We start from the raw sequence: 72,089 nt of genomic DNA on the forward strand, positions 1-72,089 counted from the left end.
ACAGATGCTCTTTATTATCTTAATCAGTGATATTGACAGTGGGGTTGAGTACACCCTCAGCAAATTTGCTGATGACACCAAGCTGTGGGTTGTGGTTAACACACCAGAGGGATGGGATGCCATCCAGAGACACCCTGCTTAAGCAGGGAGCCCAGGTGAATGTCATGAGGTTTAACAAATCCAAATGCAAGAACTTTCACCTGGGCTGAGGCAACCCTCACAATCAGTACATACTGGGGAATGAAAGGATTGAACACAGCCTTGCTGAAAAGGATCTGGGAGAACTGGTATGTGGGTAGCTGTGCTCTTTGCTCTAGATCTTGAAAGCACCTCAAGGCACTCAGATATTAAGGTTTGAAGTTGGCTTCTTCTAGGCTATTATAATTTCTGTATGCTATTTTTGGTAAACAATTTCCAGTACCTAAGGAATACCTCCAGTATATTGTAAGAAGGAAAATGTAATGAGGTCTACTGTAGTCTGAAAACTTTGTTACCTTTACCACAGTAAAGCTTCTATGGATTTGTTATGAAGAGTCCTAGAAAAGTAACTAAAGCCAAATAAGAGCCTTTTTAAAGCATCATAAGAACTGAAAAAACATCTGACCTATTTGTTATTAGTACGTGTTGTTCTCTCAGTATGTGTTTTTATATGTGTTTGGAATCAAATTTGCTTTGTTGTTTTCAGTATAAAACTTAAATATGTGATGAATCAGAGTGTTTCACAATCACTGTGCCTGTGAGCAAATGAAGAAAGAAAACACAGTTAGATAGCTCAGTTGTAGCATGGTATATTCAACTCTTTTCCAACTTACAGCTTTCAATTTTACATTTAAATATATGTATATATATATTCTCATATCAAAAGGTGCAGTGGGTAGTCAGATTATGATCGCCAATTATGTTCCAGATGTGAAGTTTCAACAGCAAATGTTTCTTTCATAGTTTGTAACATTTTTATGATATTTAGTTTGGGCCAACTTAAAGTCATCAAAATTCACTTTTCCCTGAGAAAAATATCCTTCTAGTCAATCAAAAAATAACTGTTATTTTTAAACACTTTAAATCTTTAAAAATCTTGTACTAAAACTTATGATATAGACAATTCTTGGGAAGTAATACAGAAGCTAAAGTGCTGTTTTTTCAAGTGAGATAACATTCACTTGCAGAGAAAGGTTTAGACTTCTCTTAATAACGTCATACATAAATGAAAAAACATTTTAGGCTGCACTAAAATGTTCATGATTTCATGTAGCAGAAGGTTATTACTCATTATGGAGGTTGTCCTAGGTATCAAGTGCACCATTCATAAACATCTACTGTTGTATTTAATTCTGATGTATGGAGTAACTTATCTAAAAGTTAATTAGATAGTAGCTTCATGATCTATGAGCCTTTGCTACATCTGCTAGAGGAGACTGGAAAGAAGTTGTTCTACTAAGCCTCAAATTATCAAGAGACTTGAAAATTTGAGTTTGGAGAAATTACAGCCTTTAGGTATACAATAACAGTATCTTTACATGTTTTACCAGTTCAAACAGCATGCTTCATTGGTTCAGGAAGTGCTAACCATGAGAGATTTATGGTGTTATAAGTCAGAGAATGGTTGCAGCAGTACTCTGGCTTTTGTTTAGTGCAATGGTACTGATTCTTTACATGACTTAAGCAGCGGCACCAACACAATTGCAGAACACTAATACATTCTCCAGTAGCCTGGTACCCAGCCAATTTCAGAAAGAAAGAAATAAGAAATAGGAATTGTCTGATATCAGCATTCCATTATCCAATCGTAACCTCAAATGTAATAACTAGTTAGGGCTAAAAAGATACTGTCATCTTCACTGATCATATTTTGGTCTTTTTAAAGCTGTTTGGGACAAAGAAAAAATAAACTATTAAGTTTTAATTTTACTATTAATCCACAACAATATTACCATGTATCAAGGAAACCAAGGGGCTCAAATATACTTACAAAGTTGTTAGCTGTTAGAACTAAGTAAGGAATGTGTGCAGTTTAGCTGAAGATATTTTATAGTATCCAAGAATAGATAATCAGTTTCTCTAATATGTTGTTCAAAAGCATTAATTGTTTTTTTTCATGAACATGACTTTTCTTCTTTCTTTTATTATGATGTTCTCACTCAATGCAGTATTCAAGTTTTTCTATTCACTGATTAGTTAAGAAAGGAATACAGATAATGTCTGTTTTCTTAGAGAAAAATCCACTCGTCATTACATGAGGATGTTACATGGGCCTAGGAAAGACCAAATGTAGTCTTTGAGGAACCTCTTCAGCATCAGCCTGCTTCTGTTCTGCTGGGAGGAAAGGACCATGTGGAACTGCTCTCAGCCTATGGGTGGGTTATCCTATCCTTTCGCTGAAAAAAATCTTCTCTAATTTCAATGCAGATGTAACACATTTTTTATTACAAATTCATACACTTATTACAAATTCTTACCTGCAATTTGTTTACAAACATTAAATTAGTAAAAAAACACCAAACAACATTGTAGAAACAGTAACAAAGAAGATGAGCAAGAAAAATCTCAATATTGACAAAGCAGATTTATTTTTTGCATACATGTTTTTAAGTTTAGTTTTCTGTGGTGACATTTTTAATAGTTAGCCATAAAATCAAATACAGCAAAAAAACATATATGAATGAATTATCATCTCACACCAATCTGATATGCAAACTTATTTATCCAATAAAATAATAAACTATAAATAATATTTTCCCAAATAAATCCCCCAATCAGTTCTCTCTTAAGCCCCTCCTCCCCTCCATTTTTAAAAAAATATTATTATTATTTTCCCATTATAATTACAGTCAGGATTTTTTTTCTATTTTTTTAAATCTTTTAGTTTGGGATATTTTATTTTTGATGCAAGGAAGAACTATGTGATATGGAATCTTGCTAGCTACTGATTAACAATAAAAATGTTAAGAGTATTGGAATGTAATATAATGATAAGATTAAACTGTGAAACAAGTTTGATTATAAAGGACTTGGTCTGAAAAATTGTAATCCTGATATAAAATGCTATATATCACGGTTCCAGAGGAATAATAAAACATCTTATGCATATACTAAAAGTTAAAATATTCAATTATATTTTAAAAGGCATTCTTATCAGTAAAGCACACTTGCTCGACCAAAATAAAAGTTGCATAATTGAAAATGAAAAAGTTATAGCTGTGTCCTTCAACTTTTTCCAAGGTGTTTGTTGATTCTTCTGCAGAATACTTGAGATGACCTTATTTTTTGGGGTGGATGTGAGAGGGTACAAACCTCCTATTTTGTAATTTCCATCTTAACTGAGATATTATATTCCTTTAAAACTCCTGAACACACAGTGTTTCAAGACTAATATTAAAATTGGTAAACTATGATCCCATGTACAATTTTTATTCAAACAGCAGATTGTTTTTCCATACACAAACATACTACTTTAAGTTTAATTATTTGGTTCGTTTTAACTATACTTTCAGAAGAATGTGCTTTCAGGAATCACAGTTGGTTATTCAAGCTTTTACGGACACATTGCTACCTCCTAAGTCAGTTTCCTGTAGAAACACAATGTATTAGCTTTTGCAGAGTGCTCAAATACATTGGCTGTTTGAGTTAGATAAAATCAAAATGTTAAATTTGCTTAGCGGTACAAATATTTGACCAACAATTTGCTCATCTATGATTAACAACAGGTTTTGTAAAAGCTTTCTTCAAACCTAGAATAAACTATAGGACTTAATCCCACTAATCCTCCAAAGCTGAAGAACCTAAAGAAACCATCAAGTTAGTTTTGCAGCATGTCTTTTTGGTTAGGTCATCAGATTCACATCCTAGAAAAGAAAGTGGTAGATCAACCAGTCCAATTGAAAGTACAGCAGCATTTTTTTAGGTCCCGGAATCTTGCCAGGTAACTTCATGGTTTATGCATCCAAATTTACTAGCACATCTCTAAATACTTGCTTTCACTTCTCATGATTTAAACAGTGTGGAGCTCAAAATCATATAAAGAGATGTGAAAGCTCTCCAGGGGATTTCAAACAGCTAAGAATGACCGTGGCACTGAAGAAATGCTGGTGAGCACATAGATGACTGCTTTGCATATGTTTCCATTTCTCAAGTGACTGTTGCCTTACCTGGTATTGCATTAAACAATTGTCTTTCAGTAAAGTTTCTTAATTTTCCTGTTATATCAAGGACCTCTCATAGCTTTATGTTCAAGGCAGAAGTTTATTCATTAGGAGAATAACACAGTTTTGGTTCAGAAATGCCGGGTTTTTGTTAACCAGTTAAAAACTTTTAAGTTCTTTAAAGGAAAAATAAGGTTAGAAGCTTTTATTTTTCAGTTGATATCTTTATTCAAGAGATCAGTGCAAGGAAATGGAGGAAAGAGAACAATAAGAATAAAAATAAAGCAACACAAAATTAGCCATAACTAGCCAAAAAAGGCAAAGAATTTATGCCAAGTAGCTACACACCTCTTGTTATGCTTTTCTTCCTCAGTAAAAAAAATTAAAAAATGGATGAGGGATATTAGTACTATTCTTCTTCAGACAGTGAGAACATGCCACTTGTTCCTGTGGACTAATAGGCATTACTTCTTTTTAAAAAAATAGTGTGACGTTTTTTCCATTCCACCATAAGCAGTTTAGGAGTTACCATAAGAAAAGCCCCAAAGTTAATGAAAATCATTTAAATTTGTAGTTCATTACTTCCTTAATCTTCCGGATTTAAAAAATGTATTCTTTTTTTCCACTTTAATTCTATATAAGATATTGAATTGAGGTTTCTCATTTAAATAATGCATCTACCTTCATTTTTTAAATGAAAATACTTGGAGAATTTCTAGATTACCAGGGAAAAGGATTATATATATGCTGGTACACTGCTAATCCTTTATAGATGTTTAAGCTGTACTCATTACATTTCTTTTCCACTACTTTTTTTCTTCGCATCAGGTGAGGAATTTTTTGGTGGATTTTTCCATGAGGTGTAGTTCTGAGCAGTCTACTTTTAAGGTTATATCAAATTTTCTTTTCTTAACATTTATCATGCAATAATCAAGATATCAGTCCAGCTATCTTTTTCAAAGGACAGTATGTACTTTTCTAGTTCAAAAACACTTTCCATGCAATTTTTGTTGTTGCTGTTTTTGTTATTTTTGTCTTTACTATTAGGAAAGAAAGCAGAAGAAAAATAAACTTTAATGTTAGTTTTGGGAAGGCAGAACAGGCCGTATATGACATTTTATCTGCATTCTGGTTGGCCTGGATCATTCCATCTCACATTGATTAAAAAAGACAGTTAATATTTGTTAAAAAATAAGGATGCTAAAAGTTTAGTAAATATTAGCTCTGGAGAAAAGCACACCTTCATAAAAATTTACTTGTATAATATCATGGTTAATTGAAAACACGCTAGTCAACATCTTTACAGGTTATTGTTACAAAGGTTACAGAAGTCTAAACTTATTCCAAATGTCAATAAAAACACTAAGAATACCTCCAGACTGTGAAAAGAAGAGCCCACTAAGTCTGAGCATATCTCTTTTCATTTCATCAGAGTTCACTCAAATCCACAAAGAATAAATTTAACTTTTACATGTAAAAAATATCTTTGTATTTTCAACTGTTAGCCAAATTGTATATTGCTTTTCAGTATGCTGTCACCTTTTAAAAATACTGCAGTCTATTTCATTTATTTGCAACACTGCCATGCAGTATTAGCAAAATAAATCAAGCACACATTATCTTTCCCGACAAACTGTCGTAATATGTACTTGTTGTACCATAATTAAAAGTCTTTTTCTCCTTATTGAATCTCAACACTTGCTACATCCAGTGCACTTGTGTAAATGTGCTTCTCCGCAACATTCACAGTAATAGTTTTGTTCCTAATCCTTGAAGAAAAGTCTTATAAAACATATAACTTTTGATGTATATGAATGCTAATAGAGTTATTTTCACCGTGTGTGTATGCTGGAAAAAAGAGCCATTCATCTGGACAGTGCATTTTAAATGTGACAATCTTTCTGCGCAATTGAGATCAGCAGACTGGTGAACACGCATGGGTCAGGACATTTTATTGTTCTTATGTTTTTCTGTAAAACTATTCATCATTGTCCTTTCCATCTGAATAAGTTTTATGTTTTGAGAGTTAATTTACTGAACAAAGTTTGATTCAGTAGGCCCTGAACTTTCTGCTTACAAGTGAGTTAACATAATATTTTTTCTACTCTTTCTATTTAATCATCAAAATTATGGTTGATTTCCTCTTAATGAATAATTAATAAAGTAAACTGCTCTCCTGGATTTCTTAGAAAGGAAAAAGTATCAGTATAACAGAATATTGTATTTCCTTTACATGTGAGTTAGAGAAGTGCAACTCTAACAGAAGAATATGAGTAGAAGAATAAATATTCAACTTCTACACACCAGCAGTTGCTATCTGGAGACATCCAGCCACATTTTGCTGTAGGGCAAACTGGCTCACATTTCATTTAATACCGCATTGCATCCATTGAAGGCAGACTATTGTGTATTCCGTCGTGTTTGTTGTAGCTATGTATAAATCAAAAATGACCAGATTTTGTTTGAGGTGAACATTCAAAACTAGAATTAGAGAATTAGAAGAGAACCAAATACTTGACATACTGAACCTCATTAACTGCTTCAGTTTTAAAACTCAGTTTCCTTACAAAATTCCACAAGAATTAGAAAGTGAAACAATGACTAAGAGACTACAGGAAACAGCTGTAAAAGAACACTTTGCATTTTAGGCAGTGAGCTTATTGCTGCCATATTAGCTTGTTATATACTGTCTTATAATGACAGAAGATATTCCAGGTATGTTTCTTCTTGTTCCACAACAGGCCTGCTGAATTCCTGTTTTCTCTCAAAATCCCTGTGTTTTATTTTTATGCTCCAAAAGAAAAACACTTTTATACTTCAATATGATAAATAAAAAAGAAAAAAAAAATCATCAAGATAAAGAGGTTGAATTAAAATAGAAGTAATAAAGGCCATTTTTACATCAAGGACAGAAGATGTTGTAGTTGAAATGCTGAGTCACAACTGGTGGGAAGTCAGAGCTAATCCAGGGGATTTGCACCTGAGTGACAGGAAGGGGTGGAGTCAGAATCCATCCCTTGCCTGACTTATTTAAGGGCTGGCAGTGAAGGTGATGGTGTTTCATCTCAGGGTCTTATAGGTCTTCTGAAGGAATCTAGGTTTGATGCTTTGTGCTCACTGCTGTTGTGTCTGAGCAGATCCTCACTCACTGTGGCCTGAAACCTTGTTGTCTTGTTCTTTCCATCATTTTACAGAAGTAAGATTCATACTTGTTACATGCTTTAGTAATACTGGAATTGTTGTTTGTGGAAACCCAATAATTCTTACAAAAGCAAAGATCCAGTATGTTTCTTCATTTAGTGAATTGTTACCTTTCAAAATTTTGCAATGAATTGCTTTACTCTGATCTTTGGACTCTAAGTTAGAATTTCTTAGGGGAATTAAAATAATTAAATAAATAAAATCTTATGCCTCTCGATTCTAAACAAATAACGGCTCCTGAATGAAACTCTGATATAATTTAATTGAGTGGCAACATTCACAGTAGTTTGGCCATTCTGTTAAAAGGCCGCTTATGATATGAGCTTCCTCTGAGGTAACTGAAGTAACTTGACTTCATACTCACAATGATATATGCGACACTTAATTATGAGAGTCTGGATTTTCTTGGCTTCATATCTGACTTAGAAAATGTAAAGGGTATTTTATTTGATTGTTTTCTGTTTTGCAACAGTAATTATGCTTTACTCCTAGTATAATGAATATGGTACTTTTGATATAAGAAAATGTATAAGAAAATGTAAAAAAATTGTACGTTATTCATTTCAAAGTATATGTGAGTGACTTCGATTAGAAGAAAACATCTCTCCACTAAAATTCCATGCTAAAAATAAAAATTAGTATTTCAGCAGGATTTTCTAGTCTTTGTCTTTGAGTTCTGAGTATTGCAGGGCTTCTGATGATTGTCTTTTGAAATGGAGGAAGTAAACAGTTTTCACACATGGAGTCTGAAACTAGAGGGCTTATATAGTTCTATTTAACTGCAAACATAGCAGTGTTTTCAATTCAAACTCAAGCCATGCTAATTTAAAACTGTAAATATTTCAGTATGTGCCAGGTAAATCTTCAAGAAAAACTATGTATTATTGTAAAGGCACAGTTGTTGCAATAGACAACAACAGGAAAGTGTTTATAAAAGTGTAGAGTAAAGGTATGGAAGAGCTCATCCTTTGTCCCCGTGATCCACTTACTGAGATGTATCATTACTCTTCAGGGGCTTTGTTCAACTAAGTTGGTCAAAAGGAGAAGGTAAATCATTTCAAGAAGCATTTTCTTTACAAAACTAAGAGTTTTCTAGGAAATAAAACTTTTCCAAGAACTTTTTTTTCTCAGGTGTACTGAATAAAAAAGATAAAATGTTATAGTATTGAATGAATAGAGTGATGTTAATGTAAATTGCAATTACAATTCTGAGTATTTCTACTACTTTCTACATGCCAAAATTCATGGTTAGAATACTAGTTTTCTCATGCCTTTCTGTCAGTGAGAACTTCACAATGATAATGCATGACTGGGTTAAAGTGTCATAAAGGACCCTTATGGCCTATTGAAGGCAATAAGAACATTCTTAACAATTTAACAATTCATATACTTCAACTTGAATGTATATCTATTCTCCCATCTATTTTCCAAGTATTCCTGAAGATGTTGGAAACAATAAACTTGGAGTTTTCAGGAATACTTTATATTAAATGAGACAGATTTATTTAGTTTTACAGTGTAAATAGGTAGTAATACAATATTTTTAGTTCATATTTAAATGCAACAGAACTTAAGAAAAGAAGTACACATAAACAATACTTCTTCACCCATTTTCAGATCATCTGTAATGCAATTTTGTAGCAAAGCATCTATGTCCTTAAGTGCAAAAAAATATTCAAATTTTATTATTATAGTAAGGGGAACATTTATTTTATCTAATAGCTACCTACTTAATGTCATACTTCAGAAAACAAACTAAGAAATAACACGTGAAATGTGAATTGTCTTGGTAATATTTCAGCAACTCAAATCTGGTGCCTTTTTCACTTAATTTTTTTCTTCCAAAAATGCACATACTATGGATTTAGGTTCGCTACATGGAAGAAGCAGGAAGTTATTACTGTTGAAACTTGAAGCTTGGGATTTGTCAATGTTGAAGTGCAACGAATTACCTCTTATAAGGTACTTTTAGGTAACTTTATTGAAATCCATAAATACACACAAAAACAAGAAGCCTACAGGTACAGAGATGTTAGTTGGATATACTGTAAGTAGACTGTTCAGGACATCTAAGTCTGGAATGGTGTGGCTTGTGCTCCTAAGAGCTGTGAAATTCAACAGGGATCGTGAATCAGAGTTCTCAGCAGTGATAGTACATAGACCAATACATTAACACAGACTAAATTCAATGATGGTCATCATTAATATACTGGGTTTTGAATTGCAGCACCTTAGAACCAGACTTGCTGCTCTTCAGCTGGTTTCTGGACTTGTAAATGCCACTCATTGAACATGATGGACAGTTGAGGATGATGACCTCTTAAACTGTCTTAGTCTGTATCAGTAGAATTTGTGAAACAGAACTCATTAAGAACTCCCTTCCTCCTAATGTAGAAGAAATATCTAGACCTTTCCCTCTACCTTCTTTCAACCTTTCTGCTTATAGAATTTGTACTTAGTACCTGCAAAACCTTCCTTTCCCTTGTCCCCTTTATCTTTTTATCTTCTTCAGTTAAACCAAGAATAAAGGGATAATAACATTCCTTGTCCATTATTTTAGATTTCTTATCTTTTTTAGATAATCATAACACTTATAAAGGTATATAAAAAAACCTAGCAGTTTTCAGTAGAACGATTTTTACTAGAGGAAACTTATTATATCATTATTAGTCATGATAATGATTAGAAATTACTTTTGTTTCAGAAGTATAACTTTTGACTTCAAAAATTAGATCTAAGTTGATGTAAACACCTAAAAGTTTTATTTTGCATGAGTGACTGTCAGATTATCCCACCTACATATAGGTTGCAACATTCAATCAATTTAATATACAGAATATCAACTTAATGTAAGACAACAGAAGAGATAAACAGGTATCTCATCTGTCATATAGCTGAATTAGATAATTATAGCCTCTAGGAGCCTCTCCTGCATCTACTAATAAATATGAGGGTTTTGCTTGTTTTTTGGTTCATTGTAAGATAGGCAACAGAGCTGCGTATCTCCAAGATTATTCATGTACTCAAGGTTAACCAGGCTGGGGCTACAGAAGAATTTTCTCCCAGGCTGAACTGTGGAAATTTAAAAAATACTTTTGCTTTCTCTAATAGCTCTAATAGCTTCCCTCTTCCTACTGCATTGATCTAGGACAGCAGTGATACCCTCCAACTTCTCCATTGGCACTCTATAGCTTCTACAGCTTTTTTTCCAAATAAAAACTTGAGTTTTTGTCTGTGTTACATCCTGCTATATGCAGGAGAAAGTAGCAAAGTGACAGTTGGTTCAGACTTAAAGTAGAGCAAAATACTGGACACATACACTCTTGCCATTCAGAAAAGGCCTTGGATTCTGTCATGTGGAAAGACAGAGTTGCCGAAGTAAACAAGGCATAAGCTGTCAGTTCAGGTACTTCAAGTTGTCACAAGTACTCACACCATTTTTCAAATCATACTTTGGTAGCAGTTGACAACACTGTATAAATCATCAAAGACTGTTTGCATACGTGTTTGTCCTGGAGAAAGCCAGTTGTACAACTGTAAAAATATCTGCAACAGCAAAGCAGCTTGGCTAATTGGAAGGAGTCCTGAGTTTTATTCCTACCTTACATATGTATCATTTATTATGTGAAAAAAATTACACTGCAAATATGTCCTTTTGCTTTACCTTACTATTTTGGTGGTCCATCTGACAATTTTTACAGCATATCATCCTGTTTCAGTAAACCATTTCCATAGTCTTCTCTGCCTACTATGCCTTTTTGTGTGTGGCTTACTTCTCACTGATGTAATCTACAACAATTTGATAGTGTTATTAAGAAAAGTTTTCCTTCCCACATGCCTGCTGATGGAGGGCACGAATTGTACAAGACCATAAAAAACAAGGCACAGGAAAGAACATAGTGATGATGGCATTGCCTGAGTGGGTCCAAAAGGCAATTGCTGTAGAATTCCAATCAGTATAAAGGAAATGGAAGCAGGTGCAAAAGAAGGTGGCCCATGCTTTTAAGAAAGAATGTGTCTGACCTAACTCCAGCTCCAAAATCATAGAGCTGAGCAGGATTCTAGAATACAACTTAATTTCATGTAAATATGGGCAGCAGCTATAGAAATATCAATGCTGGAGCTAACAATTCTTTTTGAAGGACCTGGCATCAGGAACTCTTTCATTTGATGGAAATCTGTTCAGGCAGTACATACGTGATTCAGTCTTCTATAACTCTCTTCCATCTCTACCAGAGAGCAGGAATTTTCATACCATTCTGAGGGAAGGAAATGTTAAATATTTGCTGTCTGGTTTTCATGGTGCAAACCAAAATGTACCCTTGCATTTGCAGATTAGCTCTTCTTATTTTCATAAGGGGTGCATATGAACCCAAATCCATTCTGATTTCAATTTCTGTATGCTGCTTGCTAGTCTCACCAGCTGCTCAAAATTGTAACTACTGTTCTGAATAAAAGCTGCTGCTTCCATTTGCCCAGGTAAAACACACACACCTCTACTCATGTAGCAGTCTCTCCACAGTAACTGTTCATAGGTGAAAATCAGGTCACTTGCTAACCTTTCCATTGCTTTTATCATCTGCCTTAGTACATGCTTTTCTCTATACAAACAGCACAATGAAAACGGAAAACATTACAGAGAATGTGGTTTTTGAGCACTCATTGATGTGATTCAAAAAATAAAAAAGGAAAGCAATGACAAGATAGACAGTTAAATAAAGAAAAATTCAGTGGAATTATCTGTTGTTTGCAAGGAAAATATTTAAAGCCTTCCATTTTGTTTTTAAAGGTAAAATATATCTGAAATTAATTCCTACAACAAATCCTAGAAGTTTTTTTCTTTTCACCCCTTAGGACCTATATATTTTAAAAGTCTTTTTAATGTAAGCATAACTTTTTAAAACATCTCTATATTTTTCTTTCTATAGTGATGCTTTTAACAACTTAATTTCTCATTTAGAGAGAGCATACAATAGTAATTTCCAAAGCAAAAGCAAGCAACAAGCTACAAATGCAAATTGCCAGGAAACTATCACCCTTTTTCCCTTAAAAGCCTGAAACATTCTGCACAGTGCAGCATGACATTGTCTGAGCACGTTACTGGTAGCTGAAGTGGAATTTCAGAAACAGAAAGCATGTTGGCCATAATATTGTCTGAAAGGACTGGTATTTTGTTGTTTTCTGAATAGGCAGGTATACACTTCTAGACAAGAAAAAACATCGTGTTATTTCAGTGAACATTGTGTATGTGTACCCTTGCAAGATTCTGCTTGCTGCTCTCCTATAGGTACATGGAATTTGCTCCCTTAGATTAGTGAAAAGCTGCCTAAAGAACATTAGATGTAATCACCAACCTGACCTCATCAGAAACTGTATTCCCTTTCTCCCTCAACCTGAGCCCTTCTAATGTTATTAATTAGATATCTGGCCTCATGCAGCCTCTTTAATGATAAATGTAATGCAGTGCAGCAGCAAAACAACATAAAGACCACTTCTATCAGCTCTGCAGGCAAAGAGGATTAAAAGTGGGAAAAAAAAAGATTCTCTGTCTTTAGGGAAGATACTATAAAAGCAGTGATATGAAACCCTGTGTCATGCAAGCAAACAAAAAGCATTCCAAATGCTTTGGAATGAACAGCTAACTCCCTTTTGTACTCTCTCATCAGAAACCAGGAGACAAATTGGGCAGGAAACTTCCTATTTGCTCTCACAAATCCTAAATAACACAACAGGCCTGCAGTATGTTTTTTTCTGTTGGTGGTGGTTTCATTTTGTTTGTTATTTTGTTTGTTTTGCTATCACTTTCCACAGAATAATAAAGCTGCATAATGGATGTTAACTATGACTGGAGGGTAAAGACAGACATCTGACAGTACGCCCAAACAAGAGAAGGCAGTTCTTACCGGGATGTCTCCAGCACAGCAAAGGCAAAATGACACAAAGACTCCAGAGGAGGGTGTTTTACTACTAGTAGACCAAATACTGAAGAGAAAATAATTCCTGATGCAAGGAAGGGCACATGCATATTCTTGCCCAGGATGAGAAGAAGATTATGATGTTAAGCTGGAAAAGGAGTGGGTTTGTGTCATGTTGTGAAATGGTCTGAATGGGGCTAGTAACAGTAGACTATGATGCAAGAAATCTTACATCAAGACGTAGACATAACCTATGTCAAAGCTGCTGCTTGCTTTATAGGTCCAGATAGCCTTCCTTACAGTTCTTTCCAGGGTCAGGGTACATCCTAGGGAAGAAGCTTGAATAACTAAGTGCTGGCACTACTTAAGCACAGCAATATCCATTTCCTTTCTGTTAACTACTTTAGCCCAAATGTCAGCTTGGATATTATGAATTCACTGGTTATAAATCATTCCTCATCATCTATGTTCATTCATAATACTGAGAACATTATGTGTTTTGTACTTTTCCCACTGTTTCCCTTTTAAAAGCATAAAAACCTGACAGCTTCTAAGGAAGCATTGTGTTCTCGGTCAACCTCACAGATGAGTGCAAGAAACAAAGTCTCAGATTGCTTATTCTAACTGCATTTAATCATCAGCACAGGATGCCAATGAAAGAATTCCAGTATATATGATATATGCTCTGTGTGTGTGTGTGTGTATACATGTATACATATATGCTGTATATACTCTTCCAGCACTAGGAGGCACTGAGAGATGTGTGCTCAAACAGAAAGCAGATGTAAACTGAACTTGTTTAAGGTCAGCAAGTCTTCCTACAGCTTCCAGTGCTCTCAGATTCCATCAGATCTTTGTTAATCTGATGTTATACATGAAGATAAAAATTATTTTCTTAAAAACACCTTGTTCTTCCTTCCATCAACTGAGGCAGATGTAAACTCGTATCTGGTTTAGAACATCTGTAATACAAATAATGTTCCAAGTGTCCCCATGCTCTAAAGATGCTTTTCTTTGTTTATTCATTAAATGATGATATTCAGAAAATATTCAGTTTCCGAAGGTGCTTATGCTGAGGAAAAAAAAAAAAAAAAAAGAAAGAAAAAAAAAAAAAAAGGAGGCTTTGTAGAATTTTCTCATCTAATAAGATTTAAAGATAATCAAGAGAGAAGAGAGGTAAAACAAATAATAGTGTTCACCAGTCGAACAAATACTTTACTCTTCAAAGTGAAGGAATTGTCTATACAGTGAAGCCCTGAACAACAGTATTTATTAGCAATAGCATGCAACTTTCAAATATAAATGCCCCACAGAAAAAACAATACTCTCACTATTAACTCAAAGAAAAAAAAAACAGAAAAAAAAGGTAAGCCAAATTCATTTTAGTCCTAGATTTCAAGTACTCTTTTAACTAGCCCCCTCAGGCAATGAAAGAATTTGCAGAGTTTTGGTGAAACATTAAAAAAAAAAAAAAAAAAAAAATTCCCTTCTAGTGTTTTGAAACCTTGCTCACTTAATTATTATTTTTTTTTTTTTTTTCAACTTCATAGCATTTTAAACTCACAGGAGGAAGCACATCCAATTCAAAGACTTTCTGCATTCTCCCTACCTTGATATATGCTAAATATAATACGCTAAATATGACAAGATAATGGCTTCAAGGTAAAGAACAGTAGACTAATGTCAGTTGTGCAGCTGCTGCAAAATACGTAGAGTATTCTGTAAACTGAAGAATGACATTTGCCACTGCTCTACCATAAATGTTATAGTTGCAATTCAATACTATACAGGCATTGTATGTTTTTATGTTTCTAACAAGAAATTATAACTTTTCTAGGTAATTTGAGTGCTATTGAGTTTCTTTTAGAGTAGGATCACAGATAAGGCACTTAGATATATTAAAAAAGAAAGTTATTTCACCTGTTATGATAAACTAATGAATGAAATCATCACCCAGCCTTCAATGTCAGACAAGCTTTACAAAACAGGATATTCTCATTTACTCATTTACCTCAAGTATAGAGTCATATATAGATGTCTATTTAAGGCTGCATCTTTTATAGGTAAAGTTTTATTCAGACACCAAAGACAGTATGGAGTTAAGATGATGCAGAAAGATATCTGAAACAAATATCTGAAACAAAAGTGTAGGGTTAAATAAAGCATTTAAATTGTAAGTGTCCTTTATCTTGAATTAAATTTTCACAAGAGAGAGGTGAATTAATGCTACATATGTAAATGAAACGTCTTGTATCTCTAGGCCATTAATACTCTTCATGAAGTATACTAGCCCTGAAAAAATGTTGGCTTTTTTTTTTTTTTTTTTTTTTTTTTTTTAATATATACTCTGCTTGTTTCTTTCAGCTGAACGGAGATGGAAGAAATCCAAATAATACAAGGTTCCATAAAGCCCATAAATTGCTTCTTCCTGCTACTGTTATTTTTTTTTTTTTCTTATTTTACTTCTCTCTCCCTCTCTCTCTCTCTCTTTTTAATATGCTTATCCATCTAAGTCTCCTTGCTTCTACTCCTTTGAAAAACAATAAAAAGAAAAAAAAAAAGAAAAAAAAAAAGTAAACAGTCTTCTAGAAATGGCAGAGACAGTTTTGCCAAGTATGAATGCTACAGTTACTGAGCACTATATGGAACAGAAATGTCAGTCCTATTTTAAAGTCAAAATCTTAATTCTATTGAAATACAGGGTAATAATTGCATCTGTCTTCTTTGAGGCCATTTGTATCACACTCAGCCCTTGACTGGCAACATACCATGTTCAACTGCTCAGCAGTGCTAAGGAAGCTGAAGATTCAGTTCTGGAGGTAAATGTACAACTAAAGCAGGCCAATAAGTCCAAACAGCCTCTTGCTGCACTGTGGAGACAATCAGTTTTGGACTCGAATTTCAGATTAAAATTTCTGAGTTTTATTATTTTGGTCACGATTATCTAATTATAACCATAGAGTGATTTATAGTAATATCTGATGCAAATAGTTGCATTTGGAATTCATCTCTGGACAGTGCATGTCCTAAGTGCAGTCCTCACCTCCTCACTAACTTTCTTTCCTTCCTGGGGGTCGATATAACTTCATATGTCATATAAAACAAGGCTGCCAAGTCATTCAGGTGTCTTCCTAAAATGATATACAGAAATCCTCCTCTCGAAGATGTCATACTCAATTAGAGTTTTGTTAAAGTCTGTAGCTTGGAAGGAATTGTTCAAATTCAGCAAAGGAAAACATGAGTGAATAATAGCAAAAGAAAAATAGAGTATGATGAGTGTGAAGAAATTATCTCAGGTAATAACTGGCAACTGCAAATAAATGACTTGTCTAATGCGTAGTGATTGAAGCAGAAGCATAATGTACCAAAAATAATGCAAAGTTTTTAGGTGTAATGTAATCTTGAAAAAATAATCAGTTTTCAATTACAAAGTCTCTTATTATGATGACTGTATTTCAGGTCTTTTTGAATTATTTCACAGCTACTTTGGAAGGATTTAATTTTCCTAATTTTCTAGGTTTCCCTTTAACAGTGAATCACTCTGGAAGTCTATTTGCTCTCTATTTATTTCTCAGTACAGTGAATGTTCACACTTTAACTCATGTGTATAACTTATTTATTACAATCCTGATTAAATATTTAATGCTATGGATAGGTTATGGAAATTGTTATGAATCGCTGACAGTCGTGGGTGTTAGCAGTCACTTGTCATTTAGGGCAGACATAAAGAACCATTAAGCTCCTTTATGCAGTTAGGCAGCTGAGGCATTAAGTACCCACCAGCTCAGACAAAAACTTGTCCCTCTTCTACTCCACCTCTGCCTTCAATTTAGGAGCTAGATAAGCTCATTATGTGATGAATTCAGTTGCTCCTCTGGGAATAACAGATTTTAGAAGATAAAGCAGAAGCCTTTAAAAGAGTAAGTGAGCACAAAACAGAGTGAACAGGTATAGCAGCAAGTCTCTGTAAAACTGTTAAAGGAAAGTTCTCATCTTTTTTTGCCTGAGTGGTGGTAATAGAAGGTCATGGAGGCCATAAGCAAAGAATGCTCTGTTTTCTGATTATTCTTAGGATTTGGAATATAGGATCTGGGAAGTTTCTTAAACAAATTTATAAGTATTTTATGAGCTCTACTTGATTCTAATACTTGCTTCTGTTAATACTAGTATATGAAGACTGAATTTTGCAGAATACTTCATGTAGTAAAAATAACTGACTTTATGCTATCTTTTTTCATTACTTATTCTTCTCTTTGCCAGCAAGTAACCCTATTTTCCGCTGATAAAACTGTTCAAGAAGTGCTTCTGTAAAATGCTACATACAGTTCAAAAATTAATCATGGTGTTATTACTTACATTGTGTCTGAAAGGAATAATGCCTCAGAGACATGAACTGAACCAGATGGTACAACAAAGGAAACTGGGAGTCATTAAGCTGCAGAGAGGGAAAGAGATGCTGTGGAAGAAAATTAAAGAGCTAAAAGACACATATGCTATGTAGAGCAGAAAAAGAGCTGGGCAGAATATTTCTAGATCTCCCTGTGAGCTACTGAAGTCAGTAAAAGTGAGATATGTTTTAAAAATTCTTTTTCATTCTGTTTGGAGATTGTTCCTTATTTTCTGAAAGACATTTTTGATAAGCATTTTATGAGTCAGTAACTGTTTAGATAAGTGTCTTCAAAACTCTTTCTGTGAGCCATTTTATTTCATTATTTTATTCTCGAAGAAGGAGTTGCCTATTTTCTCCTCCCTTGAAAAAGAGAAATAATATCAACTAACAGATTGGAAAAAAAAAAAAAAAAGGTATTGGAACTAAAATTAACTATGGTATTTCAAGCTACTATTGTTAAGTCACAGTCTCCTATACAATCAAAGAAATGAGTCAGTATAAACCTAATATGACTTATTAGCTCTTGAGACTTACTTTAAATGTAATGCTGGCATAAACCAGTAAAGTTTCCCCAGCTTCCATGGAAGAGTTCTGATACATGCTGAACCTGCTCTCACCTATTAGTGACGCAAAATCTGAAATTAATTTTCTAATCTGGGTTTAAACTGTGAATAGCACTGTCTAACCCGCAACTTCTGTGCTATTACTCTGACGCTTCATAACCTAAGGCTACCCAGGGAACAGGACATTTAGCAAAAGCAGGCAATACATGAGGTCCTAGATGTAGTAGCCCAACCTCCTGCACTCTCTCCAGAGGCTACTGCTCATTACAACTTAACTTACCTGTTGCTCCTTTGTTTTTTCACATCCTGGATGTGGAAAAACAGGAGCTCTTCAGGAGCCTCATAAAAAGAAGGTTTGTGTAAGTAATAAATTGTTTGAGATTTCTAAATGTCCATGTTCTTTGCCTGCCAGAGGCACAACTAAGGTTTATAATGTCCTAAACTTCTAGACTCTCAGCACCAAGAAGAATGGACACTGTGGTGTCAGGATTGTCTTGACCATTTGTGGATGCATTTTGACATAACTCTCTTCTAGCTCTCACTGCTGAGCATGAGAAATGAATATTATCACAGAATCAGGGGTGGAAAGGACCTCTGGGAAGGATGTAGTCCAGGTTCCCTACAGTATGTTACACAGAAAATGTCCAGGTGTGTTTTTAATATTCCCATAGAAGGAGAATCCACAACCTCTCTGAGCAGCTTGTTCCAGGGCTCTGCCACCCTCAATGTAAATACATACTGGAGGGTAATAAAGTTACACATGTAATTAAAAATATTCAAAGTCCAAAAATGTAATTGACCATCATAGTCACTGATTAAGGTTATCACAGTAAGTTACTGAAATGTTTATTTTATTAATAGGAATGAGTCCATTCGCACAAAAAGAAATTACTACTGCAAGCTGATAGACTCCTACCTCTTCTGAAATACTATCCAAGTGAGAAGGATGGAAAAGTTTATGCAAATAATTAAATTACAAAACAAAAACAAAAAGCACACATACCTGACTTCTGTTAATGTAAGATTTTAAAGGTTCTAGCTACCTTTCAGTGAGAGTTTTTAGACGGAGGGATGTTACTGGTCATTTGCAGAGCATTTTATAATGCTGTATGGTAACGCTTAAAAACCTGCATGATCGAGATTTTTTACAAGAATAGTTCTTCACAGATGCAAAATAGTTAACTAATGGTCAGAAGATCCACTCGAAAACTGCTTGTATGTGCAGTTCCTCTTAACTTTGACACATCTCTCATGTCTTTTTCAGACCAAACACTTAGAGAGTCTGAAAAGTAACAAGCAGAAGAGGACATATTCTTGAGATTGACTCTTACAAGTTAAAGTAAAATTAAAAAGGAAGAATCATGAAATAATAATAATTTAGGGGGGAACTGAAGTCTGTTCCATCAGAATAAAAAGCAACTAAATACACTGCATAAATCACTCTGTGAAAATTATTCACTCAATTCTGACATAAATAGTAAATTTTACATGTCCGCAAATTTGAAAGAGTATCTTGCACTTCTTTCAGAGACTCCTTGCATATGTTAAACTTGCTCATCTGTCAAATCATTTTGCAAAAATGTCAGTAGAAAGGGCTTGTCATGTACAGACTCTGATCTCAGATAATCCAACTGTACCATCTTTTATTTCCCACTGATTCAGATAAGGGAGAATCAAGCAAATAGTCAAAACTGTGCTTATGACAGTGCTTTGCTGTGTCAGTAAATACAAAGTGTCTGCAGGCATACTATTAAATTATAAATGGATGTGCTGTAAGTCACACCAATAGGTATTAGCACACACATCTACAAATTATAGTTAGGCTGTGTTACAATAGCAAGTGTTCTTGAGTCAGAGAGAAGTCTCTCTTTCTTTCATCAGCAAAGTACGTATGGGAGATTGGTAATCACAGCCTGAACCTCTGATTAATCAGCTGAGGCAAGTATGGGGTCAGCTGTGGGAGCGCAGGTGAGAGTGATGTAGCTGTGCTCCTGGAAGGGGTGGAGCTCGACTCCATCCCCTCTGAGACCTCATTTAAGGGCTGACTCCCACTGAAGCAGTATCTCTTGGAGATTGCTCACCAGTGAGGACTGCCCCAGCTTCTTCAGCCAAGGCGCCACCACTGGTGAGTTTTCCTTTACTTATACCTTCTGTACATTTGCTACCATCTGTATATTAATAACCAATACAAAAGTAAATACCATTATTTTGTTAAATCCAGGTAAGTAATTTTGTATAACCGGTAAGATTGAGAGGAGGTGGAGAACAAAAACCACTCATACATTTTCTTCTACTATTTTATCAAACAGCCATATTTAATCAAATGGAACACATTATGGTTATCTCTAAAAAGCAGACAATAACTTTCCTTTGATTGCTTGCCTCAGTATAGAAGCGGTGCAAAAGTTGTAGAAGTAATTTGTATTAACTTATTACTATGTCACTTCATTTCAGGCCCATGTTAGATAAGTAGCAATAAGCTATGGGTTAGAGGATTCCACATTATAACCATTAGTGCAAACTCTGACGGTGCTCAGCTGTTGAAGATTACCCTAGACAGTTATTGAGATTTAGGAGGGGCAACTTTCTTCTGATTTAGGACAGATTCTGTAGACAATTTTATTGTCTCTTCTAGAACTGAGATATAAAGCTAATTTCATGAAGAGCAATCATGATTATTTTCCTTCCAAAAGGCAACATAATGCTCCCAGTAGAATGATCTTTTAGCTTTTTACATCAAGGTAATGATGTTGCTGCATTTTCTGTTGGCACTTAAAATACAGCTTAATGCCACATTGTCATTCAAAAATTCTGTGTAATTTCCAAAGGCACTGAATTATCTGAAAAACTGAGAACTGAATGATTTCAACATATTAGAACAATGCTAGGATTTTGTTTGCTTGTTTTTTTTCCCCTTCAGGATTGTGGAATGGAGATGATTTTCTTACCAGGTGAGAAAATGTCTGCAGCAATGTCTATTCTGAGTTTCATCAAAAGTACGTGTATGAAAACATGTAGTTTTGTTTCTCTACAGTGATTTATAAGGATTACTTCTAACATGCATCCCTGATATTGTTTCACTTATTTGTAATAACATTTGTAATTTGTCATATGTGTGATTAAAACAACAACAACAAAAAAACAAACAAAAACAAAAAAACAAACAAAACAAAACACAAAAACTTAGGGCTGTATATTCTTGTTACATCCTGAAGAATGAATCAAACTCCAAGAAAGAACATTACAGAATGGCAGTGCTTAGGCAGAAATGTTGGGAAGTGCCATAAAATCATATGTCAGCTCTAGGGAGAAAGACATTCATAATTTTCATTAAAGATTGTAAGGTCATCCAGCTGAATGTATGAATTGCTGAAGAGGAATTCTGGGTTAAATTATCTCTTCCTTGTAAATAATTGGAATTATTTTCATCATTATGTTTAGATGTGTCAGTAGGAGCAGACAACTCCACAGTAATATATGAGTCATAATCTTCTTTTAAATTAAAATTTATATTTACACTAATATCAAATAATCTTTAGTCCCAGTGAAAACTGATTTCAGTTTTTTGTTTGCTCAGATTTTTTGAAGGTAAGTCTTTCAGATGTTGTGTGTTATACGACTATCACTAAATGTCTGAATTTGTTACTTTATATTTATTTGTACTTTTAAGGGAACGATGAAATAATTCAGATTCACCATTCTTAATGTACTTTCTCCTGTCATAGGTAAAGGAGAGGTGTGGAATTTGCTTGGGTGGTTTATATTCATTTGTTTTCAGTTGCAGAATATTTGCTGATGATATATTACCACATTAAAATTCACTGTGTTTATCAGGAATACACAGAGTAGTCAAATGAGTTTTTGGTTTGAAGAACGCTGGTGTGCAAAATCAAACAAGCACAGGCACATATCAGGGCAGCTCTTTCATTCATACATTATGCTAAAAATGATGGTACAGAGTTTATTGATAAACTCTCTCAACATGCTATATTACAGGATGAAACTATGTACTTTATAAGATAGCAGATGTTAAAGAGGAAGATTTTATTTTTGTCATTTACAGGAGTAGATCACACATTTAAAACATTGTCAAAATGTAAAAAGAAAAAATAAAGAAAAAAATAAAGAAAAAGAAAGTAATTTCTGAATCAGATGTTGAAACTTGATTTGAAACAAAACCAGCAAAAAGATCTATACAGCATCTCCAGAAGATAGACAAATTGCAGAACTGTGCAGTCCAACCATAGCTTTCATCTAGCATGCTCCAGGAGTAGGAACATCTCATGTGAGGTGCTAAACACGGCTGCAAAGGATTACCTAGCTTCCTGCTCCATTCAGTTGCTTGCTCAGCCAAGGTAACAGTGCCAAGATTATATGAAAACAAATCATTACCTACAATAAAATGAAGCTGATGAAACAGGAAAGCAAACAAACAACTTTTTTCATAAAGGAAGAAACAAAAGGATAGATATATTTTTTTCACCATTCTCCCATTTCCCCCTGTTTTCTTTCTTCAAAACTGATTATTCTTGGGAAGTTCATGTTCAAGAGAAAACCTGTTTCAATAACTTTGGCACACAGTAAAACTTTTACGGTCAAGGAGTCCATCTGAAATGTGTAATATTTAAATTATGAAGGAATGCACAGATAGGGGATATTCTGCTTTAGTACCTAAGATGTGAATTTGTGCCTATGAATAATTCTACATTCATCCACGAGACACTGTGAGTTTTTCTTAGCAGTTTTAATTAAGGAATAGACTTTAGAATATATAAAGATAAGAAGAATTGTATATGGAAAGAAGTCCTACAACACAGAAAGTTATTGAAAACTATTAGGATTACAACAAGAGAACAGAGAACCATACCTTGATCTCACACTTGCCCTCAAATGTGCATTTATTATTGCAGAGTTTTCATTCTTTTTTATTCCTTGCCCCCTCTAGGCAAAGAGTTAATGGCAGAGGAGTAAATGGAGCCACCTAACTACTTCATTGCATCAGTCAAGATGACTGGTTTCTTATTTAAGGAGTAGTGATAGGAGACAGAGGAAATTCTGTACCAACTACCTCAAGTGGCCTTTTGAGATAAACAGGTATAAGCCCAGTGGAGTCAAGATACCAACAAAATACTTTTTTGTGTCACTTTCTCGTAATCTAATTTGTATCTTTTTTTTTTTACCTAAAATAAGGTCTCATTCAAAACTCATTTCAGCTTTTATTTCAGTAATAGACAAAACAGAGCTACAAGCATAAAATGGAGATGCAAACTACTTTAAGGATAGATGAAAAATGTAGTGAGAAACTTTGTGAGAAAATAAGAGTTATTGTATACACGTGGCTTGTTACACTGTTCACTGTGAGATCTCACTTGCGAAGATTAAATGTAAAAGAAATGAAATAAAAAGTGATATTTGTGTATTTCTCTTAGATCTGTGGTTCTATTAGGTAATACTCAAAAAAGATTTTGACTGAAAATGAATGGCAAAAGGGGGCACTATCAGTGGAGTATGACTGCAAAGGTTCCATTTCCTATCAGCCAAAAAGACAGATGTCCTCAAATAATCACTTGAATTCCTTCTATCAGAACACCTGGATAATAAAATTCACTAAATGAAGAGTGCACTTACGTTAGTTATTGCACTGAAATGGTTAAGAAGCTGATGGAAATCAGCCTCATTGTAGATATTTTCCTCTTCTTGTTGCTAAACAAGTTTTAAGTGAATGAATTAACATGATTGCTCATTTCTGTGTAAATCACATTTTCAACTTTCTAAGTGTGACCCTTAGCAGCTTAATCAAAGATATGGTTTGTAAGCAATTCAAGCTTCTTAAAGAATAAGCACCTCAAATTTTGCCTCATCAGCTACCTCTGTGCTCATAACCATGATAAACTAAAAACATTAAGCGAAGGTAACAAGGTAACAGTTGATACAAATTTTACAGTGCAACACTAAATGATTCAATATTTTGATTTAGAGAGATTAGCCCATACAAATAATAGATCAAGAACAGTTGAAGTATTTTTGCAGAATGGAATAGCTATGCTTGAGGACAGAAGTGGAGAGAAAATTCTTATCCGCTCATTTAAATAGATCAGAATAACTGGGAACAAAAGTAACTTACCACTCAAACATTGTGGTAAGGCATATATTGGTCTTAATAGTAAATTAACCTTACAAAAAACTTCAACTATTTATTCATAGACTTTCCAACATATGTCTATCAAAGTAAAGGACAAGTGAAGAATACTAACTCCAGAAGTTTTAGCAGGCAGGATCTCTGAACTCTACAATATTTTAATACAAAGAAATGCAGGATATCTACAGAACTCAAGACCTATTTTCAGCCTACTAACACTTGTTATGAAATACAGAAGTAAGAAGTGATAATAAATATGTTTAGGTTTTAATCCAAATGCTCATCCCAAAGAAACACATCTTAACAAGATCTCTTGAAAACTAACTTTTTTTCCATACGATATTCAAAACTCATAGTTCACAACTTTCAGCACATGTGATAATCAAATTAATTACATACAAAGCAAGAAAAACATAGAAAATGTTATATGACAACAATGACATATTTATCTCTTTGGATTTAATCTTGCCATTTTAAAAGTAACTTTTAAGCATTTCTGGACACCAACATTGACTTCTTTGATCCTTGAGATTATAGTATAATGAAATATTAAGACACTAGTCAGTAATCTTTAGGGGGGGAAAAAAAAAAAAAAAAGACAATGAAACTTTAAGTGAAATGGAAGAAGAAAAAAATCAATCATCTCATAAAATTGGGTAAGATATGGTCAATGAAACTATTTCAGATCTGGTCTCCCATGCTGAATGCAGCATTGCTCATTGCTATCAGTTGTAAACAGTTCTTGGTTTTGTCTATTCTGAAATCAAATTATGGATAATTGTGGTAGGAACACTAAATAATGTGCAGAAGAAAAGTCAGACATATTAGAAATTGCAGTATCCTCTATTCTTATTACTTACGTACTAATTTTGGTAGTTAGTGCTAAAAGTTTGTAAAGCCAAGCTTACTTCAAACAGCAGTAATAGTAAAGCATTTTTACTTTCAGAAACATTCTATTGGATTTATATAATTAAGAAAAAATGAGGCTGAATATTCAGAATTTATTGGAAAGTCTTTACAAAATGAGAAATATTAGGATTCATATAACATGTTTACCAGAGAGTTGCCAAACATTTCAACATATTTTCTTAGCCATTATTGAAATTTGATGTCAAGGATCCTCATTTATAATTTTATGTGACAGTTTTTCCAAATATAATGTTAAAACATATTTAGTTGTAGTTTATCAGGTGCAAACAGTAGAGTTAGAACAAAAATACTTATGGCCTTATATCCTGTTACCAGGTTATTATTTGTTATGAAATAAATTATTTCATTTATGATTTTGTTCAGGTTTTTATTTTTTAACCCTTTTAAAATTTTAATTCAAATTATATCATGCAATTTAATTCCACTGCTATGTGAGGAAACACTTTTGTTGGTTTTAAGTATGTTTATTCTTTCACAAGAATGTTTGTTTCACATCCAGTAATTGTTTGCTTCATTTGATGTGGTTATTACATGGATTGCAATCTCTTAGTTTTCACCTTTTTCTTACCAAACATGCTTTAGGAGTATATGCTATGCCCTACCTAAATTAATCTTTTTTTTCGAGATGAAGATTTATAGTCCAAATACACTTTCTGTGTATAAAAACAACCCTGAAATTTGACAACCCTTATAATTCTTACTGTACACTTCTGACCTTCCCCTTTCAAAATGTAGGTCCAGAACAATGCCCAGTATTCAGGTGCTGCTACCTGATGGCCATGTGTAATGGAAATATAGGATGGTTCCTGTTTCTGTATCTGTTCATCATAGAATGTGCTTAACATTCTGTTTAAATCATCAATTTAAAAACTTGTTTCAAGTAGGAAACTCTTAGCTAAACAAAGCCCTACTTCCCTCTGAAATTTGTGAGCTAAGTAAGAATGCAATGCTTCTAGTAACAAGGTTGTTACAGGCATGATAGTGCCTCAAGAAGACTATGTCTTCTATTAGACATAGATCTGGTTTTACAGGAATGTGCATTCTTCTCTAGATCTGAAATGTAAACAATACGTTTTAATACTAGATCTGAAATAGAAAAGATATGTTAATTGGAATATATCAAATAGAAAAGCTACTAGGACAGAGAGGAAATATAATAGGAAAAGTTGATAAGATGGTTTGCTTTTACAGTAAAAGAAGAGATTTACTGCTTGTGCATGACTGGATAGCTTGGGAGGGAGAGAAGAAATGGTCACATGTCATAAATTGGATAACTCCATCAGGTTCATGATTTTTAGTATCCGGTAAAAATGACATTGTGAACTTTTATGAGTAAATCTGGACTGATCTGTAAATTTTGTCTGACTGATTTACTGGTTTTAGTTTAAAGAATAAGAAATCAAGGCTTTCCACAGCTTGACACAAAGACTGATGAAAAACAGTCCTCCTCAGTTTAGCATTTTCTTTTACACTGCTTCAAAAATAAAGCCTCACTAAATGTTAAGATTTCGTACTGACTGGATCTGAAAGTAAACCTACCTCTTGAAAACATCATCTTTCACATACATCCAGATATGCCTGTTTAATAAATCTTTCAGAAAACAAAAACAACAACAAAAAAAAAAAACCAAAACCCTAACATTTGTGAAGAACTAGTTAAGATAATAGCAACTGAAAAAACTAATACTAAAATATAAAACTAATAATAACATGAATAACAACTGTTAAAAAATATAAAATTGTTATTTACAGAGCAGCCCTGCTGTAGAAAACTTATTGTATAGCTGCAACATACTCTACTGACAGAAATGTATCATATTACCAATGCAACAACAAAAAACTAACAATGAAACTGAATTTCATCATCACAACATTATCTCTACTATGAGAAACAGCACAGCATGTGACTTCACAGTTCTTCTTGACTGTACAGCAAAATGACATGACAGTCACAAAGATTTTGATTACGGTCTTTGAAAATAGAGACAGTACTGACAATATAGATAGCTTGATGACAAAGCTCACAGCAAAAATCAGAGGTTGGCTATATTCTCTGCTTGTCTAAACTCATGCTCTCTCACAATTCTGTTTAAAAATAATCTGATTAACACTTTATAAATGGTAAAAAATATAACCCACATCTCTAAATGACATTCACTTCCTCTCTTTGGTAACATAAAATAGAAAACTCTCATTTTGCTGGTTACAGGTAAGATATTGTTTAAACAATGATAGTATTACTTATCTAGGTTAATCTTTATTTAAATCTTAAAAAATTGAACTTCTTCCATTTTAAAAGTTGAAGAACATGTCTTAGGAGGAGAAGAATATATAAATGGATATTGCAAATTCTTTGATAGGAAATACCAAATACCAATAAAAGTGCAATTTATTTTGTTTTAACATTCATTATTTTATTTCTATGTTAAAAATATTGTAAAAACAAAACAAACAAAAAACAAAACAAACAAAAAACAAACAAACAAAAAACAAAAACAAAACAAAACAAAAACAAACAAACAAATGAACAAATCTAAGACAGTTTTCTAGCAACAGTGCTATCTGTAGAAGACCTGGCTTCCAAACTAAGCAAATGCTCCATCACAGAAAACTGTCTGCCTACTATATAAAAAAAAAAAGATAATAATAAAATTGATTCACTTCTAATTGAAGAATAAAGTTGTTTGAGGTGTCTGCCTTATGGTAGAGATTTAATGAATAGGCAGATATTCTAGATGGAATAGAATCTGTGCTTCAGTGTAAATTAATAGGTTTCCAACAAACAATAGGAAATTAAGCTTGATTGTTTTTTCTACTGCATTGTGATAAATGTGCATTGTAGAAAAGAAGGGGGAGTTAAAAATAAAAATAAAAATCACTTTCAGTGTAAATATAATAGATTGTGCACAGTAATTTTAAGCAGTTACCATCCCCAGTGTTTTACAGTTTTACACACTTGCTTTCTCTGTCTATCAAGGGTTTTTGTTTGTCTTATTTCTGCTCTGCTTTGTTTAATTCATATAACTGAAGAATGAAATGTAAATCTGTAATCATGTCCTAAGGCAGTATCTTCACTACACATAAAGCTGTCAAAGAAACCAGTAAGAGTCTTCCTTGTTTTCATAAAGGCATAAATAAAATCTATATTATGGGTATCACATGTTGTTCATTCATTTCCTTGTAGTCAAAACAGAACAATTCTATGTTAGTTTTAATTTATGATATAGATACGGTACCTCCATTCTGCACATTGGCATACATGATGGTTACTTATAAAAACTTAATTGGTAGCTGAATGAAGATGACACCCCTGTGTAAGATTATTCTTTCATACCATTGACTCAAAGCTTGCTGAAGGACACAAATGAACAAGTCCAACCATGTCCTGGTCAAGGGTTGAAAAAGACTTTGTCTGGGGTACACAGATGGATGAGGCCATGGGCAATGAGAGAGAGACAAGCTGCAGATAAATGGCCAGAAAGCAGTCTTTTGTGTGGGTCTCATCTTGAGGAAGATGGCCTTCTCAGGGCATGCTGCATATGACTCTTACCCAAGCACCCGAGGATGTAATGTGGGCAGGAAAAAAGGAGGATGGAAGAGGGATAAGCAACCATGAAGTTAGGTTTCTGATATCAGATGCCTCACAACGTGATGCCTGGGTTCTGAAGAACAAGGAGGGTTTCTGACAACAGATTCCTCACTGAGACATGCATGCTGAAGAACAAAAAGTTGTCTGCCATCAGATCCCTCACTATGAATGTCTTGCTTGCTGATGGACTCTCTTGGGCCAGCTAACTGAGTCCTGCTGCCTTCCTCTCGGACTTGCCCTGAGGCTTCTTTCTGCTACATGCTTGCTGCCATGCTGCTGCTGCTCTCCCACCCTGCACTTTTGCCTCGGACCACCTAAATGACTTGCAAGGGGAGCACTGCTGGTTCCTGGTGGTGACTATCCCCGCTTTATGCAATTCTTGCCGCTTTCTATCTTTTTTATCACCTGCCTTCCCTTCCCTATCACCCTAAATCATCCTTCCTCCCCTTCCCCATCTCTCTGATTAACACGTGTAATAAACTGGTCAAACCAACATTTGAACCGTTGTTTCTTAATCTCATGCCAGGTATACATATACTAAAGAACCTCCTCTCCCTCCTATAAATTGGAGTGAGACACACCTTTTAATTATTATAATCAATTAAAAGAATGGGGAATATTTTCCTATTAGTGATTTCAAAATCTTGAAATTGAATACATTTTTTTGTTTTGTTTTGCTTTTGTTTTCCAGAAGAGTGTTTACCACACTTAAAGCCATAGACTTCATCAAAGTGGGGACACATTCAATCTAAATACTGCCAATGAAAGTCAAGGCTCTTTGCTTTTAAAGGTCAGGAAAGGTGTCCAAGCTACAGGTTGAAACATTCTCCTGTTTCTTTACCAAAACCCAAAAATGCTAAGTGTAGAAGGTGGAAGCATGTTGAGAGATGCTAACATCTCATTCCTGGAGTGTCGGTGCTCAGTCGAGTTAGAGAACTCACTTAGTTTCTTGTAGCATCAGAATAGTGTGTCTTTATTGTGTTCAGCATATATCTTATATGCCATTCACTTACAAGCAAGACATTCCACTTCCCTAAACAGTTCCTCTAATCAGTTAATTGCTCCCAGCTTCTCTCAAACAACAGTGATAAAGGATGAAAGGTTTCTTAAGAGTAACAGGATTAACAATGCATATCAATGGAACCTCCTATCTACCCTTAGACGCAAACAGACACTGCTTGCTCTTGGTCTCACACTGGTCTTCCAGGGTTTCACAGTGACAAGGTCTACCAAAGAGCTCTTTGGTGACTTGCTCACAGTTACATCTACCCTCACACAGGACGAGTTCAAAGCAAGGTTGAATGGGTCTTTGGACAGCACTTCTTCCAGTGGGAGGTGTCCCTGCCCATGGCAAAAGGTTAGAACTTTTTTTTTTTTTTTTTTTAAAGTTTTTATGTTTTACATTTAAAATAGGAAGGAAAAGCTAACAATGTTTTGATTTGAATATTAAGTAAATCCTCACTGTATTGTCTGTATTGTTTGCAATCATATTGTAATCACAAAAGACATAATTGTACCTAATTTTATTTTCTTTTGGAGGATAGTGGGTTATCTGCAACACTAGATAGATGTTTAGTCATTATTTACTTGCTTGCTTGCCTGTCTTCCACATTCACCAGCTCCAAGTAACAGTAACTGTGTTTTCTTTTGGAGGATGTCTGGCTTACAAAGGAAAGGAAGGAAAACCAGAGACACACTATTTGTTATTTATCAATATAAATAAGCAGACATTAAAGATTATTTTTACTTTTACTGCAACATAGTAAAAACCCTGTTAGTAAAGTAGAACCAACCGCTACATAGATGTGAATAATAAAAAAAAATAAATTGCAATATTCATCCTGGAACAACCTCTTATTTTAAAATTTGTCATTGTCTGTTATTCTAATTTGACATAATGTCTACATTTGTTTTCTTGAGAAATAATCATGACCACAGCATTAGAAATCATGTACAGTGTACAGCTTCACTTGAAGAGCCTCTAAAACAAAAACTCATGGTCTGTTAGAACTGTCAGTCATTACTTCACTGGGACTGCTCAAGAGGCAGCCATGCCAAAACCAGTCAGATACTTTAATTATAAGTTTATTTATTTATTATCATGTGTTCTTGAAAGTTTAGCCTACTCACACAGTCTCCAGAGAAAGAGATATAATATAGACACAGGACTAGCTTCATCTCATTTTGAACTAGTTAAAAGGACTGGGATAAGGTCAGCATTGTAGACCTTATTCTAATCAGCAGCACCTGCCTAACTCTGAAATAAAAACTTTATTCTTTGTCTCTGTACACTTTAGAAAATAATACTGAAAATGGCATTAGGCAGCTGCTAATGATGGCATGTAATGTTTTAGAATAATAATTTGCTGGCTGTCAAAACATCATCTCCCTAAGGAAAAAAAAAAAAAAAAAAAGGATAGTTTTGTGGTCATAAAAAATAAAATAAAATTATCACAGGGTCAAGTATCTACCTTGTTAACACAACACTCAAGTTCCACACTGCTTTGCGAACAAATGACAGTAAAGAAAAACAAGAAGCTTCACCTGGAAATCCAGCCAACTCTAACTTGTGTTTCTAGTAGCAACAGTTAATCAATCTAACTTACAGGCATAGATAGACAGCGTAGACTTTCTTTCCTCTGATTTTCACCTTTAAAATATTGATACACAACTTATTCTGGTACTGTGTATACATATATATATACCAGTAACAGATGTATATGCTCATTCTAAATCCTAACACAAAAAACATATGATTAGAAAATAAGTAGTCTATTGGTATTCTGTAGCTGTAGATCAAAATGCTTACGGTAACCTGTCAGATCTGAAGCTCAACGCCTTCAGGAAATGTTGCACAGCCTTTCTTCGGAAAATAAATTTTCCTATAAGCCAAATGATATCAACAAAACCAATACCATCAATGTTTGAAATACTTGTAAACCCCTTCCCCCCTCACCAACCCTCCAGCCCAGGCACACACACACATTTATCTTTCTGTGGATTTTTTTTTTTTTTCTATTTTATTCTTACCTTCTTACCTTAAAAACAGCTTTTGAATTACTTTCAGAATCTGTAGAAACAATAGTTTCTAGTCTAAGATTTATATGCCAACAAGGAGTCTGAACACGTTCTACACAGTTTGATTCAGTATTTAATTTTTGCCCCTGTAAGAAAATCTTAAATTTATTTGCAGGCCGAATTTGTCCAAATTGGAATTTAATAGCTTCCAGCTATTAAAATGCTAACAACTTCCTCTTACATACATCTTTCTCCAAATTCATTCATCAGTACATGCTTTAAAACTGATTACATCTGTACAGTCTTCCTAAGAGTATTTGTTTCACAAGGCTTTTTTGTTTGTTTGTTTGGTTGGTTGGTTGATTGTTTTTTTTTTGTGATCTGCCTGTGCAGGGAAAGTAATGTTTGCAGTAAATCTACATCAATATCACCACAACCAAGAATGTTCTTCAGAATAACTAAAGCAGAACGTGGGCCTACATCACTAAGTCTGTGTGGACCAAATGGTGGGTGAATTACCACTGTAAGTCAAATATCCAGTTGAAATTCTAGACATTTCTGTATACCTGTGTGAGCCTGTCAGGCTAAAGAAAAGCAGTTCTGACACCTCTGTCTCTGTATATAGCTACTAGAAATGGTGACACTACCCAGTCTCATATGACACATTTAAATTTTTTTTTTTCTCCCTTCATTCAGGAATTCTCTGATAGATTTCCTCTTGTCGTACCTTACACACTGAATGAGAAAAGTGGCTTTTGCTGTACCTGTTCTTAAACTATCTAGGAAAATAAACATTATCTTTTATAGGACTGCTGTAAATATCTGTGATTTTTTACCATAAGGCAACTTCAAGCAACAGAGCACTAGTTTGGTCTGGAATTGATCTTCTCTGAAAAAGAAAGGACAATAAAGAAAGAAAGCAGACATTAATTATATGAAACCACAGAGCTTCATATATATGATGTGTATGGCTGCTTTCCATCAGCATGCAGTTTATGCCACATGATGGTCTCCAGTCTTATATGTTCACAGCATCAATACTATTAAACTCTGGTTGCTCCTCATATTTTGGTTTGCATCTGACTGTAAAATCATAAAGATAAGGATAAGCCCCTGTATAATTTCTGATCAGTAAACTACTACAACCCAAGATATCTTGTACGCATTTCCTTCTTCTGTTCTAATGTGGCCTATAATATTTCTCACTTGAGCCTCGGTATTTTCTCAGTCTGGTGGACTGAACCTTTACTGTTACCTTCTATGTGAACTGACTCAACAGCCTCTCAGATGTTAACATTCTGCTAAGCCAACGTGTGTGTATGCATGACCTGGGACACAAAAAGCTTAATCTTCTCATCATCAATTATCATTCATTGCTCCTTGAGCAGGTAAAAGCACATTTTCATCTATTTGTATGTTCATTGTTTGAATCAAATAGGAATTAAAAATCTGCTTAGTATTGTAGTAATTGACACACAAAAGAAAGTCCTTGAAAAACTGTATGTTGCATCCAAACAGTGATTTAATATTGAAGTCGCTGAACTGGTTTCAAAGTAAAAAATGTGATTTGGTAGAGGACAATCAGCTTGTGAATGATGTATCAAAAATCTAAGTCGTACTTCTTTACACCATGGATGGTCCACAGAGCTAGGAATATAGAATATTTTGCAAGAGATGCTCAGTCAAAACTGTAAAAAATCCAGAACTGGCCTCAAACTCTCACAGCAGATATCTGTCCAGGTAGCATGTGCCCCTGGCATCATCTGTGCTGAGTGCAGATAATTACAGTTGACCTCAGCCTCCTCCTAAGCTACTTTTCTGGTCTGACATTTACATCTACTGAAAATCGACACACACCAACTGAACTGACAATATATACTCGTTGAGATATGTCAGTTTACACACCAAGTAAATTCTCAGAATGCAAAACTACAAAAACCTTATCACTTGTTTTCTGACTTCTTTGAGGAAAGAAATCCCTGTGCTTTTCTGCCTCAAGGCCCTAGTGACACAGGATACTGGTACTCTTTCAAAGGTCTGTTTTGTGGAATCAAATACACCCTACTTCTCACAGTGTTTTTAATGACTTAAGCTTACAAATTATTAATGTTATGGTTCTTGAAAAGTCATTGTGGGGTGTGTGTTTATTAAGATGCTATTAAAATGTACTGAAACACACTAACACAACATGAAGAAGTTTTCAGAGCTCTATCAGAATGTAGATAAGACTATACTGAAATTAAATTATATCATGTCCCTCTTAAGTTATACAGTCTTTTTTGAGACATGTTATCTTCAGATAGGAAAAAAACTGTTGGCAAGCTAAAACATGGCAGTATCAATGTCTAGAAATCAGCACTTCATATTAATTTAGATTATTTAAATCAGGTTTTGACACATTCACTCCAGATTTGGAAATAATATGTGGGTCCCTACAGATCTTCAAACATTTTTCCAGATATGCATCCTATCATAAGCTAATACCAGATTCACACAGTTCCCTTTCCCTGTATGGTTCTAGATTACAAGATTACAGAACTAAACTACAGTTTTAAATAATAAACTTAATGCAGTATGGCTCTTAAACACATCCAGGGATGGTGACTCAACCACCTCCCTGGGGAGAATATTCCAGTACTTGACTACCCTTTCTGTAAAGAAGTGTTTCCTAACGTGCAACCTAAACTTACCTTGGCGCAACTTGAGGCCATTTCCCCCCATCCTCTCACCTGTCACCAGTGAAAAGAGACTTGCCCCGCTCTCACTGTAAGCACCCTTCAGATACTGGAAGGGAGCAATAAGGTCTCCCCTCAGCCTCCTTTTCCCCAAACTAAACAGCCCCATCTTTCTCAGCCTCTCCTCATAGGGTTGATTTTCCAAGCCCTTCACTAGCCTCATTGCCCTTCTCTGGACCTGCTCCAGTACCTCTGTGTCTTTTTTATACTGAGGTGCCCAAAAGGTTCTCAAGGTGATGCCTCACCAATGCCAAGTACAGGGACAGGATGCCTTCCCTAGTACTGCTCACCTCACCATTCCTGATACAAGCCAGGATGCCATTAGCCCTCTTGGGCACCTGGGCACACTGCTGGCTCATATTCAGCCAACTATCCATCAGCACACCAAGGTTCCTTTCCATCAGGCAGCTTTCCAGCCACACATCCCCAAGCCTTTAGGGTTGCCTGGGGTTGTTGTGACCAAAATGCAGGACCCAACATTTACTCCTATTGGAACTCATTCCGTTAACCTTGGCCCATCGATCGAGTCTATCCAGGTCCTTCTGTAGTGCCCTTCTCCCCTCAGGCAGATCAACACTCCCTCCAACTTAGTGTTGTCTGCAAACTTACTGAGGGTGCACTCAATCCCCTCATCAAGGTCATCAATGACGTAAAACAGAAGTGGTTCCAGAACTGAGCCCTGCAGGACACCGCTCATGACCGGCTGCCAATTGGTATCCACTCCATTGACCACAACTCTTTGGGCCCAGCCATCCATCCAGTGCTTCACCCAGTGGAGCATACGCCTGCCCAGACTGTGGGCAGCCAGCTTCTCCCAAGAATGTTACGGGGGACAGTGTCAAAGCCCTTACTGAAGACCAGGTAGACCACATCAACAGCCTTACCTTCATCCACCAAGCCTGTCACCTTGTCATAGAATGAAATCAGGTTTGTCAGACAGGATCTACCGTTCATAAACCCATGCTGACTAGGCCTGATCCCATGGCTGACCTTTAATTGGTCCATGATGGTTCCCAAGATTATTCGTTCCATGAACGAATGTCACTTAAGAAGAAATGTCACTTAATATTAAGTTAGATAGCATTTGTACTGTGCAGGTTCAAGGAAACAAACTCAGAAGGTCTGTCACAGGCTATCATTCACTTGAAGTTATTCTTTGTGCATGTGGCACACTGAGATTGGTCTCTTAACAGAACACTGAGAGTGGTGCTTTTGGCAAGAAGAGCAGAATGGACCTGCAGCCTGCAGGTGCAGAAACAGGCAGGAGCTTCCAGAAGATACTGAATTGCAGAGGCACATAGCTGGCTGTGAAGCTCAACTCTACAAAGCAGTTTTTCTGGATTAATTTAGATGATTAAAAACAAGCACTTGAAATAGAAAATAGAAAAATAAATAAATAAATAAATAAATAAATAAATAAATAAATAAATAAAAAAGGAAGAGCAAAGAGAGTGGCTTGTGCTTTTGGCATCTGTTTGTCTCCTGTGGTCTCCAAATGAAAACCCGTATTGTTGTTGCTAATCCATCTCTGAGGTGACAGAGGTGCAAGTTGTGAGCCACAGCTTGCATGCTGTGCTAGAGAATGGCAGTGCTCAATAAAAACAATTATTTCAAAGTCTATATCTCATCCATTATTAAACCTGTGAAAAGAGTTTTAATTTCCTGTGCAATTATATGGTGCAATGTCATATTTTATGGAAGGGGGAAAGGGAAAAGATGGTTTGCTTTTGATCAAAAAAACTGTTTTCATATTTTATGGCTCAGATAGTTGTATACCTTGGGACCTAATTTGAAGCTCATATACTTCTGTTCAGTCAGAAACTGAGAAAGTCCATTTAGCTATTCAATTATTTCATTTTTTCAGCATAAAGAAAGATAAATTATTAACATCTTGCAGTTTGAAACACCACAAGAATATGTTGTCTTTTTATCCATGTGTAGATAGCTTGCTGATGTTTAGTAGCTAGGAATGATTAATGCATTTTGTAATGAATTCATACATTTGCTTTAACTAATGCTTCCAAGTGACACAAATCATATTACCTGTTACTATTATTTGTTTTCTACTTAGCAATGATTATTAACCAATCCATAACAATTAATATTTTCCTTTAAATACATGGTGACAAATTACATGCTTACTGAAGATGGATCTTTGGAAAAAGAAAAACAAATCCAAATGTCTCCCTGTTAAAACAGTTAGCAGGGCTTCTTTGTGTAGTGACAGAACCAGACAGTCCCAGTGGAGCTGAAATCTCATCTGTGATACTGCAGAGTAGCAGCAACAGCTTCTGACATTTAGACCTCTTGCAACCAGTCTCAGTTAGCTTTGCATCATTATGGAATTTAATTATTTTACTCTGCTCTTCTATTTCAGAAAATATTTAGAATGAACATTTCAAATAAAACTAGAAAATCCATCATTTTACAAAGGAACTGTAACTTATCTGCGCCAGCATTCAGTGTTCCACTGTACTATCATTTTGTTTACATACAAGATAATGTAATATTGAGTAAATATTCATAGGAATTGAGGAAGTTACTATGATATGAGGAAATAAAACCACTAAGTACATGGCTAAGGAAGCAACCTTAGATTGGCTACCTTAGATCAGGAAAGGTCAAGCAAATTGAGAAGCTTACATTGTGCCTGTATCAGGTGCAAGATAAACAGTCAGAGGAAAGTTATTATTTAAAGAAATAAAGTAGAAATAGTTTTAGAAAGGGCTTTCTAGGAATATATATATATATATAAATCCTACAAATATTTGCAGTTGTATTATTTACAAAGATATACATAAAATGTATGAATATATACCTCCACTTATGCATGCATATATATATGTGTGTATTTATGTGTGAGATTGAGAGATTAAGAGTAAGAATGGATCTGGAAATTAGTCTCTTGCTTCTTTGTTAGTGAGAGGTTTATTTCCAAACAAATTCTTTAGAAAGGCACTCATGCAGCAAAGAACAAACTAAAAAAACAAGAACAGAGGGGTTTGTGCAGCAAAACTGGAAAATTCTTTTCAGCAATTGGAAGAGAAGAAGGTTATCAGGAGTAGACAAAACAAATTAACCAAGGGGAAATCATGCTTGACCAACCTGATAACTTTCTGTGATGTTATCACTGTCTGAGTAAGATGGGGGGGAATGCAACGGATGTTCCGTACCTTGACTTCAGCAAGGCATTTGACAGCATCTCTCGCAGCATTCTTACTATGAAACTTAAAAAATGTGGTACAAATGAGTAGATAGTGAGGTGTATTGAGAACTGGCTGACTGGTAGAGCTCAGAGGGTGGTCACCAGTGCTGCAAAGTCTGGTTGGAGACCTGTAACAAGTGGTGTTCCCTAGAGATTGGTGTTGTGTCTGGTCTTGCTGAACATCTTCATCTGCAACCTGGGTGAAGAGACAGAGTCCGCCCTCAGCAAGCTTGCTGATGATACCAAGCTGGGAGGATTGGTTGACACACTAGAAGGCTGTGCTACTATTCTACAAAACCTGGACAAACTGGAGAGTTGGGCAGTGAGGAGCCTGATGACATTTAACAGGAGTGAGTGTAGAGTCCTGCACCTGGAGACAAATAACTGCATGCATCACTACAGGTTGGGGAATGCTCTGATGGAGAGAAGTTCTGCGGAGTAGAACCTGGGGTCCTGGTGGACAACAGTTTGGACATGAGCAGGCAATGTGACCTTGCAACCAAGAAGGCCAGTGGTATCCTGGGATGTACTAAAAACAGTGTGGTCAGCATGTTGAGGGAGGTTATCTTCCCCTTCTACTCTGCTCTGGTGAAGTCATATTTATATTAATGTGTCCAGTCCTGGGCTCTCCAGTTCAAAAACAACAGGGATCTCCTAGGAATCCAGCAGAGGGCCACAAAAATGATTAAGGGCCTGAAGCATCTCCCATATGAGGAAAGGCTGAGCAACCTGGGTCTGTTCAGCCTGGGGAAGAGGAGAATTAAAGGAGATCTGATAAATTTTTACAAATACCTAAAAGAAAGTCAGAGGCAAAGGGATGAGGCCAGGCTCTTCTCAATGGTGTGTAGAAATAGGACAAGGAGGGATGGTCTAAAATTTGAACGTAGGAAGTTTCGTACTAACATGCAGAACTTCTTAATGGTAAGGGGGACAAAGCGTTGGAAAAAGGTGTTCACGGAGGTTGTGGAGTCTCTGTCCATGGAGATGTTCAAGACCTGGGCGGATGCCTACCTGTATGATCTGCTGCAGGATATCTACTTTAGCAGTGAGGTTGGTCTTGATCTCTTGAGATCCCTTCCAACCCCCTGTGATTCAGTGATTATGTGATGCTGTGAAAACTGAATGAGGAAGTTCAGTTGGTTCAGGTGAACTAAAAGATATATTATGAAAAACATCACAGCATTTTATAAACAGTAAGAAAGACATCTTTTCCATGGGCAGTACAAAATCTTCTTTTTAATTTGTTAACCATTAATTCAGGAAACAGAAAAGCAATGAATAATAACTTTTATATAAAAAAATTGTCGAATACTCTGAAACACAATAAAATGGAATTCAGTATTCACAGTGTAGAAGTTTTCCTGAGCTACCATGTGTGTAAGTAATATTATGTATTATTAATCAACTCTTACTGGAAGAAAAATCTCTAGCAGATTAGGTGCTCAAATTGTCCTCTTAGAAATACAGTCTTTGAAATTCACCTACATAATACGTCATCATCTTTGATAGTCTTTAGAAGTATAACTGGTATCTGTGTTTCTCCAAAAAGTTGGAATTTACTGAAATATTCTATCACATATTTACTGGTACAAACTCCAGGTATTTAACCTGCCTTGGTTTTCTGTAACTGTGGCTTATCTTGAAAACTGCATGAAACTCTCCACCCACCCAGTCCTGCCCCTCACCCCAGCACAAGTATATGAGAAAAAAAAAATGGAACCTAATCTGAATTTTTGTAGATTCCCTAGACTAAAATAATAAAATGTAGTAAGACTGATTTCATCCACTGAATTCTCATTGACACACATTCCAACCTGAATTCTCATTGACACACATTCTCTCATCAGGCAGTACTCTGACAAGGAATGGAAGTGTCTCTTCTTAAATCAGAAGTCAATACAATACTGGAAAGTACTGTGCAAAAGTCAAAATGAATGAAGAAGTAACCAGAAGAGAAAGGAAGGAGGAACTGGCTTTTAATTTTTCCCTTAAAATATTACAAATGCATTATTGTTTGTCCTGTAGCAATCTGCATGGTTTTCTCATCATTCTATGATTTACGCTTCTATAACTTGTTTCTAAACATCTGTTTAACATATGACAGAGAGTAGTCAAGCTGCTGCTATTTGGTGTCTTGGTTATACTTTTTTTCTGCACTGCCCATAACAAACAAGGTGTTATTCAGATATGAATTATTTTATTGATTGAATTAAATAGTACATTATTTTAATGTACAATACACATAAGTTATCCTCACTGTCATAAAAAACTCCTTATTCTGCTGAAAGTAGTTATTTGGAATATGTAGGAATCTCACTTAATTGCAGGACTTTTTCTGTAAAATCACTGTTACTGAGCAGCTATTAGTTCTTAAAACGTTATCTTGGAGATGGTTTCTATTCATCAGGAACAAATGTTTATATTTAGTTCCCTTAAAAACAAAACAAAACATATGCTATCACTGGTCAGTATTAATGGTGCGATAAGCCATTTTTATTGGTTTTTATTGCAACTAAGTGACATTCTATTTAACTAAATTTCAGTGATGTACCTTATAAACTAGTAGATCTGATTATTTAGGGTTCATGTAGTACTAGTAGATAGTAAGTTAATTGATAGTGCAAGAGACAAAGGTAGCTATAGTCTTCCTCTTGTCATGCAGTTTGATCACCTAGAGGCTAATTACTGAAGTATTAATTCTGATTACTATACCAAGATACCATCTTAATTGCACAGATACATCTTCAGAACATTTGTTTTGCTGTGATTTCATTTGAACAGATTACTGAAAGTTCAGTGTGAGGCTGTGTGGTTGAGAAAGTGCTAAAGAACTTCCATATTCTCACCCATATTCATAAAGCCCTTGAAACCTCATGTAACTTACTAGCAGACGTGGTTGCAAGTAAGCAATAATATTTTTTCAAACATTTAAGTCTTTTAGACTGAAAGCAGTGTTTTCTGAAATGACTTAAGCTTTTAGACCAGCGTTTTACAGGTATCTGAAAAGCCTAAAGGTAGGAATAACATTATGAATTTTTAAATGATTAAATAAATTTAGAAAACTGGCCCAAAGGAATGGAAATTTCATTTAAATTAAATTAAGGCAATCATTTTCGTCCATTGCTTGAAGACAGAAGAATAAATCACAAAAAGTTCTACTGATACATCACAGTGACTGAAACTGAACTAACTCTTTATAGGAAATGATGTGCATCATCTATCATAAGTAGATAACAAATTTGTTTGGTCTTTACTGAAATAAATGAATTTTATGTTGTAATTAAGTATTTTTTATCCTACATAAACAATTGGTTGAACAATTTTTTGAGTAAGCCTAGAAAACTTATATGTGATTCTCTCTGAGAATCAGTTTCAATCACTAGTGTTCATTACCATTAAGTAATAATGCTTATAATGCTAAGGAATAGCTAAGCAACTAATAAAATATATACGGAATGAAGGCTGGAATTACAGTCTTAAAAAAAACAAACACAAAAACAACAGTAAAAAGCCATAACAAAGAAATGAAGATGGTAATATAACTTATTTTATGAGAGCAAATTTAGATGAAATCAAATGAATATTTTCTATGTACAAAAATTTAATATATACAGAAATTTAATAAACTTAATTATATTTATTTAAGTAGCAATGCATTTCACTGAGTATAAGGAGTTTGTAGGAGAAAAAGTATTACTGTAGCCTCAAATGTTTGGATTAAAACTTGGCTGCTTGACTCATAATGTTTTTGAAAAACCTGTCTAATTTGACAACAAAGAAAAAATTCAGAACTAAATATCAGGTATCTATCTGGCTAGATTCAAGTTAACATACATTAAATATTCAAGCAAATACTGGTGTGCAAGATTACATGTATCTCAGTGTATGTACTTCTATGTATATCAACTTTTAAATAAAGTTGTTCAACATTACTTCTAAGCAGATAAATCTGAAAATGCGTATTAGCAGCAAAGAACTGATTGATAGGAAAATCTGTTTTAAATAGGTTTTCCTAATTAATATTGGCATTCTGAATTTGCTGTTACAGTATTTGCCATTCTAATTTACTACTCCTTTTCTTTTTCTTAGCCTAGATATCCATAGCACTGTTCCTTAAAACTGTGCTGCCTTTTAGTAAGAAGGCCAATAGCAGCAGCTGGTTTAGTATTATCAATTATAATTAAAATTTTCATTTCCTAATATGTCAAAAAGTTTGTCCATGGGAAATGACAAAAACAGGCACAGTGTTTTTACATTGCACTAGGTAATACATATGCTATTAGGTTCTTCAGTCTATAGTTGTCATTCTTTTCAAGATGCTAGCTGACAGAATCTAGCTGACCTTTTTATATTTTTATATATATATATATATATGTATGTATGTATGTGTGTGTGTGTGTATATGTATATATGTATATATGTATATATGTATGGGAGATTGGTAATCACAGCCTGAACCTCTGATTAATCAGCTGAGGCAAGTATGGGGTCAGCTGCGGGAGCACAGGTGAGAGTGATGTAGCTGTGCTCCCGGGAGGGGTGGAGCTTGACTCCATCCCCTCTGAGACCTCATTTAAGGGCTGACTCCCACTGAGGCAGTATCTCTTGGAGATTGCTCCCCAGTGAGGACTGCCCCAGCTTCTTCAGCCTAGGCACCACCATTGGTGAGTTTTCCTTTACTTATATTTACTTATACCTTCTGTACATTTGTTACCATCTGTATATTAATAACCAATGCAATATATATATAATGGTTCATTGTATCTGGCTGCCAGAAGGCATATATTACTGATTAAAAATTAAAGGTGGAACTTGAAATGAAAACTTTATTTTACTGTTACAAACATCTGATCTATCTCACCTTCTATGTGTGCATGTAGACTTTGAACAAATGGCATCAGTGACCCAGGGCACAAGTGTCATATGTCATACATTATACTGCAGACAGCTGTACATATTACAACGCCCCTCAGCACATCTCTTCCTGAGCTGGATTAACATCTAAGTATCAGCTGGAGAGCTGGGCACATAAATCTGTGGGTCTTTGATAAAGAAAATTCAAGAAAAAATGTAAAAAGGCATTAACAGTTTCTTAAGCGCTAATTGCACTTGCTAATAAGCACTTAGCATGCCACCTATTCAACTAACTTTCTTTACTCTTGTGGATTATAAAGTATCCAGGACCATAGCCAAGAATGATTCCAGTCCCTGAAGTCAGTGGTCCATGAAAAGCTGAAGTCTGCTGAGTGTGACAACTCTATGATGGCCATCAAAGAACGGACACTCCTCATAGCCACTGTGAGGGCTGGCTTGAATTTAACTAAACTGTCCTGTGACAGTTCTCCTTAAGCAGATTTGTAGTTCTGCTTCCTTATCTCATATGAATTGTCTGAATGGGAAAATCCACTCTATTTGTCTGCTACTATTTCAGCAGCACAAGACAACTCTCAAAGAAGTGCTGTCAGATGCTCTCAGCCTGCCTCAGGACAGACACTTTACCATAATTTTCTTGAGAATGAGATGAATTGTTTCCACACAGGATGTAAACAATATGTTTCTATTACTAATCTCCTTACCCTTGACGCTTGCTGTATCTTTAATTAGTGCAACAGCTCCGAATCACAGTGAGGGGGAGGCAAGAAAAGGGGTTGTCTCCTTCTTCCATAAGGAAGCTTATCTTGTTTTCTGGGTATTTCACTACTGTATTCAAGCACTTGAACTATTTGGTAGATTGTGATAGCAACAATAATGGGATGGGGAATACTGAATGACTATGATGTCATATAGTCTTTTTTGGTCATTCTGTAGTGTATTTATCCTAATACATGTCTTCATAATAGGCTGGGAAGCAGACTTTGGCATTCCTGTGAGCCTGGACTTCGCAAGCTCCCACAATGACAAGGGAGAGAAAAAAGACAACAGACACAGCAATATCATAACAAAAGGCAGGTGCCTGCTTTCACATTATATATTCTCAATCTGATCATCTATTTTTGTTCAGGGTGAAACATGTGCCTCCTGACTACGAAATGGTTTTAGACTGTTGAAATATCTTGATAGATGGCATCTAATAGTTACTTACTTTTGACTCCATTTTAAATCACTACTGAGAGCTTTTACAAAGATTCATCCATTTGGTTAGGATACTTGTGCAATATGACAAGAAAGATTGTTTCTTCTTTTTTTTTCCATATTTTCATTACATTTTAAGCAGAGTTACTTGTCTCAAGATATCATATAGACTTGAATTAGTATGAGGTTACATATTGCCAATTCAGTCCTTCTTATGTACTATTTACATAAAAACAAAAGAATATGTTTGAAATGTGTCTATTATCTCTATAATGTCAACTACAGGAGCAGGAAGTCATTTCACTCTGGGTAAAAAAGTGAGCTATACAGAACATATAATCTTCAGTCTATGCATATTTGCTCTACTGCTCAAAGCTCTAATTTAGACTTTTGTATATAAGCAAAAGGTAAACCTACTTTTGAAACAGAAATGATGATGTCCAAAATATGCAGTCCATGCCATTTTATGCAGTGAATAATATAGTGAATTCTTATTAAATGTGAATGCAATGCAGACAGTTGTTTTTCTTCCACCTTCTGCAGTTTATGTTCTGAAACATTATGATCTGAAATAGGAAGTCATCATTTTGCCACTAGATTACACCATTCTGATTAGAAAACAGCAGCTCATTAGCTTCTCTTTTTGAGTATATATCCATCAACACTCTGACGAATACCAGCACTTGAAATAGGACAATTACTATTATTATTTTCTTTTCTAACTCATGTGTATTTTGCCATTGGACTTTACACGGAGTAAATTATAATTTTCTCCTCTAATCTCTACTACATCATTAGGATTTTGAGATGGGAAACCTGTTTTCTATAACAAATGGCTAAATGCCAAACACTAGTGGCATTTTAAAACAAAATAGGCATCACAACAAACTCAATATTCCTTCCCTGAAGGAATCTTGTCCTTGTTTTATCTTGTCCTCTAGAATGACTTTACTTTTAACTCCTTTTTTTTTTTTTTTTTTTTTTTTTTTTTTTTTTGTCTAAGAAAGAGATATTTTTCAGAAAGCCTAGTCTGCAATAGTTTTCACAATTGGGCATATGGAAAAACCTAATAGAGTATACAGACATAGACATAGCAACTAATTTGCTTTTACAGCCCACCATTCTTTATTAAAGTCATGTAAGATATAGACAGTCTAGTAACATTCCCAGGGAAGTCCCAATTCCCACAAGACCAGATCACAGGTGAACAAGGAACCTAAAATTCCTATACCACAATCTACGTTAATTTGCACAAAAAGTTTTTCCACCTTTCACAAACAATCCAACAAAAACAAGCTATGAAGCATCTTTTCAGGGTAGCTAGGTATTAAGAAGGCAGTAAAAAAAGAATGACAATGTTAAGAGCCCTTTACAGGATTCTGGTTGTAGGTACTTTTTGAAGATCTCACCATCTCAGCACTTCTGCTCTGTGAAATTCTGATGCTGTGTAGCATGGTACTGTCAACTCCAGGACATTACTTCATCTTTATCATTCCTTTATGATTTCAGGGATTTAAGAACAGAAAAGAAAGGGGTTGTTTAGAGTGGCCTTTAGATCACACATTGAAAGACAGTGATGCAATGGAAGGCACAAATACTTCATGACATCTTTTTCTTACACTCATTAAAGAGTTTATTGACATTGCTTTTTCAGTTTCACCAAATGAAAAGGAGTTTAGGAACTAACTTGAATTCAGAAAAGGTCTTTTCAAAGTGGTAAAATAACATATGCATCCTACCCAAGGAAAGGGACCTCAAAGCTCACACAGCTAGCAGCTACAGATAAACATCTAATACCTACTGATCAGAGACTATGGATTGAGCATAACACTCAAAAAGCAGTGGGGTTTGGAAGGGGCACAGAATCTTTAAGCAAATAATTGCTTATAAAAGTAATAAGCTTTTTTCTATCACCATATTCCCTCCAAAGAACACAAAATCTGTCCAGATATTGATCCATTATAAATGCCAAGGGATAAAATGTTGAACACTTTTAAACAATTTCTGTGCAGAAAACTATTGACCCTCTGTGTTCTTTACTCTAGTTAATAGAATTAAACCACAGAACAATTCAAATAATCTGGAGGAATTAGTAAAGGTTAAGTGGAGCATGCTAGAAAGTACTGATTTTATTTATTTATTTATTTTTCCCCAGTAGTTTTAATAACCAAGAGTTTAATTTAGCTACTTTATACAAGAAATCAATGGTGAAGTAACAGATGTATTTTGGTACAACTCTGAATAACTTTCCTCAATTTCCAAAGTAAAATACAAAACACAAGGTATCTTTACTCATCCAAGATATTCTTGATTGAGAGGAATGGAAGCTAGCTTTTTTCTATTTTCAGATTTACAGAGATAAAAAAATCACAGGATCATGCGTTAATTCAGAAAGGAAAGGGTTCCAGGATGCCTCTAAACTAATCTGCTTCTCTGAGATTGCAGAGCCTCTCCAGGCAGCCCACAAGACTGCTGGATCTATCTCAGGGTGGAAAGGTCTTTCTTTTGCCCAGTTTTGCTTGCTGTCTCTTGTCCTCCTGTCATGCAACACTGTGAGGAAACTTACTCTTCCTTGACAACCTTCTTCCAGATGTTGTAAGCTTGCCATTAGGATTCCCCTTAGCCTTCTTTTTCATGAATATATTAGCTCACAAATCACTGGATAATAGGAAATCCTAAAACTCATGTTAAAATCCTTCTCTTGGAGTCAATATTGCAACCTGTGGCACACCAATAAACCTGTCTCCACATAAGTAAAACTGAAACTTTGAGGAAATCTTCACTTAGAAAACTAACCAAGCTAAGAGTGGTGTTCTAATTTGAAGTATTAACAGCGCAGTTTCTTCAGTAAAAGGTCACTGTAATGTATGTACAGCACAAAAGCAAGGATTTCAAGATATTCAGACATAATTAGCTTCTTTTTGTCTCATTTCTTTAAATATTTACATGACAGATAATTGTGGATTATTAAGCTTTTTTTTTTTTTTTTTTTTTTTTTTTTTTAACCAGCATACATCAGGATAATAAAGTTCATACATTTTGAGCTGAGGAGATCATTTATCTTCAGCAATTATTTAGCAATTATTCATTCTCAAACTTTATTTTTGGTCCCTTAATGCTGATCCCCAAATTATGAAACAAAATAATTACTCTATTTCTTAGTTTAATCCAGTTGTGCTCAAGCACCAATATGCAAAAAATCATTAAATTGACAGCAAACAGAACAGAAAATCTGACCCATTCTTACTGACAGGCCTAAGAACCTTTTCCTGTATAATAACTCTAGTCCAAACTTTTGAGTTTTAAAATAACCAGTTCATAGGTTTTAAAAGGTCACTGCTATTATCATTATGAGGCTTAGTTTTTAATTGTGTTGGTTTTTTTGTTTGTTTGTTTTTAGCTGAATCAAACAGATATGATAACTGTTTTTTTGGTTGTGATTTTGTTTGTTTGGGGTTTTTTTGTTTGTTTGGGGTTTTTATTGTTGTTTTTTTTTTTCCCCTAACAATTAGCTTTGATTGAAACTGATATGATGATGGGATTTATGAGTATCCTTTAGAAAGAAATGTTAATGAGACTATGCTTGCTTGAACTTCTCCACAAAGAGTTGGTTCCGTCTGTGTTGAAAGAGATAAATTAAGAAGGTTCTGTTCTGCCCTTGGTGCGTGCGCAGACTTTAACTTCAATTAGTGTCATTAATCAAGAGGAGAATCAGTTCCCAAGCCTGCCGTAATTTTTTGTTGCTGCCTCATCAGATATCACGTGCACTGAGAAAAGGCACACCCAAATGCTGACAATGACATATTGCCTTGATGTCAGCTCAGTCACATGCCATATGCTTGAGCTGAGAGACAGCTGACAACTCTAACAGGACATCAATTATTGTCATCCAGACACATACCAAAACATGCATGGATTAATTCCAGTTTCCTTGGCATAGCACTACATGAACTCATTAAATCCTCTATATTTTAAGTGCTTCTCTAGGAAATTGTGATTAATCTAACTGTAGCTGACACCAAAGATCAGGTCAGACTACAGTACTGTCTGAAAGGGCTGTCACCTGCAAAACCAGCCTGAAAACCAATTCTCATACCACTTCTTTTGCACCGAACACTTACTGAATTTAAATAGAAATTTAAATATATATTATTTCATTCCTTAACAAGAATGAAAAACAAATGATCCAAAAATTAATTGCTGCTTAAGGATCCATTTAAATATTTTATTACATCTTCTACTGAGAAGATCTGAGACTTCAGCCCACATAAAACATACAGATTACAGCAGTAACAGCGTAACGTGAAGCCAATGCTGCTGATTGCTCACCTAGTTGATATTGACGGGTTGAAATTATGCAAAACTATTTCCAGTGTTTCTTATGCATGAAGATGGATGCTTTAAGATCTATATTATGATTACTTGAATATTATTTGCCTTTTCGGAATAATTTTTTATTATTATTCAAGGTTTAGAATTAGAGCTAGAAAGAATTTTATACCTCATTTCTACTCCTTATTCTCAGAGCAATTTCTCAGAAACTGGAAGTGGCATTGATGCAAAAGAAACAAAAAAAAGAAGTCAATGCAGAGGAAAACACAATATTTTTAAGATGAAATAACTATTATACTTTGAAATGAGAAGCCTTCTAAAATCACATAATAAAATTTATTTATAAATTTCCCATATTGGATCAAGAAAACTGATTTCAATGTTGCCTGTTTACCTAATGCTTGTGATGATTCTTAAATGTTGCAATTCAGTTCTGCTTTCTACAAATGCATATACTGTATCATATTGTCATTCTTTTATGATTTTTTTGTTATTGTCATTCCACATCATTACATTATGTCATACACTGGGAGTTAAAGAGTTGATGTTCCATGTTCTTGGAATGTGGATATTTCTGGGTACCTGGTTCTCAGAAAAGAACTACTACATAATACACACCCCGGAGGACTTTTCATTATTCTGTTTCCATTCTCCATTCAGAAGGAAAGAAAAAACTCTTCACAGATCATGAGACATCCTCTCTTTTGCCTTTCTGCTCATTCCAGCTAGACATCTCACCTCCTGCATTAGAGTAAGACTTTGGTTTTTGGACACTCATTTTATTTGATTTATTACCTTCAGTTGTATTATATTGTGTTATCTTGTATTCCGATATCTTTTTAGTAAATTAGTATTCTCCCTCAGATCATCGTTGCTGTTTTGTTTTTAGGCCCATCTCTTTACCCTTTTCCTATTTCCCTTTTTCCAGGGTGTGGGACCATGGTTCCTCCTATCACAAGAGTGATGGAACTGAGTCAAGCCAGCTCATAAACCGTTGATGCATATTCTTTCAAACAGTCATAATAGAACCTTCAATATGCATCTTTCTGCTTAATGAAAAATCTGAGCACCTAAAAAGTTGCTGAACGTCGTATAGAAAAAAGGTTATTTTCTACTTATAAGGGGGAAAGTATATAACTGTAGTTTAAACTTTCTAGACCATTTTAATAATATGGATTTCAACAACCAATGCTAAATAGTATAAAAATATATTGGGCACATCAGCTAAAAATTTTTGAAATTTTTGAAAAATTATTGTATTATTACCTGGAGATTTTTACCTTTTCCTACACAGTAGGAACAAATGTATGAAATACGTATTTAATTTTAAGTCCAGATTTCAAAAAGCAATTTAAGGTACAAGTCCAAAGGTATTATAAACAGCATCTTTGAATCTGGCTTCAAAATGTTCTATTCAGCATCTATTCCCATATTTGAAATGGAACTTTTTAAAAAAAATATATTTAGCATACACATAACAAGATATGCAAAAAGGTTACTGGACACAAGTAAGACAAGTAATTGTTGCCTACATAAAGTGTGAAATCCTCTTTACATTCTAATTGTGGGCTGGATTATCTAAGAACACTGTACATTTGCTACAGACTAAATAGCAGTTATTGTAAATGAAGGCAATTACTGCATAGCAGCTGAGGCTTGGTAACATATGGCCCTGAAGCAACATCTCTATGTAACTGAGCCCTAAGAGATATTGAAAATCCATGTGGTTTAGGCTCCTTAACAGTTTTGAAACTAGAATTAAGTTGCCTGGTAAGAAATGTGTTTGAAATTTGTAACTTTCAGTAATATTGATGTTTGCGATTTCTTTCTTTTTCCTCTTTTCCTTTCTCCAGCTTGCAGAAAATTGTTTCCCAAGATGTTCTATGGCATCTCTATAGAATTTTTATTGTTGTTTAAGTCCTGCCTGGTTTTGTTTTTTACGTGAAATTTAACTAGAAATATAGTTGTTAAAAACAGTTTGAATATGCATTAAATTTTGATTTGAGAATAGATGATGTTCTAGTAGTCCAGTCAGCATGTTAAAAGTTCAAAGGGGGGGAGGGGAGAGGGGGGGGCATAAACAAAAAAAAACACAAAAACATGCTTTGTTTCAGTCCCTATTCAGTCCCTTTTTCAACTATGAAAATGAAGCACAACTTCTGTATTTCAAATGGATTCTTTCTTTTTTTCAAATTTAAACAGTCCTGATGTCATGGTTTTACAATCATCGGTATTCCACATCATCACATCATGTACTGTATACATGCAAACCATAATTTAATGAGCATTAGACACACATAGAATTACTGCACTCACCCAGCATTCAGATCCACTTGTGGTACACACTGGACATCCCCATTTTCCTTCATCACCCACCCTCTGCAAAAACAGTTCCATGGAGAGGTTTGCACTTTCCAGAAGCTGGAAGGACCCAAACTGCTTTTCCCAACATGCTTTTTACATGTACCACAGGGACATGATAATGGGACTCATTTCAAAAATTCACTTGTGGACACCTGTGCCAGAGAACATGGCACTGAGTGGGTTTATCATATCCTCTATCATGCACCAGCCTCTGGTAAGTTTGAATGCTACAACAAATTGTTCAAAAGCATGTTTAAAAACCAAAGTGGATTCAGATATGACCTGATGAATGGAAAAGATGATCATCTTGCGTGATATTGGTGCTATGGCACCTGAACACTAATTCCTCACTAATTCCTGCTTGCTTCCACATGCACTGTGTGGAAACATAGCATACTCCAATAGAAAATGTGCACAGACTTTTGAAATCTCACCAAATACATCCATTCATCAAGACAGTAATATCATCCACATTTCAGGTCACTCTGTCCTGGTTTCATACCTAGCTTCACTACACCAGCTACAAATACCCCTAAAAATCCAACGTGTCAGCAAAAATGTCTACCATCACTGCAGCAATCAGCAAAACGCAGGCTTCATAGTTTTCAGTGCATAAGCGAATACTAAGAAAGCTATTTGTTCACCCATACAAAGTTACTGACCTGCATAAAAGCCTGAGGAGTCCCATAATCAATAGTATTAATATCTTGTGAATAGCAGATTAACTGCAGAACTTGAAATAATTTGTAGACATTCTTATGTATTTCAACACATACCTTCAGCATATTGCTAAAAAGCCGGATTCTATGCTTTAGCTTTCAAATCCTGAAGGTAGCTCAACTGACTTGAACAGAGAGTCAATACAATATAAAGAGAGTTTGTATAACTGTTATTTATTTAAATATATTTGAGGCGTCAATTATTAAACAGGAAAACTTAGCAAGAGTCTAAATGTTAAATGATTGGAGCATATACCACTAATTAGTCTAATGGCACTCACTGTTAAATATTTATAAACATTATGAAGGCTAAACCAAGAATAGCAATGTGATTGAGACTCACCGTTTTCAGAGCCTACAGATGACAAACATTTTTTGTTAATACTATGAACTTCAGGGATGTAGATAGAAATAAAGCAGGAAAGAAAAGGGCAAATAGATTGATTAGGTAGGCTCAAAGTAGAAATTTGCTTTTTATTGTTGCATTATCAACATCTTCATACTGTCAGCAAGTCATTTCAAATGCAAGGCACGTTGTAAAGAAGAAAAACCTGTAGAATTGTAGAATGCTTTAGGTTGGAAGGGATCTTTTGTAGGAGTAGAGCATGCTCTGGACAACCTGCTCTTATGCCTCACCACCTTCTGAGTAAGAAGTTTCCTCCCAAATTCTAAACTAAATCTCCCCTCTTCTAGTTTTAAACCATTCCCTCTTCTCCTATCATTATCTACCAGTGTAAAAAGTCAGTCTACCTTCTGTTTATAAGCTCCTTTTAAGTACTGGAAGACTGCAGTGAGGTATTCCTGTTGCCTTCTCTGGACTAAAGAGACCCTCGCTTAGCCTTTCTCCACAGGAGAAGTGCTTCAGCTCTCTAATCAAGTTAATCAAGTAAAAGGAGCAAGAGTGAGTGCTATTTTAGCTTCATATACTTGGTATCGCTTTCTTTCAGTATCTCTGTATAATTTAGAGTTTTGGTCTACTTAAACTAATAGTGACATTTAAAATCAGTCACATAACTTTTTAAGAGCTGTTCTTTTGCTTTATTTTACCTACAATATTCTGTCAGAAAAGCTTAGTGTCCCTTCAAAAATTCTCCACAGTCAGTAATATTACAAAGAAATCTACTGGTTTTGCCTCCTAAAGTGTTACATTTGTCCAATATGCTTAAAAATACATAACTCCATATGTTCATTATCTTCTTCAGCTTGGTAGGGAGACTGTCAGCCTTTACAGTTATATTACTTTAGAGACTTCCCTTTTATTTTTTTCTACCATATTTTCTAACCTTTCTGATCATAATCCACAAAATTTTTCTCTAAACTCTAACTTTGCCTTCAAACAGATTTTATTATTATTATTATTTATTTATTTTGAGAGAATTGCTCCTTTACTTTTTTTCATCAGACTTTGTAATGCACAGGTAGTAAATACATTTTTATTATTCCAGTGTCGCTTTCCATCTCTTGTGGATTCAATTTTCACTTTGTATTATATTCTGCAGAGCTATTATCCTCTTCACCTCCTCAATTCATCCTTCTGTTCAGTCTCTTTTGCCTTTAAGTCCCTTCTCCCAGCTGTGACCTTTCCCAGTCCTTTGAAATCTCCAGTTTGCGTCTGTCCTTCAAGTTACACTGCTACCCATCAAAACAGTTCTGCTGACTGAAGCCTGGACCTCTGTTTGAAGACTTTGTTTTAAACTGCTGTCCATTTGTATTCTAATTGGAGACGACCCAAAAGGAAAAAAAAAAAAAAAAAAAAAAAAAAAAAAGACACCACTATATTTTTATCTGAGAACCTATGAAACCAGAGAAAGCAAAACCATGCAGTTCTGGCCATAGACTACTACCAAAGAAGAATTTCATTAATTATAAGCTAACAGTGCTGAATTTTGTTGGAACAGTGCTGAATTTTGTTCGAAAAGGGGCTGGAAAGAGAACAAATGAGGATATCAAGTAGTTCACTTAAAATGCCTCTATCTTATCTACATTCTATTTGCTATTTTCACACAATCTAATGTGAGTTTTCAACTACTTCTGTAAATTCTATACATAACCTTCCTTGTAAAGTGATGTAATAAAATTTATCTTACATAAAGTTTACCATTTTATGTCTACTATCAGCTACATGCAGATTAAACAAGTTTGATCTTTAAACTTGGATTCTATTGGATAATTACAAATGTAGTAAAGTAATAAGCTTAACTACATTTATTTTGAAGGTTATACCACTTTTCTGGAATACAAACTTCATGTTCAACTCGTATTTGTGAAAAGTTCAAAAATGAGCAAACTTTCTTAAAGGTTATTTGCCATATTTTCTCACTATTCTAACATTCATTATTGCTTATCATTACAGTTTGAGCTGTGGAGGTATACAGGTCAAATAATGATCAAGGAACATGCTTCATCTCAAGTATGGATCATACATCCTCTCTCTCTTTTCCCAAAAACATATACTTCTCATATTTGGAATCGACAAAATCCTGCACATGCCTAAAAATCTCAAGGTTTTGCTTTGACCAAAGCTGCTCCTATGTCATCTTTTCTGGTACAAGACTGATCTAGAATCAAATGAACAAAGCAGAAGATGTCAGGAAAATAGAAAAATCAGTTTTAAATGGATTGAATGTTTTTGGAGAATACAAAACATTGGTCTAACACAAACCTAAGCAGAAATCCCATTCAATAACTACTCTGCTTGTCTTTTTTTTTTTAGTCATTGATTTTTGCATTAAAATATGAACAAAAGTTCATTTGTCTAATATGTACTAGTAGCCCAAGTGGCAACATTTTCCAAATGAATATGAGAACTGAACTTAATTTTCTTTGCTAACCTTCAATTTTTGGACTTATCCTCATTAGTTTTAATCATGTTCTTTCAAGTCCTTTTCAGTGTTATTTATGAACTCTTTCTCTGTAATTAATAGCTACGTGAATGTCTTTGTGACTCACACACTTTTAGCCACTCATTTAGTATTTCTAGAAAGCTGCAGTCTGGTGGCAAAGAAACTGGCAGTAGATGGAACTGAACTGTTGAAATTAATGAAAGTTATAACACTTTACAGTTTAATCATTAGATCTAGAGGCTTTATATAATATAAGGAATACACTAAAACCAACACTAAATAATCTTATATCCTTAGGGATTTTTTTTTAGGATATCATTAAAAGGAAAAATAAAATATTGATGACTTTCTATCATGATCTTAAATTACAGTTATTTTCAAATATTTTTAAATATTGACATGAGAGTGTCATATAATAACTTGTTTCAGCAGTCTAATGTTCAGATAGAATGAGGCTTCATACAATTGGCTAAATTCTAAGAAGCTCTATCATTCCCTTTTGTTAGCAAAGATGAAATTTCAGTTCATAAGGAACATGATTTCAATATGCATTTGGTGATAATCCAGGTAAAAAGACACCTATTAAGTTGTTCTATTGAAGTGCATTGAAGGGTTCTAATGCAGTTTATTCCTTTTTAGTGAAGAAATAACTAGGAAAATGGAAGCCTAAAATAAGAAAGTTTTGATGACAGTATATGGACCTTTTTTACCCCTACCAATATGTAGTATTAAGCTATATAACATAATTCTGTGTTGCTAATAAAATAAAAATTAACATAACAAGCTACATATTTGTTTAAATCAAGTATCATAAAAGGAAACAATACATGACATTCAGGAACAGGCATTCCTAAAAACTAGTTTGATATCTGTTGCATGTTGTAAATGTTTTGTGAAGTTTTAAATCGTATTTGCTTTTTTCACCCACTTAATATACACATAAGAAAATACTCTATTTGTCCTGTAGTAAACAAGAGCACCTCATCTCCCTTCTTTCTGAGTGATTCAAGACAGCAACATGCAGTTTGTTGAAATTCTACTTCTCTAAGTGCAACGATACAAAAAATAGCCCATGTTCTCTATCCTGTCATATGATTTGATTGTCCGATACCTAATATACCATCTCTGTTTAGGCTGTTCAGAGCAATAGGACAGGAAAGGCTGTCACTAAAGATTTGTTACAAAACTACTACTGCCGTCTGATCTCCATAGCTGAGCTCAGCAGACACAACAATTTTGGAGGATGTGTATATCAAGATTTAGTATAAATCAGTAAAAAAAATGTTGAGTTTATCCTACCCTTGGTCTCCACTGTTATGAGCAATCAAGGTTTAAGTAACATGTAGAATGTGGTTGCAAGAAAGCACATGAACTTGCAATGGTTATTTATTCATCCTGACATATACAGAAACATTTAGTTCTCTTTTCCAAATAAGAGGTTCGGAAATGTCACGAGTTAACCTGAAATTCATGAAAAGACTTTGGTACATGCATTAAGGCAAAATGCAAAGACCAAGAGCAGACCCTGATGTCCACACCCAACCTTTCACAAAAATTCTCTTTAGATCTTAATGGATGTCAACACAACAGACATACTCAGGTAACGCATTGTGCTATTTTTCATGAAAAGTCTAACAGATTTAGGGGAAAAAAACAGCTATAGAAAGAACTCATAGAACTAATGGCAGAATTCCTAATATTACATTTTACATTACATTACAAATTACCGTCTTTTGTAGAGGAAGATAAAAGCACAAAAATGAAAGTAATCTTCATCTCTTTGAGAGGTCCTTCAGTATCTCACTAAGAAAAAAAAAAAAAAAAAAAAAAAAAAAAAAAGGTTTTATAAAGAAGTGAAACATATAAATCAATGTAAACACTTTAACAACCAACATAAATAACTGAAAGATACTATCAATAAAGTCAGAAAGTATAATTGAACTCTAGCCTATCTCTTAATACGAATCTCAGTGTGGTCTTCTAAACCAAGCCTGTTATTTTTAGCCCAGAGAACAAATTTTTACATTCAATATTTATAAAATATGACTAATAAAATTTTACACTGAAAGAAAGAAACATCCTGAAAAGAAATGGGAAATTTAAGATGAAAAAGCTTATTATTAGATTTAAAGAATATCCCTTACATATACTAGTTACATCATTAATTATTTATTTTTCAAGAATTGTTTGCTAGTGGAAATTTCATCAATTTGCTTGATTTCTGATCATAATTTGTCTCTGATCCTCTGATGCACATTGCATTGTTACCTACAGAAAGTCACATTAATTTACTGTGATTCCTTGAAGGCATTAACCATTGTTACATGCAGTACTGACTTAGCATCTTAGATTGCAATAATTACATATTCCAGATTAGGGCAGGGAAATGATTTTTCTGTATAAACAGATACACATAAACAATGAAAACATTGGTGTGTTTTTCTCTTCAGATGTAACATCTTCATACTTGCAGCAAATACGTATTTCAGCTAGCAAAATCTTGATACCATTTTCAACTACTGTATACATTTCTAAATCAAATGACATTTTTCATTTTTTACATCTTCTGAATTATTTTAAATGACATTAAGAAAAGATTTAAAATGAATGGCAATAAGTTTCCCATGGAATGATCAGACATCTATTGTTGTTTTCTCACTCAAACGCATTTCTTCTAGCCTTAATTTTTTAAAAAACTTGGTTCATATTTCTACGAAGAAAATTAACACAGAAGTGAAATAGTAGGGAGGATTTAAAATCCTAGAAAATACATGTTTAGATTGTGAGTAAATTATACTGAGATTACAGATCAATGAATTCAGATCAAAAGAATTTTTCTTCATCTGCTGAGGACTATGATTGAGAATGTGTGGTGGCCATAACCATTAAAGTGGAGGAAAGTCAATCTAGGCATCATTATTCTGCAATCTCTCCTCTCTCTCTCTCTCTTTTTTTTTTTTTTTTTCCTCTTGTCAATGCATTTCTTCAAGCTTGAGCTTACTTTCAGTGATTTTTCTTCTCCATCAGCTACAGACTAAGTAAATCATCATCCAGACTTAGTGAAGTATAAAACTGGAGTTGAACTATTACTTGTATTTAGATTCTTTTCCCAAGGAAAAAGTAGATTTTTCTCTATGTCACGATTCCAGTAATATGCAAGCATTTCTATGTACACATTGATAATGAGGGAAAGAGGAAGAGAATCAATTCATAAAATATAATAAAATTTTATTGGGAAATTTCTAAAAAAAAACCAAAAAAACTACATAAAATATATTTTGCCCACCTTCCTTTTCCCTTCCGTACACTGGAAATTTTATTTTAAAGCATCTCTTTAGATGCAAATATTTGTATTGTATCCAAAAATGTATGCCAAACACACAGTGAACGTTTAATTGCTTTGCAATGCAGAATATATTTTTCAATGTAAATCAGATTTTGTTGATTAATGGTAATCTTCCCAGAAGGGTGCATGAGCTCATCCTTAAGCTGACTTCTATGCTTCTAATGGGAATGAACTATACAAAACTGGCATACCATGGAATTAATACTTCACCAATCACAGGTAAAAATTTTTAGAAAAGCAAACAAATAAACATACTTCTTTTTATAAATATTAGAGCCTATATTTCATATCTGAAAACACATGCTATAATGTAGAAACTTTGTTGTTTTTTTCAACTGAAGTCTACACTTGCTGATTTATGAACTATTAACATTTGCCATCTAGATATCTGAGCAAAAATAAGCCTTTTTGATTTTTGTTAATGAAGGCCATAATACATCAGATGACATCTCAAGGCAGAAACCCACCAAATTATGCTGGTACTCTTCATCTGTGACACTGCTGGCTTATGTTTGTAACACTTTGTACTGCCATTTCAGCGTCAGTGCACTAGTAGATGTTCACTCATTCTCCAAATCTACTGGAACTCCTAGCATGTAACAGCAACCATTGAAACAAGATATTTGTGCACTCTTGGGATTACTACCCTGTTGGATTTTGGTCATTAAATGTAAAAGAAGTATACACTGAGCTTAAATCCACGATATACTCCTGTGAAGCAGGGAGCTCCCCTTAGAGGTTGTATTGTGCAAGAAATGAATCCCAGATTTCTAACCCAAGAACTTGCCTGCTGTTTGGAAAGCCACAGATATGCATTTAGTATAACATGCTGCTACCTAGGTAGTAGCAATTAATTCACTCCCTGCTTTTCTCCACAAAAACAGTGTGTGATTCCTCAGCAGTAGAACGCAGCAGTAGAACGCTTAGAATGAAAGCTAAACCTAAGTGTAATCCTGCACGTAACTATTTTAAGAACTTAGTTATGAAAGAAACATAGGAAAAAAAAAAAAAATCTCAGAAATTGGTTGTTACAATAAATAAATAAATAAAATGAAATAAAAAAACTCAAGACACTTGTTATAAGAATGACTTTGGTTTCCAGAACTATGGAGATATAAAATTAATTTCTGTATGAAGCATTAGAAAAAAAACACGTGTTCATGGACTGCATAATTTAAAAGATTGTGCAATTAAAGAGCTGTGTAATTCTTCATAACATTATAACTGCAGATTCCATAAAACCCATAACCTAAATGGTACCATATAATTATTAAGCCAGCATTTATGGCTTTACTTATTACAGCACTGTTATTTCCAAACCGTTATTAATAGAACCAATATTAAGTATGCATTAAGTATCCTCAGAGAAGTAGTAAGCATTTGTATGGCATTCCTGCTGAATTAAAAAATGTATTTTGGTTCCTATCTGTGCTAGTCAATACCAGTTTTTGGAAAAAGTAAGAAAGGCAACAATCTGTCTTGGGAAACAAAGTTTTGGGGTTTTGATTTTCAGTTGAGATTTAGGGTTTTCTTTTGTTATTGTTTAGTTGTTTTGTTATCGTTGCCTTGGTGTTTTTTGTGTTTTTTTTTTCCCTTCAAGGGAAAAAAAAAAAAAAAAAAAAAGCAGTAAATAGCAAAAGAAACAGAAAACCATTGTTTGTTGTCAAAGCTCACAGCTTATGTGAAGGAACATTCACAAAGGCAAATAAGGAAAAATAACATCTGCAGTTTTGCATGTGTGCTCCCACTACATATCTTGAAATTTAGTACTGAAGTCTTAAAGTAAAAGGAGAGATGATAGTTGTATCACAATACATTTCACATGCCCTTTCAGGATTTCCACTGTTTCTATCTAAAATTATCTGAACACAAAAATACAAACGCAAAAATACAAACAAACTAAATAAATACCAACTAAATAAACCAACAACACAGGAGTAGTAGGCAGGAAGAAGTTTTTCATTAATAGTGAAGATAAATCCTTCCAAGCAAAAATCTATATCATGGGTTCTACTATTTGTTAAAATACTTACATTATAGTTTCCTAGACATCACAGGTGGGTGTACATTTTAATTTGGGTTAAAATAATCAGGTCTCCACATGTTCAGCAGAGTCTGCTCAGCATGGCTAGGCTGACATCCCTGGAGTAGATGCTGCACCTGCCACAGAGCACACACTGCCCATGGGCTCCCTAGGGCTACTCACTTCTGCCAGGATCTTGAGCTTTTTTGTTAGTGATGACAGCTGTATTGACACAGGATTGCCTTCCATTGTGCCCTTCCAGTTAATTTACTCTTCCTTACACACGTGCCTGAAATAAAATAGGGAACTGTAAATAACAACAGCAAATCATAAGCTTACCTTCATTCCCATCAGCATTTAAGACATAAGGTGGTGGTCTCCACTGCTAAACACATTATAAATTGGCATCAAATGAGCAATAAAGATGTTGCTCTCCTATGACTTCAGCTGTTCCCTTATGAATGTGACACCACAAAACAACTATTACTGTGTGTCTACTTTTGAATATTCATGTACAATAAAATAAAAATTAAAATATTTAAAAAAAAGCAGGAAAGAACAGCACATACAAGCCTATCCTCACCAGAGGTGCTCTGTCTGTAGGGATTTTTCATCTTCATCAGAAAACAAGAGTGAAGTATTCATCAGCCTGATCTTAGGAATCTGAGTTGTTATTTGTTGCATAAGCATGTTCTCACACCCAGGTGCCACCTTCACATCAATTTTGGAGGAGACCAAACAATTAAAGAGCCATTCCTTTAGTTTTAATCATCTCAAGGATTAGGCAGCAGCAATAATGTAATTTTGAAGATATGATATTTTACCCAAGATGTACTTAATGGCCTTACTCTCTTGCAGTCTTTTTAGCAGTGACTAGGGCAGTCAGTGTTCATTTCATGACAAAAAAGAAAGTGACATTTATTTTCATTACTATTCTTGGCTCATGGTGAGGAAACCTGGTATGACCAGATAAATGGAATGGAAGTTTTGAAATCTTTGCTATGCTAAGACTAGACTGCTTTCACTGAATTTGCATGTTTCTGTATTGCTCAGGGCTTAAAAAAAAAAAAAAAAAAAAAAAAAAAAGAAAGAAAGAAGAGGAAGAACAACGACAACAACAAAAAAGAAAAGAGGCATTTTGTCCTTTCTGCATTCAATAACTTGAATAATTAACTTAAACCAGTTTACATACATAGAACTTGTATCACTGACTTTATGTTTTAGTTTGATCAAATCCTTTGATTACCACCTGTTTCAAGATAACAGGAAAGAGCAAAAAAACCAAAACAAAGCCCAACAACAAACCTGGTTTATTACAAATAAAGAGACCACATAGGCTATTTTCTGATTCAGAAAATGTTATCAGTACATACTTTCACTGTCATGGATAAGGGAAATGAGTTAGTGCGCCTGAAAAACTTTCTGCATTTTTTTCCCTAATGTTATCAGCTGGTTTGATTATGATATTTCTTTTCTCTGCAAACCTTATCTCTTTCAGCTGTGGTTTACACAAAATGATATCCTCTGTGCCTGGCAAGAACGTGAAGTAGATCATCCTGAAGGCCCTACTAAGGCACATGGAAAATAAAGATAAGGTGACTGGTGGTAACCAACGTGGCTTCACCAAGGGCAAATCATACCTAACAAACTTGATGAGCTTTTATGATGGATTTATAGCATTAGTGGTTAAAGAAAGAGCAACTGACGTCACCTACCTGGACTTGTGCAGTGCTTGACACTGTCCTGCATGACATTCTGGTCACCAAACTGGAAAAAATTGGATTTGACAGAGGTACTACTCACTGGATAAGGAACTGGTTGGATATTCGCACTCATTGAGTTGTAGTCAATTGCTAAGTGTCCGAGCAGAAACCAGTGACGTGGTATTTCTCAGGGACTGATTCTGGGTCTGGTGCTGTTTAACATCCTTTTAGACAACCTGGACTGTGGATTCAAGAGTACCTCAGCAAATTTGCAGATGACACCAAGCTGCAGTTGATACAGTTGACAATGCTATCTAGAGGGACTTGGACAGGCTTGAGAGGTGAGCTCATGCCAACCTCACAAAATTCAACAAAGTTAAGTAAGTGCAAGGTCCTGTACTTGGGATGAGGCAATCCCAAGCACAAGTAAAAGTTGGAGAGACAGTGACTTGAGAGCAGTCCTGAGAAGAAGAATTTGTATATGTATATATACATATATACATTATATACACACACATGTATATACATTGTATACATTATATATATATTGTATATATGTGTGTATGTATTGTATATATTTGTATATGTATACCTGACTGCCAGATTAAGACACAACAGGTCAAATGCTAGCCCAACCAGTTTATTACAAATCCTAGTTGTTCAGGGAGACGGGGAAGGGAAGAAGGGCAATAGAAAAGATAAGAAATAGAAGCAAGGAGTATTTGTAGGAAGAAAGAGGGAGATCATCACCATCCTGGGTCCAGCATGGTTCATAGTTCAGTCATCGAACTGCTGTAGTGGTGGGCTGTCAGGTTTTGTTCAGTTGATGATGACTATGTCTATGGTGACAACAGTGATGCTTTCCAGTGGCAGTACAAACTTATAGATAAGTCCAAAGTGGTTGAGTCAGCAGTTTTGGAGTGACAGCTTCTGGTTTTTGGATCTCAGTAGGAGCTCTTTTTGTTCCCATCTTCTGGGCCTTGCCAGCAGATAGGAGGGAGTATGGAGGCATCAACTTCTATCTTGCCTTCACAGGATACAATGGTATTATCCTCCAATCTCCCATAGCAAGCTGGAGTTTTTTGGTCATGGGCCAGATCATCTGTCAGTAAACAGTCCTGAGCACTCTCTTCCAAAGGTAACAGCTCCAAAGAATGCTTTCAAATGTAAAATTGTCCACACAATGATGCTGACTGCCACATGGCCACACGCTCCTCTCATCTCCTAGATAAGTCAGAGTCTTATCACAAGAAATCCCTCAAAAAGCAAGCTTTGAGCCAAAAAGAAGAAGGGTTTAGACACTGCCCAAGAGTTTATTTATGTAAATGGAAATCAGCTCAAAAAATTGATAGTTTTTAAAGGCAAAATCATGATTTAAAACTTCAGGGGTGTGAAATTTACTCCTGCGATTTTAAGCAGAATCTTACAGTGAAACTTTAAGAATTAAAAGGTAAGCATGTATTACTTTTCTCTATTTTTCAGTATAACTATTCCAGTTATTTCGTTTAGAAATTCTGTCAAAAGGTCTGAAACTGTTTGTTTGTTTTGTTTTATCTCTACCATACAGAATTGTCATTTACATAAATTGAATTCTGAATAAGAGAATTCAGCAGCAAAGTGTATTTCTAAAGGGAAGGAAGTGATTTTAAATGTTTCAAATATGTTGTACGGCTACTTATAAAAAGGCAGTAAGCCTTCTGAAGTAAACACCAGGATTCATCTCACCAGAATTCAATCCACTCTCATAACACGTAATTCCTGATTTTTCTGGCTAATACAAGTAAATCAGTAGTTAAAGATTTAGTCATGAGTCCTAGTTTGATAATCCTGCTTAGAACTGTTTCACAAAGTACTATAGTAGTTTGTCTGACAAGCATATAACTCTATTGTATACTTTTGGCACAAGCTCAAAGTAGATACAAGAATAATGAAGACCAAAAAATCTACCAAAGAAAAAGCTCTATCAATTGGTTTTGCTAATCCTCCTTTGCAGATATATAGCAAGCAGCTATAAACAGTAAATGACTGCTTTTCTTGAGGAAAGAAAAACAAGTGCAGAAAAGAATCTGCAAACCTAAAACAGGAAGCAGGTTGAATTTACACTCTACAATCCAGAAAATCATCTTTGTTAATTTCTCTGGGAGGTGGCATGGGAGTGGAAGTAAACAAGATGATGACATGAGATTTCACAAAGCTTCAAGGACAAGATTTTTGAGTGAAGGAAAGTATTCCTGGTAAAGCTAGGTCATTACTGAGATCTTAAAAATTGAAGAATATACAGCACATACCTTTGCTCTTTATTTCTTCTGTATAGTCCTCAGTTTAGGATTGATTAGGACATTTTCATTCAGAATTATATAATGCTCTATCCTGACATACAAACACGTGCCCATAGGAAATTCATGCATCTAACAGTTCTTTATTTCTATGCATAGGCTTAATACTTACTTGCAAAACATGGCAATGCATAATTTTTAAGAGACAGAAGTTAGACATATTTTATTGTTACCTTAATTTTGTATTTATGAACAAAAATCTCACTTCAAATGAATTAGTAATATATCCTAATTGGAGGAAGGATTCAGCATTAACTAAATGTGAATTTACACACTAAATGGGAATTGCCTGAACCAATGATTGAGCATGTGATGAAGGGACACAGACAGCCCTGGGACCACAGGTAGAAGAAATTCACCTGTGTGATTAGAAGGAGTGGAACCTGGTTCCAACTCTTCCTAAATCTCATTAAAGTCTGGGTGCCATAAGAATGTTTTTTTTAATGTGTGTGTATGTGTGTTTTTGCTTGTTTGTTTTTTGAGTATTTGACAAGTCCAGGTCCTTGGGGTGGGTAAGCATATCTCTCTTTCTTTAGCTGGATTGTGACTATTGCTCTTCTCTATGGAATTTAGAACTGGTTATCTGCCAACACCTTTCCCTATGCATGTGTACTAGAAATACTTGTAATTATTTCATCCATTTCACATAAATATGTGCATTTCCAAAATACCTCTGGTTAAGTGCTGTCTTCATCAGAATGTATCTAAGATATAAGTTATTAAAGCTATTCTGGAAAAGGAAAAACAAAACAGAAAAAAAACTTCCAAACCTACTTGCTTTTCCTCTCTTCACTCTCTACAGAAGGGTAAATCAAAGTTTTCTTGTTATAAGTGGGAGATTGATAGCTGTTCTGAAATAAATTGCAGAAGAATATATATAGATTCTATTTTACAATGCAGCGTATGCCATGACTTTGCTTAATAGCAAACCGTTTTTATACAGAAACCTTACTGTCCTTGTATCATTTAGTAAATATCAAAATTACATAGGAATTTCCTCTCTACCATAAAAGGGACAATGCAAATAAGGTATTCTTCAGAAAGATGTTCACATATGCTTTTCATGTATTTCCATACTTGTTTTTTTGGTAAGTTAGCTTCAGGAAGAGGCATATAAAATATAAATAAAAAGCTCACAAAGCAATAGTTCTAGCACGAAAACTGATGGATATGGACTAGAACTGAAAAACGGTATTTGAATATTGCTTTGAGAAATTATTATTGAAGAAGAAAATTACTATGAAGATTTTATCCTATTGAATTTTAGCAAATTCTATTTCACTGCAAATGAAGAAGGTTTTAATTAGAATCTATATATGTTTGTGCAAACTTAAGTAAGGAATGAAGTAGGAAAAGGATGGGTCTGGAATCTAAACACAATGCTGACAGGAATAAAGGAAGGCAGCAGAAATCATAGACAGGATGAGGGCAAGAGTATGAGCAGCCAGGAGATAGTAAGAGAGATATTAACCGAAGACAGCAAATGTCTGTTCCAGATTTTGGAATATAACAAGGCTCAAGAGTCACTGCTCTCCCTCATTAACTAGGAAGTAGTTTTTTGTCTCAGTGGAAAAATATTCTTACTTCTGCAGTATTAACAAATGTACACAAAGGAAAATAGGAAATTACTGACCAGATTATCTACAGGAAGACTTCTGTGCTGTTAACTGCTGAAATATTAATTCTTTCAAACATTGTATTAGGTACCTGGACTTTAATCCATGAAGTTGCTACTTAATACTAAGCAAGTATATGAATCCAAGTTCTCATAGTGCTGCATTAATTCATTTTTCAGGATGCTTACTCTGAGAGGTAGAGATTTTTTGGAACTGCAGACTATTTATGCTTACGCTGGAAGACAAGAAGCTCAGCTCTTTAAAAATGAAGTTTCACTTCTGTGAAGTCATGTTCTGTGACTTACTAACTTTTGTACAAAAAAGTTAATTTCTCAGCATCTCGGTTCTACACCTCTAAAATGAGAACAGTATTAAATGGCTTAGAAATTCTCTACTGGAGTTGTTTGCTTTTTGTTCTCTGGTGGCGAGTGTCACTTTTATCAACCTTGACACACCTTGAAGTAGGTGAAATAGCCTTCCTTCAGAGATGCATGCATCTGTGTGCACCCAGCCTTGCTGGTGGGAGTCCCCTGACAATACACCAGGCTACCACTGAATTTCTCAACTTCTCACAGAACTGCAAGACTCCCCAACAAGTAGGAGTCCTACATCTGTATGCAAAGCTGTAGCTCCTGATCTCTCTATTGGTATCAGCCTTCATGCCTACTGGATGATGCTGACCAAACTGTGAATATCTGCAGTGAGGAATGCAGCACACCCCAGGCATGTACTATGAAACTGAAAAATAGAGAACAGTTATCTAATTAAAGAAGATGACATACATGGAGAAGCCAATTAAACTTGCATGAAAAATCTTCATTTTGGCATTTCCTACATTTTAAATGTTTTGCTTTGCAATTTTAATAACATTCTTGGTAATGTTTTTCCTGAATGTGTATCTCTGTATATTCCAAGTATAGATACAGATATTTTCTGATTGGGAAAAGATTCTACTATTACATATAGCATATTTTGTAACACCAGTGACAATGAATAGGGAGGGAAAAAAATCTTGTAAAGCAATGACAACAAGCAGAATACTAAATTACAATTGTGTTGTACTAAAGAAATCCTGCAAACTGAGGACAGAAGAAAAAAAAAAAAAAAAAAAAAAAAAAAGGCTGAAAAAAAAAGCTGTTATATGACAAAACCAAACTATTGCTGAAAATAATGTTCAGCAAAAAGAACATAGCATAAGATAAACCAAAAATCACATATTTCAATAGCAAGCAATTTTTTTATAGGATTGGTGTAAACTATCTAATTGGCAGATAGTTTGATATTCTTCAGGTGAGCTACCTTTAAATAAAAACAAAATCACTGAATGGAAAGCTAAACTGCAATAGATGAAACTGACTTAAAATTAATTCTGATGCACCCGTCTCTGCAGTCACCAACCTAAGTGTTCCAGCGATGGGCACTGGTAGATATGCAACAAGACAAGACACTACTAATATTAATTGGGCATTTTAACACAAGTGGAGGAATAACTGAAGCAATGTCCTCAAAAAACAAGTGCCACAAAAGGACTGCTAGGATTTTTATTAGATTCTAATTTTAGGCTAAATATACAAATCACTAATATGCCTAGTGTTTGGGGAGGGGAGAAAAACAAAGGGAAAAAAAACAACAAAAAGAGAAGTATTAAGCCAAGAGTAATCTGTATGCCCGTGTCTTTTCATATATACAGGAAATCCTTATAATTTTGGGAAGCAAGAGATGAAATAAATATGCTGTTTCCCTTGACAAATGAATCCTATATCTCCTGTTTAGAACCAGTTACCAATTGAAATATATACCTTTGTGACATCTCCTATAAAAAGACACTACTGTAGTGAGACAGACTTCTTAGTGCTGACCAGATGTTATCTCAAATAAACCACAATATTTCCTAAACTTAAATTCTGCAGAAAACAAATATTCTCATTACAGGAATTCCACTGTGTTAGTTCCTTTAACTGAATGGATGACAGCCTTCTTATCTCTTACTTAAATTAAAACTTTGTTTCAAAAGGAAATATCTCTTTTCCTTTTCAATGTTTCCTGTAAAGCAAAGGTTTTTATGTTATTTTAGGAAAAAGAGTTTTTCTTCATGAATATATAAAAGGTGTCACAATCCAAGACAACATAAAAATCCTAAATTCTACAAAGGTTAATGAGTGTTGAATTCAGACAGAGATTTCTGTTTAATTCAACAAAGCTATGGCAAATTTTAGCACGTCTCTTTCAGAGTAACTATCTGTCTTCTCCAGCTTCCATTATCCTTTACAAAAACTGTAATAATAATAAGAAGAAAGCAACCAGAAAACCGAACATTTTCATGAATTTTATGTCAGTTAACAGTTCAAATACCAAGCACATCAGCCACTGTTCTAGTTGCTTTGGTGAAAAGTTCAGACAGAAGCAGCTCTAGGGGTGTGGAAACTACAGTAGCAAAGTAGGTTATTTATTTGGAGTAAACATAAACCTAGCAGTTACTTGCTCTGCTACACTGATGGAAAAAGTAGACACGTCAGTAAATGTCTATTTTCTGCTTATGGACTGCAGGCTGCCAGTGAGATGCAGTAGGATCTTTTAGTTTCAGTTGTGGTCTAATCTCCCTGCAGCAAATTTGGTATAATCCAGCTTTAATTTTCAGTTGTTGGGAAACACTGCTAAGCATTCTAATAAGGTAGTGACAAGTGACCAGAAAGTGTTCTGGTTTAATTTTTTAGTATCTCAAGAAAGAAAATTTACTCCTCAGGCCACTGTTACAGTGCTCTTCTCCACCCTGACACAGGAAAACATTGTATCAGTAATTAAAAGTGCCAGTACCCTGGTGGAATGCAAGGCTTTTGGTACCAGGCCATTTCTTCAACTGGTGGGCAGTAACATTAATCAGGAAGGAATCCAGACTTCCACCAGAGAAGAATCACGGCCTGCTGTGTTTGAATTAGTGCTGGATCCTTCCCAGATGAGTTTGTACAGCTGAAGCCTAATTAAATTATGTCCCTTGCATCTTCACTGTGTTCCTGTGTGTCTAGGACAGTGAATGAGTACATGCCTTGTAGGGATAGATCTTCCAAGAAAAAAGAAAAAAATAGAGTTAAAAGCCTCCTTTTAGATTAACTATAGGTCAGAACACAAAGACTTCAGCTGTAGCTGCTGTGATTTGTCTGTCCAAAACAAATCTCTCCAAGGAGATGTACTCATAACAGCAGGCTATGTCAAAGTTCCTATTAAGCTGCCACTAAAGAAAGAATTGACTTAAGTGGAAGAATCATTTTAGTTCTAGCTTCTAGTTTCAGGAATTTAATACAAGAACTACTGAACATCAAGGCTGGTAGAAACTTCCATTATGATACCCCTAAATGGTGGTCATCCAATAACATCTTTTTAAAAATTTTGAGGTCCTTATAAGCTACTTTGTTGAACCACTTTTATACCTCAGTTGTGGCTCCTCCAGAGAGCTAGGTAGTCAAACAAGGAAATCCTGATGGTTTGCAGGATGATCTGCCTCTCTGTGGGAAAAGAGAGGGTCCCCACACTCACAAACATCCTCAGCAAGGCTGGGAGGAAGGAGCTAGTTAGCTCACCATCCTTAGTGCTTCCACATGTCCAAGGGACAAACCCAGACAGGCTATCCAGGTGTGAGCAGACATGCAGCAGGGTGCCAGCCAGGGCACCACAACTTGCTGAAGAATACCTGGATCTAGCAGTATGGGACATCAGCTTTGCTGTAAAACAAATTCCCAAAAGATTTTATTTCTAGCCAAGAGGGATATTAAATTAAAGCCAAAAAGTTTCATTTTTTCAATTTCAAGCCTTCAGGGAACCTTCACAGGTTTGGTGTGGGTTTTTTGTTTGTTTGCTTTTGGTTTTGTTTTTTTTGTTTTGTTTTGTTTTTTCCCCAGAGGAATGTCTGCTCAGCCCAAGTTCTAATTCCACAGAAGGAAATGAAAAAAACTGTCTTTTAATAAGACAATTTAAGTCTTTTCTTTAATGTTTTGTAAGTAGTAGTCAGAGCTTCTTGTGACCTTGCTCTTCCTTATTAGTGTTTGTGTGCATACACACATTTCTAACTCATTTTGTTATATTTAATTTACTTGGATTTGACATTTTACTGTTAGAAGTGTTAAGAAACTAATTTAAAAGGTTCTAAAAATTCATTGTTGTCATCTGGAAAACAGTAATGTAATCTCTATTTAGAGTACACATTCTTAATAGCAGCAGTTTTGGTACCAACAGCCTCTTTGAGAGATCTATAATGTCATGGCAACCCCGTATTTATGCTGCATATAAATTCAATTATTTAATAGCTCTGAGTGCGCTATCTACAAAACTTCATTAATTATTTTATTAGGCAAACAAAAATCCTTTGTCTATACATGTACATTTCTAAAACAATTCTTAATCATACATTAATGTTCCTAATTAATATAGCAATATTCTCTTTAACTCTTGCTACTTTCTAATTTTACTTTTGGCAAGCAATCTAAATGTCTGAGTTATAAAAACAAACTCAACCATATTATTACTTTATCTGAGAATTGAATATTTGTGTTGTGGTTACTGAATTTTCCAATTAGATCAATATTTGCAAAGGAAATGTACTTGGCAGTAATGGATCCCCTGTAATCTTTGCTTATTTTTAGAATCTTGTTCATACAGACACATAGTGCACATGCCTGTGCACACACAATACTTGGAATATCTGAAAAAACATAATTTACTAAAATATAGATAGCAACATTGTCCATGTTATCAGTAAATCAAGCACAGAACTATTTATTCGGCTCTGGTCTGTTCTGATATATGTGAGAAAGCAAAAGTAGAAAACTAGAATGTACTCTATCAGATCAAAGACAAACAAATAAACAAATCAGTACTGAGTGGTTTCTATGATAAGGTTAAATATTTAAATATTTGAGATTTTTTCTAAATTATGATTAAAACAAGCAAACAAACAACAACAAAAAAACCACAATCAATTATCCCATAATGCTTTCCATTTGGATGAGGTCTCTGAAATGCATTCTGCAGAAAACTTGCACCTCTCAGAAATAAGTCAAAAATCAGCACCTTCAACATGACTCACTCTTATTTTGATAAATTATCATTTTAACCTTGAACTATGCTGGTAATAATATCACACAAAAATGAGCGCAAATACAGTAACTGAATGATAAATTTAGGTATTTCAAACACAGATTGACACACACACACACACACACAAATACCATTAACCTTTTATTCTTTTATATCCCATTGTCAATCTTCCACTATCATATTCCATATCAAAATTAACTGCTGATATCTGGGCCTGGGACATTTCCAACCAGCTTCAACACAGTGTTTCATTAACCTCTGTAACCTCATCAAAACCCTATAACTCTGTCTGATCTCAATCATGCAGAAGCTGAGCATCCCTACCCCTAAACTGTTCAAGTCAACATCAACAGCTGCAGATAATATACCCCTGCAAAAAGAGCAAGTGCTGATATAAAGTATCACAAGCCAACCTGAAACAATAAGGTTATTCTTACTGTCTTATTGTCACCCTCTGCTCAGAACTTGTGAGGCCCCATCTGGAGTAGTGCATCCGGGCCTGGGCTCAGGAAGGACGTGGAGCTCTTGGAGTGGGGCCAGAGGAGGGCCACTAAGATGATCAGAGGGCTGAAGCACCTATACTATGAGGAAAGGTTGAGGAAACTGTGCTCTTTTAGCTTAGAGAAAAGAAGGCTCTGGGAAGACCTCATTACAGTCTTCCAGTACTTGAAGGGAGGGTTTAAATAGGAGGTAGAATGCCTGTTTATGAGGGTGCATAGTTACAGGACAAGGGGGAATGGTTTTAAACTAAGACACGGGAGGTTTAGGTTAGAGATTAGGAGAAAGTTTTTCACACAGAGGGTTCTGAAGCACTGGAACAAGTTGTCCAGGGAGGTCGTGGATGCCCCATCCCTGGAAGCATTCGAGGCCAGGTTGTGGTTGTGGCTCTGGGCAGTCTGGTCTAGTAGTTGGCAGCCCTGCACATGGCAGGGGGGTTGAAACTAGATGATCGTTATTGTCCTTTTCAACCCAGGCCATTCTATGATTCAATGAGTCTTTGAATATCAGCTCTTTGTCCTGTACAAACCCTAAACTATATGCATATATATATATATACATGTATATATATGTGTGTGTATATATATATATATATGCATATATATATATACATAAGCAACAGTATTTAACAAAGACAAGACATATAGAGTAAGTACCTGAAGACGACTGCAGCTTGCTGTTTCACTGATGGACAAAATTCATAGTGAATAGAGATGATTATGTTGAAAAACTGTTTTCTAGCTGAGAATTTCCTCCATCAAGTACTGTCATTGCCCTCTGTTTATCTGTTATAGTCTGCATGGAAATAAAGAGGAGTAATTAGTTTCTAAGAATAGATAAAATAATAAAAGAAGGTACTACTCATATGTGTTCTATTTGAAAGAAACCAAGAATGCCACATTTTATGGACTATATAGAAATTTAAACATTTTTTTTGTAAATCCTGAGCTTTCAGTAACAAGGGAAAAGGCAGTTCTCAAGACTGTCCATTCTTAAACTATTATATATACATATATATACATATATATGATATATATATATTTCTTAACTATGAATGATTATACAAAGAGGAAATTTCACTCTGCATATGGAAGCCAGGACAACTTACAAGATTTGGTATAAAATAGGAAATCTTTTCCAATAGTTTGGACTTACTCAATATCATTTTTTCTTACTTTAAATCAGAAAGATTATGGGCAGAATCACAGAAGCTCTTTTTTGTTGTTGTTGCTCCTTTCTCCCTCCCTTTTGTGTAGTGTTAAACCTTTGCTTAATTTTCTTTTGCTTCTGTCACTGAATATAAATCAAAAACTCTGTAAAATACA

The sequence above is a fragment of the Excalfactoria chinensis genome, chromosome 4 (assembly GCF_039878825.1).
Source record: "Excalfactoria chinensis isolate bCotChi1 chromosome 4, bCotChi1.hap2, whole genome shotgun sequence".
NCBI lineage: Eukaryota > Metazoa > Chordata > Aves > Galliformes > Phasianidae > Excalfactoria > Excalfactoria chinensis.